This window comes from Hemiscyllium ocellatum, chromosome 48, assembly GCF_020745735.1.
Source record: "Hemiscyllium ocellatum isolate sHemOce1 chromosome 48, sHemOce1.pat.X.cur, whole genome shotgun sequence".
Taxonomy (NCBI): Eukaryota; Metazoa; Chordata; class Chondrichthyes; order Orectolobiformes; family Hemiscylliidae; genus Hemiscyllium; species Hemiscyllium ocellatum.
In genome coordinates this window covers 21,673,295-21,734,242 of record NC_083448.1, presented here as the reverse complement: position 1 = coordinate 21,734,242, position 60,948 = coordinate 21,673,295, and the positions used below count along the sequence as shown (strand labels likewise).

Below are 60,948 nucleotides of genomic sequence, written 5' to 3'. Positions count from 1 at the left end.
CAAATACTCATGAGGGTAAGAATTCATCAAAGGAGTGTAGCAAGAGCCAAGCCTGTGGCATCATGAGAAGGAAAGGAAGAAATGTGGAAGAGGAGTAGTCAAGGGATTTGGTGAGGGAGGATAGACAGAAATCCTTTTGGCAGTAAATGTAATTCCAGAATGATATGCTACTTCCTGGGGCCAGACTCAAGATCGTCCCAGAGCAGTTGCAGGACACTCTATATGGTCATTATTGGTATCTATAACACAAAGTAATGTGGTCCTGCAGTCAGAATGGAGAGCGCTCAGAAGAAATTTAGCAAGCAGAACCTTAAAAGGAGTGATGTCTGGATTACTGTCAATGTCATGCTCCAACAAGTACAAAAATAGGAGGATGAGATTGTGTGGCTGGATGGATGGTACAGGAGGGAGGGTTTCAAATTCCTTGGTCTGGTTCTGGGAGATGCCACCTGAGCAAGTGATCTGAACAGCACCAGATCTGAGATCTGTGTGGGATATTTTGCTAGTTCTGCTGGCAAGTGTTTAAACTGGTTCGAAAGGGCTGTGAAAAGCAAGAGAAATGTTAGCAAGTAATAATAGGGTGTGTACAAATGCCAGGAGAAGCAGACAGTGTGAGACAGAATATTAATTTGATAGACAGAGTCAAAGTAAGGGAGAAAGTCGTGAAGTCTAAATTAAGGTTAAACTGCATGTCTGTACATACATAGGGTATAGTCAATAAGAGCGGGGAGTTAAAGGAGCAGACTGCCTTGTAAAATTATGATGTTGTCACAATAACAAAGCTGGCTGCAGAAAGGGGTGCACTGAGTGTTAAGTATTCCTGGTTACAGGGTGCTGAGCAAAGGAAGGGAAGAGGAAGGGTCACGATCTCGGTAAAGGAAGGATGTAAATGAACAAATCTGTATGCAATTTTACAGAGAGTTCCAAGCATTGTACAGTACTTAGGAAGGGGGAAGTTAATTTCCAAAATATCAAATGGAACAGTGGTCATGTCAAACGCAGTGGGGGACAAGCAAGACTCGTGAAGCTCACTTGGAGAGCTAGTGCAGATATGATGGGCTGAATGGCCTTGTTGCACATGGCAGTAATTCTGAGATTTCAATCCTGCCATGAGAATTCCCACTATTTCCAGCTCAGAATTCATAACTTGATCTTTCAAGATGTATTCTGCTGGATATAGACTAACCCTGTGCTGCTGAATCATGGTCCTGGGAGCCCATTAATGCTCCAACTCATTGATCATCATCTTGCAATCCCCTTCCAGTATTTCACGACATTCTCCAAGACAACATTGCATGGGACAGTGGGACAAAGCTTTACTGTAGAACCTTGCATCAGTTCATCAACACAACTCCCATAATGCAGTACTCCCTCACAACTGCTTCTCTGACAATACCTCAGAACAGCCTCTCTAAGGTTTGGATCATCTGCAAATTCAGAAATATGACATTTGATCCCCTCCTCAAATCACTGTGAACAGCTGGGACCCCAACTACTGATCCTTGTGGTACCCGACTGGTCCCAGCCTGCCAACATGAAAATTACTGATTTACTCCTCCTGTCTGTTTTCTGCCTGTAGGCCAGTTATTCATCTATACCTTTCATTGATGAGCTTTCATTTCTCTAACTAGCCTCCTATGGAGGATTGTAGAAACACTTTCTGTAAATCTATGTATACCACATACAAGAGCTCCCCTGGATCAATATTGTTTGTAACATCTTCAAAAATGCTCTAACAAGTTGACCAAACACCATTCCCCATTCGTACGCCCATGTTCACTATGTCCAATCAGGTTATTACCAATCAGATGTGCACCTTTCCCATTCTTTTATAATTGATTTGAATATTTATCCTTTTCCTGGTGCAAGACTAATAAGTCTGTAGTTACCTGTTTTCTCTTGCATTCACATTCTAACATTTGCTACCTTCAAATCCATAGAAAGCACTCCAGAATCTACATAACTCTGGAAAATGATCACCAATGCATTCACTATCTCTGTCGCTGCCTTCTTCAACACTCTGGGCTGGAGACCATCTGGTCCTGGGGACTCGTCAGTTTTCAGCCCATCAATTTCACCAGTACAATCTTTTTACTAATGTCCATTTCCTTCAATTCCTCACTCCCTGGTCAATTGGATCACTACTTCAGGTAGATTTTCTTTTATCTTTTGCAATGAAAACAGATATAAGTAATCATTTATCTTTGCAGTTACATAATAAATTTTCCAACGGCCTGTAATGGATTCACATTCATTTTCACCAACTTTTCCTTTATTTATATTTACAGAGGCTTCACAGTCCATTTACAAATCTAGTTCAGGACTTCAGCCATCTCCCAACCGATGTTGTTGATACCCATGTGGTCCATAACTTCTGAGTGAAACTCCTCCCCAAGGAGAACATTCTGCAGGTGCTCCATGACATCCTTGGACACAGGGGGTAACACACCATGCTGGAGTACCACCGGTGAAATGCCTGTCTGATCCTAAGTACAGAATCCCCTGCAACTATTGCACTTCCATTCCACTTCCTCCTGATACATCGGGCTGAGCTGCATGTGGTGCCCTGATCTTGTCTCTGGCTGCACCCTCCTGAGATACCATTGCCATCACAAGTTTCCGAAATGAAACACTGAGTGGCAAACATGATCCCATCATTCAGGTAACTCCTGCACTGCCTGCCTGGTTTGCTCAGACTGCCTCTCTGCTTGTACATTTTGAATTTGCGATGTGACCACCCCCCATACATGTTTCCCATGCAGACACACAACAGTAACTCGAGTCACTGCTCAACCTCCAAAACTCGGAGATCGAGCTTGTGCAGTTGCTGACACTTCCTACATATGTTTGTCTGGGATACTCTAGTGACCTGCCATGCTGTAGCACTAACCTTTTGTCACTGTTACAATAAGTGTAGACTTACAATGAAAACTTCACAAGCTGTTTTCTCTCTATCTTTGAGAAATAAGCCGAGAGACGTATATGCAACTTTCACTTTAAAGATTTGAAATACTGATCTAACCTACTCACCAACCAGCCGCTTTCCCTCCACTCATGAGGCTGGACTGCCACTGGTCTCAGTGCAGCTTGGCAATTTGATCCTCAAAAACATTTCCTGTCCTGTTCACTTTGCACTCTGCAAGCTTCAATACTTGCAGTAAACATAAATGAAAGCACCGCTTTCCACCACTTTGATCCAAATTTCTAGGTACTCACTCTGTCTCAGTTTAACTACAATGAAATCTCTCAACGACCATACACTTCAGAGAGGCCCTCAGGAACATAGGAGCAGGAGTCAGGTCATTCAGCCTGCCAATCCTGTTCCACTATCAATGAGGTCATGGCTGCTCCATGGCCTGACTCCATGTACCTGCTTTTGGCTCATATCCCTTAACACCTTTGCTTAAAACCTAACTATCTCAGCTTTAAAGTTAACAACTGATCTGGGATCCACTACCGATTCTGGAAGAGAGCTGCAAACCCTTTCTGTGTAGAAATGTTTCCGAACATCTCTCCTGAACAGTTTGACTCTAACTCTCATACTCTGCCTTTCGTTCAGAATGGCAGCTGGTGACAAGTGGAGTCCTGCAGGGTTCAGTCCTGAGGCCGCAGCTGTTCACTTTACATATCAATGATCTGGATGAAGGGACTGGGGGCAGCCTGGTGAAGTTCGCCGATGATACAACGTTAGGCAGACAGGCAGGTAGTACTGAGGAGGTGGGGAGGCTGCAGCAAGATTTAGGTCAGGCAGCATCCAAGGAGAAGGAGAACTGACAAACGTCAATTCTCCTGCTCCCTGGATGCTGCCTGACCTGCTGCGCTTTTTCAGCAACACATTTTTCAGCTCTGATCTCCAGCATCTGCAGTCCTCACTTTCTCCCTGCAGCAAGATTTAGACAGTTTAGGACAGTGGTCCAGGAAATGGCTGATGAAATTCAATGTGAGCAAGTGCAAGGTCTTGCACTTTGGGAAAAAAGAAAACAGGCATGGACTATTTCCTAAACGGTGAGAAAATTCATAAAGCATAAGTGCAAAGGGATCTGGGAGTGCTAATCCAGGATTCTCTAAAGGTTGATTTGTCGGCTGAGTCCGTGATTAAGAAAGCAAATGTAATGTTGTCATTTATTTCAAGATGGTTGGAATATAAAAGCAGCGATGTGCTTCTGAGACCTTATTAAGCTCTAGTTAGGCCCCATTTAGAATAGCGTGTCCACTTTTGGGCCTCACAACTCAGGAAGGACGTACTTGCCCTGGAGCATGTCCAGCAGAGATTCACACAGATGATCCCTGGAATGGTAGGCCTAACAGATACTGATCAGCTGAGGATTCTGGGATTGTATTCATTAGAGTTTAGAAGGTTGAGGAGAAATCTAATAGAAATTTACAAGATTATGCAGGGCTTAGAAAGGGTGGACGCTGGGAAGTTTTTTCCGTATGGTGGGGATATTAGGATCCGGGCACAGCCTTAGAATTAGAGGGAGTTAATTTAGAACAGAAATGAGGCGACATTTTTTCAGCCAGAGAGTGGTGGGCTTGTGGAATTTATTACCATAGAGTGCAGTGGAGGCCAGGATGGTGTGTGACTTCAAGGCAGATATTGAAAAATTCTTGATCTCGCTAAGGGTTTAAGGGCTATGGGGAGAGTGCAGGTAGGTGGAATTGAAACGCCCATCAGCCATGATTAAATGGCACAGTGGACTCGATGGGCCGAATGGTCTTGCTTCCACTTTTATGTCTTATAGTTCAAGAATCCCCAATGGAGTCAACAGACCCTTTGGTCCAATGTGTCCATGCCAACTAGATATCCTAACTTAATCTCTTCCTATTTGCCAGCATTTGGCCCATACCACTCTCAACCCTTCCTATTCATATATCCAACCAGATACCTTTTAAATGCTGTAATTGTTTCCACCTCCACCACTCCCACTGGTAGCTCATTCCATACACACACCACCCTTTATGTGAAAAAGTTGTCCCTTAAATCCCTTTTGTATCGTTCCCCACTCACCCTAAACCTATGTCCTCTAGTTCTAGACTCCCCCACCACAGGGAAAAGATCTTGTCTATTTACCCTAGCCATGCCCCTCATGTTTCTATAAGCACCCCTCAGCCTCCAATGCTAAAGGGAAAATAGCCTCAGCTTTCACAGCCTCTCCCCATAGCTCAACCCTCCAACCCTGGCAACATCCCTGTCAATCTTTTCTGAACCATTTCAAGTTTCACAAGACCCTTCTTTTCCTGTTGTAGCTTGAAGACTTCAATCAGATCACCTTTTAACTTTCTAAATTCAGAGGAAAAAGGTCTAACTAGTACACGGTTCTCATAACTCAACCCCTAAAGTCCATTCTCTATTCCTGAGATGCTGCCTGGCCTGCTGTGCTTTGACCAGCAACACATTTGCAGCCCTAAAGTCCATTATCATTCTTGTAAATCTACGCTGTATTTCCTCCAAGATCAATAGATCTTGCCCAAGGCAACGGTGTCCAGATCTGCTCACAGCAGATTCTTGATGAAGGGCTTTTGCCTGAAACTTCGATTTTCCTGCTCCTCGGATGCTGCCTGACCAGCTGTGCTTTTCCAGCACCATTCTAATCTTGACTCTGCTCACAGCACTCCAAGTGGAACCTAACTAGGGTTTTGCATAACTGCAGCTGAATGTCTGCTCCTTGCACACAGTCCTCGAGATATAAAAGCCAGCATTCCATTAACTTTCTTGATTATTTTCTGTACCTGTTTGTAGCATTTTGATAATTTGTATACATGGATCCCAGACTGTTTTGGTCTTCCACCATATTTAACTGCATACCATCATAGAAATTATCCTGATCTATCTTTCTACATTCTAAAATGGACTTTTAGACTGAGAACTCTGAAAATTCACTTCTTTTTTCTGAACTTCCTACTGCAATAACATATAGTTAAAGGTAGCAAGCAATTTCAAGTTTTTGATATTTAGATACCAGTATCGGGCAGGTGCCTGTTTAACTTGGCTTTTCTAACTATTTTAAGGGCTACTGATTCAGCCTTATTGCACTTTCAAAAGATTTACTAGTTGAATTCTCACTTTGACACAAATATCCAGGTACTCACTCTGTCTCATTCCAACGAAGTTCCTCTATACAGCCTCATCTGTCCTACATCTCTTTCGATTTATGCAGCTGACAGATGTCAGTGTAGCATTACTGTATGGCTAGCCTAGGTAGAGAGTACAGATTAGAATCATTTGGAATGTGTTTAGCCATGCGTATTAAAGTGGTCCAGTGATTTTGTCATTCTGACTCTGGTTTCTGAGCGGGTGTGGTTAATATTCACCATAATGTTGGGGCTCAGTTAGCTCAGATGACTGGATGGTTCAGTTGTGGTGCAGTGACACCAACAGTACATGTTCAATTCCCCCTGCATATAGGCCCTGACATCTCAACCTTGCCCTTTGGCTGATACGTGGTGACCCTCAGGTTACACTCACCAACCATTGCTTACCTCTCGAGAGCTGCCTCTGATCCTCTGGGACAATAACAATTTTATGCCTGCGTTTGTCATTCAGCACTGTCGGAGTGTTCATCGAATATTATCTGCTGTTACACCAGCTGAAAGCTCTGCCAGCCGGTACCTTTAATTTTGGAGCTGCAATTGAAGAGTTGAGAATGAACAGCTCCCATTTAGCCAACTGACAAGGGGAATTCACCAGAAAACATTCCCAACTGCTATCAGCTCTGGATCCATCCATCCACCCACCATCCATGACTAACCTCCTTCCATTATGGCAGATTTCTTGTTCTTGAATTCTCTCCAAGACAGAAATAAGACAACTGCCTTTGCTGGGTTCTCTCATGTTACTGAAGTTTGTGTGTCAGGATTGACCTGGGCATCCACAGCTCACTAGGTCTCTGCAAGAGTTTGTGTGTGTGTGAATGAGTGTGAGAGTGAGAGTGAGTGAGTGTGTGTGTGTGAGAATGTGTGCGTGTGTGTGTGTGAGAGAGAGTGAGTGAGTGTGTGTTAGAGAGAGAGAGAGAGAGAGAGAGAGAGAGAGAGTGTGTGCGCACGCACGCTTGTTTGGAGGGCTCACCTACAGCCCTACTACCTCTCATCTTCCTCTGGGCACACTGCAAGTTTGTGCTCAATTTGGACAGTCATATCTGAATCTACTTCCAGTGCTTCCCTCCACATAGGCTAATGTGTTTTCCCACATCGATGTAGAAGAGTGGAAGCCTTTTGATTTTTGTCACTTGCATTGCACCTCTTGATGTTGTTTGCCCTGAGAATTTCCTTCAGAGGGGATCGCTTTCAGATTTCTGTACTCCTCCACATTGGAGTGATAACTTGTCGATGGAAGATGAAGTTTCTGGAAGGAGGTCTATGTGCTTTGTATGCAGCACAATGAATAACCATCTTGTTTGCGATTTTGCACCCACCAGTGAGTTCTTATGAACCTTGCCTGTCTGCTGAAGGCCCTCCTGAGTTTTGATGTGGTGACCACAGCAAAGCCAGGTACATGTTATGCAGAACCTGAAGTTGTTTCTGTCAGTCAGACGCTGGTACAGAAAAGAAAACTTAATTCTATCTGTTGTCGTTGTCCAAGTTGTAGCATTGTTCTATTAATCATCAAATTAAGAATTCCAAACGTTGATTGTGCAAGCTGGTTTGTGCACACGATGCTTATTTACTGTTGTCACATTTTTCTTTTCATCAAACTTTACTCAAGTGAATTGCCACAGCTAAATCACTCATTTCATTTTCCAATAACAACTTTCACAATGGAATTATAGACTCTGATGATTGGTTCTCAAACCCTTCCCCACCCCCCACCGCAAATAGTGTCATCAACTAAACACACAAAAATCACAAAGAGAAATCATCAGCAGAGACTCACGTTCACTCTCAACCTCTGCAACGGTGATTCCAGGAATCAGCAATGAACAAAACCCATGCAGTCATTGTCCCCCATCTGTCTCTCTCTCACACACACTCATACATACACACACACACACACACACACACACACACACACACAGGAGACCTACTGCCCTCCAAGTGACTTGAGTGAAGAACTTGTGTCGGGGAGATGGTGGCAATATCACCAGTAATCCAGAGCACAAGGCTCATGGTCTCTGGACATGGGTTCCAATCCCACCATGGCAGATGCTGTTGTAATTCAAATTCAATAAAAATCTGGAATAAATATTTTTTAAAATCCTGATGGTGATCACATAATCACCATCGATGGCTGTAAAAATACATTCAGTTCATAATGCCTTTCTCTGGATTGGCCTACATGTGACTCCAGACCCAAAGCAATGTGGTTGATTCTTCACTGCCCTCTGGGAAACTAGGAATGGGCAATAAATGCTGACCAAGCCAGCAATGCTACATGCTGAAGACAAATATTAAAAAAAAATCCTGTGGGACCTTGACAGAGGACATGTGGAGAGAATGCTTCCTCATGTGGGAGAATCTAAAACTCAAAGTCACTGCTTTAAGACAGACTTGAGCCAAGACCATTTCCTCATCGATGGTGATGAATCTTTGGATCTATCCAAAAGGGAGATGGAAGCAGAACCTTTGAACATTGTTAAGGCACAGGTGGATGGATTCTTGTTATCAGGGGTAAGTGATAATGTGGATGTGAGATTAAAATCAGATCAGTCATTACCTTACTGAATGGTGGAGCAGGCTTGAGGAGCCAAATGGCTTCTTCCTGTTCCTAATTTACAAGCAACTATATATCCTTCTCATCAGGATGGTAAAGACGATTTAGAATATGTCACTGTCCTCCAAGCAGCGTTCAGTAGCAATGCTACAAAGCAACAAGGACCAAAACCATTACCATGGGACGAATGCCTGGGTTCAAACAGCTCTCAGTGAGATGTACTGTGCTAGCACACAGACACAGTCACCATGTGATTGGACAGGACATTCAGAGGAAATGAGCCATGTCACATGCTGTAGTTTGACCGTTTGAAATTAGCATGAATAATAGGAAATAGAAGCCTGGTTTCAGTGTGACCATGAAGCTGTCTGACAAACTCAACTGCCCCTCAGAGGGTCTTTCAGTGGGAAAATCTGTCAGCTTGTTGAATCTGGGTCTATCTGTGCCTCCTCTTCCACACCTTAAACAGTTCATACAGACCAAAACATCACACTTGACGGCCAGGAACAGGAACACACATCTGCAGCTCCAGCTAATAAAACCAAACTTGGATTTTTAATGCAAATTTTGTTACAAGAAAAGTTCAGTATATGTTATCGTTATGCTAATTAGAAACCGCGACAGTTTTCTCAGTGCACTTACAAAAAACACAAGTTAATGAAACTCTTTTTAACCAACAGTATCAATGTAGAATGTCTCTCCTGTGGGGAATTATCCTTCTCTTCCACAAAAAAGGGGAACAGTTACAGCATTTTTTTAAAGACTCTGCAAAAAGAACTTTTCCTAAATAAAAAAGACACCAAAATAATAATCTTTATGTGAATTGGAAGCCAAGTGGTTAAAACAGGGATGGGGTCAGGTTTCTTTGAAAGGCTCTTTCTCCCCAGTATAGTTTCAAATTGAGGCAGCTTCTACCCCAACAGTCCCTGAAATCCTACTGTGGCAAACTTGCATTTGCTTTCTCAAAATGGGCTCGAAGCCAGTGTTCGACATTAGGTCTTAGGTTGGGAAGATGGGGGTAGATAGGATTGCTTGGCTGCAAACTGAATGACCCCAATGTTGTCTGGAATGTGGTCAGTTGTTCACAGACAGTCAGAAACTGAAGCTGAAGCCTCACAAAGCCCACGTTTGAAGACATCTGCTGTGAACAAGGGATCAATATGAGAACCAACTCTCTTGCTCTCATTCAGACTTCGCTCTAGCAACAAATTGCCAATTCAAGCAATCTGTCAATGCATCAGTGTTGACAGTCACTGGTCTGGGATCAGCTGGCTTTAAAAGCAGCCTGGCACACTTCAAGTGACCTCATGCCCCCTCTTGACATGAAAACAGTGAGAACAAGATGACTTTGGCACCCATACCAACGATCAGCAAACTCACTAAGGTTAAAAATTAAAACACAGCCTCGGCCTACCTCTTCATCTGTTGTACTCACTTCTCTCGACCAGAAGAAACCGCATTCTCATCTGGAAAGCCACAGGTACCAGTACTCGGCATTTAACAGCAGGGGAGATGAGGGATAATCCATGAAACTGACTCTCTGGTTAACTCAAGCAAATGGCCTTTGTACTAACACTGATTATCTGGTCTCCGGCAATCCACGCCATCAGGAGTTCACCCCTGACTAGTGATGGTTGGCCTCTTGCATCACCTCTGCTATCTGTTCCACAAAATCAGTTGCCTTCCTTGCAAAGCAAGAGGTGCCCAAATGCAGCCCAACAGAGCTCACTGGAGGAGAGCTGCAAGGTCAGAGCTCACTTGAGAAAGGGCCTGATCACATGCACGCAGGCTGAGATGTTGTGACTGTCAGCTGCCAAACGCCTGTGACATTCAAAAAGTGATCTTCATCCGGTAGGCCTTTCTATTCGGAGCTACAATAAACCCAATACTGCTGTCTTAGGACACCTGTCCTGTTAACAATATACCACTGCATCCCAAGGCAGTGACAGTGATTTGTGCCAACAGTTTAGGGTGGGTACTGCAGTACTGTTGCAGAACAGATTTTCTTTGTTCAGGGTGATTTGGGATTTTTTGCAAAAGATGCAGTACAGACGAGAATTGGCAGTGTGCTGCAGTTAAATACCCAGGCACTCGAATGAAGAGCACTGCAAACAGACATTGCAAGAGAATGAAAGCACAAACTAGCAAAGATTTCCCAGAATTGCACACCGAAATCTGAGGCACAGTTATGCTCATGCAATCAGTGGAAGAGGTACTGCAGATCATTACATTTACTTCTAGCAGTCTTCAGAGAGGGAACCAAACAAGTTGGATTCATTTTCATTAGTTAAAGTGGTCTGAAAGTCATTTCTCAGATGAAGCAGGGTTTAAAACATTCAGCATTTCAACTGTGGAACTAACATTCCAAAAGGTGTGTGTGGCCCAACCCTTGAGGAACAGCAACCATCATCAGCTCTTCAACTTCAAGAACTATTGATTTTCCATCCAAAAGGTCAGGTGATAAAAGATGTATGCCTGAGATCTCAGATCTATTTTCTTTCTTGACATTCTGATGACCTCCTCAAACACTGCAGCATCCTGAACTCAATACCAAAATGGGACAAGTTTGACCCAGAAGATGTATTCTGCAGGACATAACCTGAACAATCAGACTTCCAAATACATAAAACAGTGCTCAATTACAAGAAAACGTATTTGGCCAGCAGGAGTCTCCTGATTACTGACTGTCCTATCAAGCACGAGAGAGCTAGTGAAAGAGAGACAGTGTTCAACGTGGGTGGGAGGAGACACAGGCATCAGTTAAAATAAGACAAAATGGAGAAGACAGCAGACGCAGAAAGTAGGGGAAAGGAACAGAGACAGAGAGACTGGCAGACACAATGGGGAGAGCGACAGAGGCAAGGCAAAGAAGGAGAAACAGGACAGAGCGAGTTGATTTCAATCATGTTTCAATTGGCCTCCCACACAGACACCAGCTCAGAGACATATCCCCAAAGGCAACACCAGAGTTCACAACTGAATATCCTTCTCAAGTTGACCTTCCCAATTCATCAGGATTCAACCTAGTTCACACATACAGATTCATTCATTTTAAAGTAAAGTTTCTAAATGGGATGTAGACATCGTGCCATGCAACAGACTTGTGTTTTTAAAAATAAAAACTTGAAACAAATCAACTTTGTATCCATATTTCCTTTTCCCAAAAGGTCCCGATGAGCCTTCAAGACCACACATTTTTAAAAAAATCAGAGCCACATTTGTAAAAAAGCTGACGGCTTGACTAGTTGGGAACTGAGACTGAGTTCTCCAATGGGCAGGATTGTTCAGGTGGCCAAATGTGAACACACAGGAGAGCTAACATGCACTGAGCCTCACCCGCTGAAATCATACGAGTCATTACAAGTATAGGTGAAGGGAACAGGTAAAAATGGGGGAGTGGGTAAAGGCAGGGCAGCCACTGGACAAGAGGCAATTAATGCCTTCATCAACCCTTCAACATCTGCAGGATTTGCTGGTTGTCATCATCTACTGCAGAGCAACACAAGTGAATAGCGCAGTCCTTCCCCCAACTGCGCCCTGAACCAGATTGTGAACAAATATCAGATTTGGGTACTCAAAGCAGAGATGGGACTGAGATGGCATCCATTTCCCAAATCCACACACATTCCCCCAGAATGCTCCTTCAGAAAACTTAGCAAGGTCCGCACAAAATCAAGAGCTACGTCAGTCGGCTTCTCTCCAGTCACTTCAGTCCAAGAGGGAGGTGAGCTGGCTTCTAGAGTCAAAGAGATCGGATTTCGCAATATTCCAGTAAAACTGGGCACTCACAGCGGAGGTGACGGGACAGGCTGGGAGTTATGGATCTCAGGATACTCCCAAGCACTCACAATAAATAAATAGGTCATTATTGGTTAGTGTGCCATCTTATCTTTTCCTTTCATTCCCTGGGTGGTCTTGGCAGCTGGCATCCCTGACTGAGTGGGCGCGGGGCGCTGGCCCATTGCTTGCTGCCGGCGGTCAGGAGGTATGTTGGTGGCAAATTGGCCTCGCCCCGCCATCTGCTGCTGCTGTGGAGGAGCGTTTTGCAGTCCACGGGTGGCTTGGTAACCCTGAGGAGGCCATTTCATCTGGGCCTGGGCTTGGACTCGTGCCTGAGCCTGAGCCCGTGCCTGAGCCTGGGCTTGGGCCTGAGCTCGAGCTTGGGCCTGAGTTGGAGTCGGTGCAGCAGGCGGAGATTGAGACATGGGCTGGTTTGACATCAGCGGCTTGCGGGGAGGCATCCTTTCATTGATCCGGTCCAAGCCTCTGGCCTGTTCAAAGCTGATCTTCTGCAGCGAAGCTTTCCCTTAGAGATGGACAGAGACACAAGCAACACGTAAGGCTATGCACTGGCAATCACACAGCTTATAGACAAACAGGAACATACAAAACACGAGCTGCTGTAAACTATTCAGCCCCCCAACTCCACCGTTCAATAAAATCACAACTGATCTTCACCCTCAACCTCCAAGAATTGTCAACCATGAGAAGGACAGGGTAGAGTTCCAAATGGTCAGAGAGGTGGCAGATGAAGTTCAATTCAGAGAAGTGTGAGATGATGCACATGAAGAGCACAAAGGCAATCTAAAATAGGGGATACAATTCTGAAGGGGGTGAAGGACCAAAAGGACTGGGTGCATATGTGCAGAGACGATTGAAGGTGGTAGGACTGGTGCAGAAAGAAATTAATAAACAGCAGTGTTCTCAGCTTTACTAATTGGGAGCATTGTACACAAGAACAAGAGGTGGCTTTGAAGTTACTTTGTAGAACTCAGTTAGAGTGTTGTGGACAGTTGTGGGCACCACATTATCGGAAAGATGCGAATGCACTGAATCAGTGCAGAAGTGATTTAGAAAAGCAGCTCCAGAAATGAGAAACTTAAGTTATGAGAATAGATTTTAAAAGCTTGGAATGTTCTGCTTGGAGAGAAGACGACTAAAAGGAGATTTGAGAGAGATTTACAAAACCATAAGCGAGTTGGATAGAACAGAGAGAGAAATCTTCCCACTCTCAAAAGGATTAAGAATGAGAAGGCATAAATTTAAAAGTTACTCAGCAACTTTTACTCAGCAAGTCATTAGGATATGGAATGCACAGCCTAGAAACATGGTGAAACTGGCATTTGAGGCATTCAGGAAGTTACTCAGTGATTATTTAAAACTAAAAGGTATATGCAAGGGCTTGTGGAAAGGGCAAGAAAATGGCACAGTCATAATACTCATTTGGAAAGCTGGTGCAGATACAATGGGTCGAATAGCCTCCCTTTGCACCGTAAACCCTGAAATTCTGTGACATGTTCCCGTACCATCCCTATTTCTACAATTTAAGGTCCCTGGGAATTTTATTCTTAGAGGGTTCATGATCTTGGATCACCCTGATTTAGAAGACAGCGGAGGTGGAGTCACTGAAATGTTTAACGGCAGTGAATAGATTTTTGTTAAGTCAGGGAATCACAGATTATCAAGAAAAGATGGGAAGGTGGAATTCAAAACACAACTAGATCAGTTGTGGAACGGTGGTACAGGCTCCTCAGGCTAAATTGTCTATTTCTGCTCCTAATTCCTATGTCTGCATGTACAGGTAAGTTGGAGCCAGGTTGTTCAAAGGTGATAAATGGAAGCACTGTTCTATACAGCAGGTGGTGGAAATCTGGAGTATTTCTCTGGCAAAGTATGAGAGTCTGAGGGTGGAGGTCAGACAAGCCAATTGCTACACTGACATTGGCCAAGATTATGAAGCATCCTAAAGCGAGGTGAGGAAATGGAACTCCTTGCAGATGTGGGATGATTGGATGAATGGCAGAGCAGGCTTCAAGTGTTGAATGGTCTCAACCTGCTCCTCTGCTTGCTCAGTTAGAAATAAAGAAGTGATAGCCTATTGGTAATAGCGCCAGACTATTAATCTAGAAACTCTGGGAATGTTCTGGGGTCCCCAGTTTGAATTCTGCCATGTCAGACATGGAACCTGAATTCAATCAAAATCTAGAATTAATACCAGAACAGTGACCACTAATTATTGTTGAGTAAACACCCCATCAGGTTCACAAACAGAGAGGAATCTGCCATCCATACCTGATCTGACCTACATGTGACTCTGGATCCAAAGCAATGTGGTTGACTCTGCCCTTTGGTCAATTAGAATTAAATCATAGATTTAATGATCAATTGAAGAAAGCAGAAAAACAGATGGTAACTGGGCAGTGGGCTTATTGACCAAGGCAGCTGCCAGTTCATTTGACAATTTGCTTTGATAATTCCACAGTTCCCAGGTCAGACATGTATCTCGAGCAAGTCTCTTTGTTCCTCCCGTATGTGTCAATTGTGGCTCAGTAGACAGACTCTTACTTGCTAGTCAGATACTGGTGTAAATCTCACATACTGTGGGAGTGCCACACTGGCAGGGGAACCATTTCACAGCTCCCTGTTTCCACAACACTATGCTCAAGAGCTAAGGAGTTTTACCTGGAATTATGATCTCAAACAAGACCATTACCCCTTTGCTGGTTGTGGGAACTTGCTATGCAGCAACTGGTGTTATTCTGCATTACAACACTGAAAGCATTTTACTTGTCTGTCATTGGCTGTGAGGCCCTTCAGGACATGCCAGGGATGGAAAAGTGTTATTGATTCCCTTGTTCCTTCATTCTCCATCATCACTGCTCCCTTCCTTATTGGGATGGAGACATTGATCTAAGTTTCCTTATACACCCGCAGAATTCTTCTCCGGTGCCCCTCCACCTGCTTGCTCCTTCACATGGTGACTATCATAGAGTCATATGGCATAGGAATAGGACTTTAGGCTCACCACATCTATGCCGATCAACGTACTTGTGATAACTTCTACACTTACATCCAAGTCATTAATGCACATAATAAACAGCAAGGGTCCCAGCACCGATCACTGTGGTACATAAACCATCTCTCCACTATCACTCTTTCACCTCTGATTTGGATGCAGTTTGCCAACTTGCCTTAGATCCTATGTGCTATTACATTTTGGACCTGCCTTCCACATGGGACCTTGTCAAAGGCCTGACTGAAGGTCATGTAAAACATACTACCCTCACAAATGTATTTCGTCAACTTTTCAAAAAACGCAGTTAAATTGGTCAGACAGGATCTCCCTCGAACAAATCCATGCTATCACTGACCAAGCCTCTCTGTTCTAAGTATTAATTAATCCTGTTCTTCAGAAATTTTTCCAATAATTTCTCTTCTGGTGACATCAAAAACTGGTCTGTAATTACCTGGCCTATCCCTGCTGCCCCTCTTGAACAAAGGAACCACATGAGCTATCCTCCAGGGATCTGGTCCTTCACCCGTGGCCAGCCAGGTATTAGATATCTCTGCCAGGGACCCAGAATCTCCTCCCTTGCCTCGAGAGCAGTCTGGGGTACATCTCATCCAGTCCTGGATTCTCATCCACCTGCATACCAGTTAAAACCTGCAACATCTCATCCTTATTAATCTTAACATGTTTAAGCGAAGCGATGAATGCAATTGAAAGATTTTCACTTCAGATCTCACCCACATCCTCTGACTTTGTGAAAGTTTGCCCCCTTTGGTCTTGAGTAGTTCCCACTCTTTCTTTGCTAATCTTCTCAACTTTAACATACTTGGGTAGGGAGAAATCAGAACTGATGAACACTCACCAGACTCAAAACATTAACACTGTTTTCTCCCCACAGATGATGCACATCTGCTGCATTCCACCAGTGATTTCTGTTCCAGATCTCCAGCTCTTGGTTTTATTTTACTGATTTTAAATAACTATTTAGAGAGTTAAACCTTTGCTGGAATAAATCCAGGCAGCATCCAAGGAGCAGCAGGAATCCTGAAGAAGGGCTCATGCCTGAAAAGTCGATGCTCCTGCTCCTTGGATGCTGCCTGACCTGCTGCGCTTTTCCAGCAACACATTTTCAGCTCTAATCTCCAGCATCTGCAGTCCTCACTTTCTCCTGGAACTAAATCCAAACAGGGAACCAGGTTTAATAGACAACAAGTATCTGAAAGCTACTTTGGAAAAAGAACAATTGAAGTTGATATTTGTCTGGAGTTAAAACTGTTTACCATACAATACAAGGAGTAGAGCAATGAGTAATAACTTCATACATATTCGTTAATGAGATTTGGAAATGGAAGTACACTGCAAACACAGAGGCAACAACTGATAACCTAGCATACATGAAAAGTGCAGTCATTATTCTTGGTTGTACAGTGATCTAAATTTCCCTTTTCAAACTGGGACAAACAGTAGCACCAGGATTTAAACCTCCAGGAATTCAGACATAACCACTTCCAACTCAAAACAAAAAGCCTCCCTTTGGCTGTGCTGAGTAAAAGCAGCTTCTGGACAGTGTAGCGTAGTGCAGTATCGCTGGTGTGATAGCCTCAGGTCAGGCAGTTGAACAATGTGCGAGGTAACAGCCGAGTCGGATCATCCCATAGTGTAGTTTCAAGTCCACTCCCTACTGTAGCTGAGGTGGCACCATGCAGTCAGCTGCTCAATGACATCCTGTGGACAATGGGACCTCCATCTTTACCCAAATTGGGCTGACAATCCACTCCAATCACACATGACCCAACTGACATTCTCATATCCTCAGGGCAAGTAGTAATGGGCAATAATATCACCTCACTCTATTCCCCAAGGAAGGGGAAGGGAAGAAATAAAGTAAAAATCCAACACTTGTTTACAGCAGTTTCCTCTTGCCTGTTGCAGTTTTGGAAATTGGGAAATCTAAGGCCACTGCAGCCAGCAAAATGAGGCCTCACACTTGAAGGGTAACCTGTGGCTGTATGCATTGCACTGTTCCTCTTGAAATGTTAAATACAGGAAAAAGCAGCAGCAGCCAGAGACACTTACACTCATCGCCAACACTCAGCAGTTGAGTGTGGCTAGATACTCAGCTTGGCTTGCAGAGCAGCAATTGGGATGTGGCCATGAGTAGGAACACACAATTACCAACATACAAACACATACCTGAAGAAGAGGTTACTGCATCAGTCATTGCTGAGAGGATGAACGTCAGCATGGAGGGAAAAAAAAAGAAACAATGATGTGAGGCACCAGAAACTCTTACAGCACAATTTATCACCAGCTCAGCTCAAGTACTCTGCAGAATACAGAGTCGCTCTTCAGTACACTCTCGGCTTGACCATTAATTTACAAAGCATTATACAACGATCAGCAAACTTTGGGCATGTCACACACATTTTGGTGACTCATTAGATTGCTCCAATGGCAGGTTGCTCCGAACTCAGTCGAGATCAAAATGAGGTTTGTTCCACCCTGCAACCCAGTCACAAGCACTTGGCCCTCCCTGCGAATCATTTAGAACATAGAACAGAGAACAGTACAGCACAGAACAGGCCCTTCAGCCCACAATGTTGTGCCAACCATTGATCCTCATGTGAGGTAAACCTAATGTATGAACTCTCAAATTTCTGTGACCATATGCATGTCCAGCAGTCTCTTACATGTCCCCAATGACCTTGCTTCCACAACTGCTGCTGGCAACGCATTCCATGCTCTCACGGTGGCACAGTGGTTAGCACTGCTGCCTCACAGCGCCTGTAGTCCCGGGTTCAATTCCCGACTCAGGCGACTGACTGTGTGGAGTTTGCACGTTCTCCCCGTGTCTGCGTGGGTTTCCTCCGGGTGCTCCGGTTTCCTCCCACAGTCACAAAGATGTGCGGGTCAGGTGAATTGGCCAAGCTAAATTGCCCGTAGTGTTAGGTAAGGGGTAAATGTAGGGGTATGGGTGGGTTGCGCTTCGGCGGGTCGGTGTGGACTTGTTGGGCCGAAGGGCCTGTTTCCACACTGTAAGTCTAATCAAACTCTCTGTGTAAAGAACCCGCCTCTGACATCCCCTCTTTACTTTCCTCCAACCAGCTTAAAACTATGTCCCCTTGTGTTAGCCATTTCTGCCCTGGGAAATAGTCTCTGGCTATCGACTCTATCTATGCCTCTCATTATCTTGTATACCTCAATTAGGTCCCCTCTCTTCCTCCTTTTCTCCAATGAAAAAAGTCCGAGCTCAGTTAACCTCTCTTCATAAGATAAGCCCTCCAGTCCAGGCAGCATCCTGGTAAACCTCCTCTGAACCCTCTCCAAAGCATCCACATCTTTCCTATAATAGGGCGACCAGAACTGGACGTAGTATTCCAAGTGCGGTCTAACCAAAGTTTTATACAGCTGCAACAAGATCTCACGACTCTTAAACTCAATCCCCCCATTAATAAAAGCCAAAACACCATATGCTTTCTTAACAATCCTGTCCACTTGGGTGGCCATTTTCAGGGATCTATGTATCTGCACACCAAGATCCCTCTGTTCCTCCACACTGCCAAGAATCCTATCCTCAATCCTGTACTCAGCTTTCAAACTAAATCTTCCAAAATGCATCACCTCGCATTTATCTAGGTTGAACTCCATCTGCCACCTCTCAGCCCATCTCTGCATCCTGTCAATGTCCTGCTGCAGCCTACAACAGCCCTCTGTACCGTCAATGACACCTCCAACCTTTGTGTCGTCTGCAAACTTGCTGACTCATCCTTCAATCCCCTCATCCAAGTCATTAATAAAAATTACAAACAGTAGAGGCCCAAGGACAGAGCCCTGTGGAACACCACTGACTTCCAGGCAGAATACTTGCCTTCCATTACCATTCATTGTCTTCTATTGACCAGCCAATTCTGTATCCAGACAGCTAAGTTCCCCTGTATCCCATTCCTCCTGACCTTCTGAATGAGCCTACCATGGGGAACCTTATCAAATGCCTTGCTGAAGTCCATATACACCACATCCACAGCTCGACCCTCATCAACGTTTCTAGTCACATCCTCAAAGAACTCGATAAGGTTTGTGAGGCATGACCTGCCCCTCACAAAGCTGTGTTGACTGTATTTAATCAAGCCATGGTCTTCCAGATGGTCATAAATCCTATCCCTCAGAATCCTTTCTAACACTTTGCAGATGGCAGACGTGAGACTGACTGGTCTGTAATTGCCAGGGATTTCCCTATTTCCTTTCTTGAAGAGAGGAATTACATTTGCCTCTCTCCAGTCCTCAGGTACGACTCCAGTGGAGAGCGAGGATGAAAAGACCTTCGCAAGTGGCGAAGCAATTGCATTTCTTGTTTCCCAAAGCAGCTGAGGACAAATCTGATCTGGGCCTGGCAACTTGTCAATCTTAATGTTTGTCAAAATTTTCAGCACATCAGCTTCCTCTATTTCTATCCATTCCAGCATGCACACCTGCTCTTCAAAGGTTTCATTCACTACAAAGTTTGTTTCTTTCGTAAAGACAGAAACAAAAAAACTCATTTAGGGCTTCCCCTACCTCCTCAGACTCCACACACAAGTTCTCTATGCTATCCCTGATCGGCCTACTCTTTTTTTGACCGTCCTCTTATTCCTCACATAAGTGTAAAATGCCTTTGTGTTCTCCCTAATGCGCTCTGCCAAGCCTTTCTCATGCCCCCTCCTGGCTCTCCTCAGACCATTTTTGAGCTCTTTCCTTGCCTGCCTGTAATCCTCTAGAGCTGAGCTTGACCCTAGCCTCCTCCACCTTATGTAAGCTACCTTCTTCCTTTTGATGAGAAGCTCCACCACTCTCGTCATCCAAGGTTCCTTTATCTTACCCCTTCTTGCCTGTCTCAGAGGGACATATTTATTCATCACTTGCATCAACTGTTCCTTAAACAGTCTCCACATATCTATAGTGCCTTTACCATTGAACAATTGCTCCCAGTCCATGCTTCCTAACTCATGTCTAATCGCATCATAGTTTCCTCTTCCCCAATTAAATATCCTCCAATTTTGCCTAATCCTCTCCTTCTCCATAGCTACGTAGAATGGGAGGCAGCTGTGGTCACTATCACCAAAATGCTCTCCCACCACAAGATCTGATACCTGCCCCGGCTCGTTTCCGAGCAGTAAGTCTAGAATGGCCTCTCCCCTCGTCGGCCTGTCAACGTACTGAGTTAGGAAACCCTCCTGAACACACCTTACAAAACAGCTCCATTCAAATCTTCTGCTCAAAGGAGGTTCCAATCAATATTGGGAAAGTTAAAGTCACCCATTACAACAACCCTACTACGACCACACTTTTCCAACATCTGCCAACCTATGCTTTCTTCCATCACCCTGCTGCTATTAAAGCAAACACACTTTAACTGATCCCTTGGTTCCTTCCCACCAGCTCGTCTACCTTTTGCTATTGCCTCATCTGCATCAACTCTCACCTCCGGTATACAGCTCAGGTATAATTTGAAACACAGACCAACTGAGGAGCGAGGCAGCATCAATATCAGGGACCCCATTTCCAGCCAATCTCCCTATGGGTATAAAGGCAGCAGCCGGGGGTTCCTGTCTGGGTTCAGGGCTCCATTTATGTCCTCAGTATCACCGCTGATAACCCGTCCACTTAATGAGTCTGGACAAAACACATAGCCCACAACCTCAATCGAAGCAGGAGTCCTGAGCTGGGGTTGGGAGGAAATTTCACACCAGCATGTGACTTCATCATTCTGAGGGTGTGTCAGCAGGAGCTGAGACAGCAGCTTTCAAACTAGGACATCGCAAAGTTACAACCAGGAGAGGGATCAATGTTGCAGTGATTGTGCATGAAATGAGAAAAGGGAATTTTTCCCTGACGATAGCATTGATCGCAGTGAACCCTCAGGCACCTCTGGTTTCTGTTTCCAACTGAATTGCTTCAACGGTCCAATTTTCCAACTCAAGCACTGGCAAAGAGAATGTGGTGAGGTGCTTTGAACAGGGCTGGGGCTGGAGAGGGAAGGATAACTGTGAGAGGGAACAGGAACGTTTAATGTGTTTCACAGAGTGCTGGAAAGAAGCATATGGTGCATAGGAGAGAAATGGTTTGTCTGTGCCCCTGAGGGACAGTCCTGAAGGCACACACTGCACACTAACTTTCCTAACCTTTCTCCAAGGCTGATTTTCCTCCTGCCAAGGCACCAAGAGGCAGATTGCCACTTGGAGTCAAGCCTTTTAACGTCAGTACATTTTCATGTTCCTCTCTGCAAAAAGAACAAATCAACAGAAAGGTCAACTTGAAAGAGCCGCCAAAAAAACATGAAATGAAGGCACTGCGTGCATAGTCATAGAGCAGCAGCGCAGCACATTTCCAGCCACTGAGAAATCAGGAACATCAGACAACCTACCTCAGAACAGTAAAGACTCGGGCCATCTTGCCAATTGCACGGATCTTGTTCTTGATGACTTCCTTGCGATCATGTTGAGAAGCTGAGACAAAGAGGTGCACAAGGCTATCATTAAGCTCGACAGACCCCTGACCCAGTCAGCCCCAAGCAATTTACACAGAAGTATTGGGTTTTATGGGATGGTGACAAACACAATGGTCAAGGTGCAATCCAGCGCCATCAGAACATACACCATGAATTCCTCTAGAAGAAAGCTCACAATGAGAGGAGAAGCACAGGAGAGGTCTGAGTCCAGATTTGAGCCTTAATCTTAGCACTTACAGCAAAACTGCATCCACCCCAATATATTCACCACTTTCCATAAAATCTCCATAGTGAGGAAATAGGAACTCTTCTCTCTCTCTCTGTCCTTAAACTGTCAAGCTAAGGACACGGTGATCGTGAGAAAGCCATTTGTAATCTCAGTCAAATTCAGTCATCAAAATGAGATCACTGCTCATGACCACCTTGCTTAAAAAGGTTGCTGTGCACGATAAGTTTACAGTGTTTTCTACTTTTCAATATTGACTGTGCTGCAAAAATACTTCATAGAATCTGTACAGTGTTGAAGCAGGCCATTCAGCCCATCAAGTCCATACTGACCCTATGAAGTGCAACCCACCCAGACCCACCATCCGACCCAATCCCTGTACAGCTGTATTTCTCACAGCTAACCCACCTACCCTGCACGTCCCTGGACACTATGGGCAATTTAGCATGGCCAATCGACCTGTACTGCACATTGTTGGACTGTGGGAGGGAACTGCAGCACCCCACAGAAACCAATGTGGACACGGTCAGGATGTGCAAACTCACATAGACAGTTGCCTGAGGATGGAATCGAACCCAGGTTCCTGACGCTGTGAGGCAGCAGTGCTAACCACTGAGACACCGTGCTGCCCCAGGCCATTTCATTCACTTTGAAGTGATTTGCAATGGCTCGAGGTTGTGTAAACCTCTACACAAATGTAAGTTGGTTTCTCCCTCAATACTAACATTAGTCACAACAGGAGAGAGAAAGGAAGTTGGATGAAAGGTGGCCAGTCCCTGATCAACTGCAACCTTCCATCACCCACCATCGATGGTTCAATTCATACTTACCATCGTCATCATCCAGGAGCTCATCATCAGTACAGATGTTCAGGATGTTGACCAGCATGTCTGTAACTGTAAGAGACAGCAGACAATTCAGGCCAGGCAGAATCACAGTGCCACACAGAACTCAGAACTCGAGAATCATTTGGCTGTTAGATGCAATATTATTCTTACAACAAATGGCAAGACTTGTCCTCAACTAAGTGATTGTACAGAATTGAACCATATCCCTCTAATCCCAAGCACATTCACATGACAGACTAACTCTGCAGGGACAAGGTCAGTTACATAAAAAGGTCAAGGGTCTGAACTCAAAGGCGAGAAAGACTTCACACAGTCGAGTCAATTTTCTGTCATCGAGATCACAACGCTGACATTCTGAGAATTATTGGGCAATCTTCAGATCAGGTTTTCGTTTCGATGAAAGTCAATTATAAGTAACAGTTCAGCAGAGTTGAAGATGAATTTTAAAAATAGTGATTTCTGGAATGCCCTCAGGTTCCCAGAAGACATTTTACTGTGCAGCTTGTCTGGTTTCTTCTTATTTAGGAACAAAAGGAATCCTTCCATTTGTGACCAGCTCCTTGGAGGTTATTCCTTCAACTCCTACCCCCCCCACCCCATACGTGTACCGAAACTGCATCTTCAGTTGGCTGTTGCTCAACAACCTTCAGCAGGTCCATGCCGTTTTATGTAACTGACCTTGTCCCTGCAGAGTTAGTCTGTCTTGTGAATGTGCTTGGGATTAGAGGGATAGAGTTCAATTCTGTACAATCATTTAGTTGAAAACAACCTTGGCAGGTCCACGCTCCCCCCACCAACCCACCCTCCACTCCCTGCACTTTCCCCTGCCACTGCAAGAAGTGCAAAACCTGCGCCCACACCTCACCCCTCACTCCTGTCCAAGGCCTCAAAGGACTCTTTCACATCTGACAGATTTACCTGTACTTCCACATATGTCATCGACTGTGTCCACTGCTTTTGAGGAGACAGGACATCAACTTGCAGAACAGTTCAGAGAACATCTCTGGGACACACGCATCCAACAAACCCCAGCACCCCATGGCTGAACACTTCAACTCTCCTTCCCACTCTGCCAAAGGCGTGCAAATCCTGGGCTTCCTCCACTGCCAAACTCTCGCCACCTGACGCCTGGAGGAAGAATGCCTCATTTTTCACCTTGGGACCATCCAACCACATGGGATCAATGTGGATTTCACCGGTTTCCTCATTTCCCGTCCCGATCTTATCCCAGATCCAACCTTCCACTTGGCACCGCCTTCTTGAACTGTCCTACCTGTCCATCTTCCTTCCCACTATTATGACACGGGGTAAACCCCTCTGCTAACACATGCGAGAGAAGCTCACCTCGCGCCGTAATCTGTTAAATTTAGATGGACAAAGAACTATCCCTGAAGTCACTATTTAAAGTAATTACTCTAAGTTCAACAGAGAACATTAAAACCAATTACTACTTGTAACTCATTTCTCTTAAATCTATCTTTTACCTCCCACTCTACAATACTAGTCCGATAAAAAAATCCTGATTAAGATTTACCAAACAAAATCACATTACAAAATCAGTCAGTTTTGCCAAATCTCCTTTGTAGATTTTCCTCTGTAGATTACCCCCAGGTTGGCCTCAATGTTCAGCTACACAAACTCCCCACAGACAGGTCCCTTTCAGAGAGCTCTTCAGCTAGCAGTCTACATTTGTTGGTCTTTGGCAGTTCTCCCCCAAACTGTTCAAAATGTCTGGTTTCATACCCCAAAACATCAGATTGTTTCATTGGTTTTAATATCAACACACTAAATTCAAATTTGATTGGATTTGGGTATGTTGGGGCAAATTTTAAACTGACTGGCCGAATTTGAATTTGTTTTTGTTTCACGGCAACTCATCTGCAGCTATTTGTTTTGATCACGTATTACATTGTTACCTTGCTCAGGACTTCGTGTGCTTTGTTTGTCCTTGCTAGCTTTTCAACTCTCTTAAAAGTACAGTACATCTCTATACCTTCATAACAACCCCGATCCGTTCCACCTTCACCCCCACCTTCATCCACTTATCACATTCCCAACTACCTTCACCCCAGCCCCACCCTCTCGCTCCTATTTATTTCTCAGCCCCCTTGGGCCACCGCCTCATTCCTGATGAAGAGTTTCTGTTCGCAACATCGACTCTCTTACTCCTCAGATGCTGCCTGACTGGCTGTGTTTTTTCAGCACCATACTCTTTGAATCTTCAGCATCAGAAGCCCCTAACTAATCTTCACAAATAAAGCCATAAGTCCTTTCATTCATCTATCTTAAAGTTTTGCCTGTTCGCTTTTCAAAGTCACTTGATTTAATAACAAGTAGTAAAAAATCTAGATCAAACTTTTGAGTTCAAAACCTTCTCAATCCACACTGTCCAAAGATTTCCAAATTCCAGTTCCTGATCGTTGTTAAATATAAATACGTGTACCCGACACTACACTGACTGAATCAAGTCTTTTCCCCCTGTAGTTTGCAATAACTCCAAACTCAGCTCCTGTCATAGAGTCATAAAGATGTACAGCACGGAAACAGACCCTTCAGTCCAACTTGTTCGTGCTGACCAGATATCCTAAATTAATCTAGTCTCATTTGCCAGCACTTGGCCTATATTCCTCTAAACCCTTCCTGTTCGTTTACCCATCTAGATGCCTTTTACATGTTGTATTTGTACCAGCCTCCACCACTTCCTCCGGCAGCTCATTCCATTGGCCTTAGGTTCCTTTTAAATCTTTCCCTCTCACCCTAAACCTGTACCCTCTAGTTCTGGACTCCCCCACTCCAGAGAAAAGACTTTGTGTATTTACCCTATCCATGCCCCTCACGATTTAACAAACCTCTAGAAGGTCATTCCTTGGCCTCCGTGCCCCAGCCTATTCAGTCTCTCCCGAAAGCTCAAACCCTCCAAACCTGGCAACATCATCTTTTCTGAATCCATTCAAGTTTGACCACACCCTTCCTACGTTAGGGAGATCAGAAATGCACACAATATTCCAAAAGTGACCTCACCTTTTCAGCAGCGTGAGCCAGGGGTCAGCCAGGAAGGGACGTTTCAATATAAAATACTTACCTCATGAATCAACAGAGCGAAGGTTGAATGTGAGTGGAAACAGACATGGGTACTACTGAGTAAGTGAGCTAATATATTCAGGCAGTGGCTAAACCTGAAACACTGCACGTGCAGCATCTCCCACCCGGTCTTCCTCCTCTAACCAAAAAAAAACTCTTTTTGGAGGATGGGTAAGAAATGGATTTTTCAAATCTCTTTTGGCAATTTAGAGCAGAGGCGACAGAAGCTATGGCAGTTGCATGTTCCTCTTGCAGGATGTGGGAAGTAAGGGTCACCTCAGTGTCCCTGCTGACTTCCCCTGCGGGAAGTGTACCCAAGTCCAGCTCCTCCCAGACTGCGTTAGGGAAGTGGGGCTGGAATTGGTTGAACTTTGGACTATTCTGGAGTCTGAGGGGGTGATAGAGAGGAGTTACAGGGAGGTAGTCACACCTAAGTTACAGGATAAATGTAGCTGAGTGACTGCAAGGAGAGGGAAAGGAGATAGGTAGTCCTCAGTCAGTGCAGGGGTTCCCTGTGGCCATCCCCCTCAATAATAAGTATACCACTTGGGATAGAGTTGGAGAGGATGACCTATCAGGGGAAAGCCACAGTGGTCAGGTCTCTGGCACTGAGCCTGCTCTGTGGCTCAGAAGGGAAGTGGAGAGAATAATGATAGGAGATTCAATGGTGAGGGAAACAGACAGGAGATTCCGTGGTCGTGAACGAGAATCCTGGATAATATGTTGCCTCCTGGGTGCCAGGTCAGGAATGTCGCGGATTGAGTCTACAAGATTCTTAAGGGGGAGGGTGAGCAGCCAGTGGTACACATCGGTACCAATGACATTGCTCAGAAAGGGATGAAGGCCTGAAAAGTGAATACAGGGAGTTCGGTTGGAAGCTAGAAGGCAGGATGAGCAGAGTCGTAATCTCAGGATTACTACTGGTGCCAGGGCTAGTGAGGCTAGGAACAGAGAGCGAGTGCAGATGAACATGAGGCTGCAGAGTTGGTGTAGGAGGGAGGCTTCTGATACATGCATCATTGGGATACCTTCTGGGGAAGGTGGGATCTTTACAAGGAGGACGGGTTGCACCTGAACTGGAGGGGCACCAATATCAAAGGCAGAAGGTTTGTGAGACCTCTGCGGAGGGTTTAAACTAGTTAGGCAGAGGGGTTGGGAACCAGAGCTAGGGATCAGAGGATGGGGTAGCTGTTGAACAGGCATCCAGAGAATCTGTGAAGAAGGCTACACAGGTGATAGGGCAAAGTTGCAGTCAGTGTGATGGGTTGAAGTGTGTCAATTTTAACACAAAAAATGTCAGAAATAAGGAGGAGGGACTTAGAGCATGGATCAGTACTTGGAACTATGATGTGTTGGCCATTATAGAGACTTGGATATTACAGGGGGCGGGAATGGTTGTTGGATGTTCCAGGGTTTAGATTCAAAAGGAATAGGGAGGGAGGTAAAAGAGGTGGGGGATAGTATCACAACTGCAGGAAGGGAGGTCGTCGAGGAGGGTTTGTCTAGAGAGTCACTATGGGTGGGAGTCAGACACAGGAAAGGAGCAGTCACTTTACTGGGAGTTTTCTATTGAACCCTCAATAGCAACAGAGACATGGAGGAGCAGTCTGGGAGGCAGATTTTGGAATGGTGCAGAAATAACAGGGTTGTCACACTTTCCTAATATTGATTGGAACCTCCTTAGTTCAAATACTTTGGATGGAGCAGTTCTTGTCAGGTATGTCTAGGAAGGGCTCCTGACTCAATATGTAGGTAGGCCGACGAGAGGGGAGGCCATGATTGAATTTGGTACTTGGCAACAAACCAGGTCAGGTGTCAGATCTCTCGGTGAGAGACCATTTCAGTGATAGTGATCACAACTCCCTGACCCTTACTATCGTCATGGAGAGGCATAGGAGAAGACAGTATGGGAGAGTATTGAATTGTGGTGGGGGGATTACAATCCTATTAGGCAGGAACAGTGGAGCATAAAACAGATATTCTCAGGGAAAGGTAGGACAGAAATGTGGAGGTTGATTTGGGAGCAAGGAAGGGATGGTAGGGTGAAGGAACCTTGTGTGACAAAGGGATGTGGAACATCTAGTCAGGAGCAAGAAGGAAGCTTATTTAAGGTTCAGAAAGCAAGGATCAGACAGGGCTCTAGAGAGTTACAAGATAGCCTGGAAAGAACTGAAGAATGGACTTAGGAGAGCTAAAAGGGAGCATGAAAAAGTTTTGGTGGATAGGATTAAGGAAAAATCCAAGGCATTCTACACTGATGTGAGGAACAAAAGGATGGCCAGAGTGAGGGTAGGGCCAATCAGGGATAGTGGAGGGAACATGTGCCTGGAGTCAGAGAAGGTAGGAGAAGTCTTTAATGAATATGTGCCTCAGTATTCATGAATAAGAGGGATCTTGTCATTTGTGAGGACAGCGTGGAACAGGCTGATATACTCAAACAGGTTGATGTTAAGAAGGAGCATGTGCTGGAAATTTTGAAAAACATGAAGATAGATAAGCCCCCTGGGTCAGATGGGATCTACTCAAGGTTTCTCACTGTCCACTGGAGTAGTACCAGATGACTGAAGAGTGTCAAAGAAAGGGAATAGGGATAAACCTGGGAATTACAGATGAATTAGTCTTACATCGGTGGTGGGTAAATTATTGGAGAGGATTCTGAGAGACTGGATTTATAATTATTTGGAAAAGCATAGCTTGATTAGAGATAGTGAGCATGGCTTTGTGATGTGACAAAACGCACTGATCAAGGTAGATCAGTGGATGTGGTGCATGTGTATTTTAGCAAGGTGTTTGAGAAGGTTCTGCATGGTAGGCTCATTCAGAAAGTAAGGAGACATGGGATACACGGAAATTTTGGCTGTCTAATACAGAATTGGCTGGCCCACAGGAGACCGAGGGTGGTAATAAATACAAAGTATTCAGCCTAGACTTCGGTGGCCAGTGATGTTCCACAGGGATCTATTCTGGAACCTCTGCTCTTTGTGACATCTTTAAATGACTTGGATGAGGAAGTAGACAGGTGGGTTAGTAAGTTTTCCAATGACACAAAGGTTGGTGGACTTGTGGATAGTGTGGAGGGCTATTGTAGCTTGCAACAGAACATTGCCAGGATGCAGAACTGGACTGAGATGTGGCAAATGTAGTTCAACCTGGAAAAGTATGAAATGATTCAACGTGGAAGGTCGAATTTCAATGCAGATTACAGGGTTAAAGGCAGGATTCTTGACAGTGTGGAGGAACAGAGAGATTTGGGGTCCACGTGCATAGATTCCTCAAAATTGCCACCCAAGGTGAAAGGGTCTTGTTGTGTTGGCTTTCATTAGCAGTGGGGTTGAGTTTGAGAGCTGTGAGGTTATGCTGCAGCTCCGAAAGCCATGATTAGACCACATTTGGAATATTGCATTCAGTTCTGGTCGCCTCACTGTCGGAAAGATGTGGAAAGTTTGGAGACAGTGCACAGGACATTTACCAGGGTGCAGCCTGGATGAAGAATCTTACGAAGAAAGGTTGAGGGAGCTGAGGCTTTTCTCATTGGAGCGAAGAGGATGAGAGGTGACTTGATAGAGGTGTACAAGATGTTGACAGGCAGAGATAGAGTGGGCAGCCAGAGACTTTTTCCCAGGACGGAAAAGGTCTATCATGATGGACTTAATTTTAAGGTGATTGGAGGAAGGTTTAGGAGAGATGCCAGAGGTAGGTTGTTTACACAGAGTGGTGGTAGTAGAGTCGGATGTGTTAGAGACATCTAAGCGACTCGTGGTTCAGCACATGGATGATAGTAAAATGTTGGGTATGGAGGTTAGTTTGATCTTGGGGCAGGATAAAAGGTCGGCACAACATTAATGGCCAAAGGGCGTGTAATATGCAGCACTGTTTTATGTTCAATGTCTTGTACAGCCACAACATGACCTCCCAACTACTATACTCAATGCTCTGACCAATAAAGGAAAGCAGACCAAATGCCTTCTTCACTATCCTATCTACCTGTGACTTCACTTTCAAGGAGCTATGAACCTGAACTCCAAGGTCTTGTTGTTTATCAACACTCCCCAGGACCTCAGCACTAAGTTTTTAAGTCCTGCTCTGATTTGCCTTTCCAAAATGCCACCCCTCACATTTATCTAAATTTAACTCCTCTCCTACCGTCTCTCAGCAACACATTCTCTCTCTGCTGGACTGTCCACCTCACCCACATCTCAGGTTCCAAAGGCTATACTCATAAGTATAAGCTTCCTGTAATAATAAAGCCCAGCTTCATCAATCCTAAAGCAAGCAACCCTTACCTTTCTCACCAACAAAGGGCAGAGACCAGGAGAATACATCCATGAAGTTTGGAAGCCAGTAGGGGTGAGGGGAGCAGTTAAATTGCCTAATATTCATCACATTATTTTCATATTTCAATATAGCAGCTGTAGGAAGGAAAATTGAAAACACATCGCAATGAATCAGCACAGATCAAACACTGCAATGGACTTAAGTATGAACAGAAAACACAGCAGACTACTCAAAAAAGTATATACTATGGCAGTGGTAAATAAATGAATTAACTTTCTCACCTTTGTTATTATAGACATCTAGATAATTTGGTGCAGAGAAAATGGTTATTAAAGATGGAAAGCCAGTTGCCTGGTTTTTCCGATACATTCGGTACCTGTCAATTTAAAGAATCCAACAATAAACAATACACTAACCAAATAATCAGCCACCGTATCACAGAAGTTGATGGACAATGAAAGACTGCTTCCATATTGGTGTGAGAAAAAACTGCATTCACACCAGCAGGAGAACAGAGAGAGAAAGGAGACCTCGATGCACTGGAGCGAGTGATGGGACAGAGACTCACTGGAGAAAGTGGGTGATGGAACTGAGACTCACGGAAGAAAATGGTGATGGAACCAAGACCCACTGGAGTGAGTAGGTGATGGGACTGAAATGCATTGGAGCTAGTGGGTAATGGACCGAGATGCACTGGAGAAAGTGGGTAATGGGACTGAAACTCACTGGAGCGAGTGGATGATGAAATTGAGACAAACTGGAGCTAGTGGGTAATGAGACAGAGACTCACTGCAAAAAGTGGGTGATGGGACCAACTTCTGTTTGAGCCTTTCCAGATACTGAATCTAATACTGAGAATCCCACGTATGGCAATGGGGGACTCGCCTTGCCTCTCTATATCCACAATAGTGCCAGTGCTATGAGAGACAGGAGAAACAGGCAACCGAGAGGTGGGAGCAATGGCTTTCAACAAGATGTCTGTCCTTACCCAGAATCCTGAGCCTCATGTGCACGGATTACTGACAACAAGTTGTTGTGCTGCAAAAAGCGACAAACTGCAGCATAACTGAAAAGGAGAAGAAAGTTGTGTCAGTATGAAAATATTGCTCAGCCACTGGGAATCCTCAATTCCTTCACAAGACATGTAAACCCATATTTCCCTTGGAATCCGTGGAAAAAAAAATGAAGCAAACTTTTTTTATCATGGTGCAGGATTGGGTGTGATAAGGGATTATGTGCAGATAAGAGAAGGAAAACAGGCTGCATATAAACAGTGTAATAGGACTGCTCACAAGCCCATGGTCAGAATCCAAACTGTAACATCACCACTATCTAGTTTCACACATATCCACATCCTCATCCTATCTAATTCGGTGATGGTGCAGTTTAAATTGCTCACAAAGAAAGCCTAGTGTTACTGCCACAGTTGGGGGGGGGGGGGGGGGACAGGGTGTGCTGATACCTATTTAGTCTCACTCAGCATGGGTCATTTAAATCATATTGGTTTTCAACTGTATCCTGTCTAGCATTAGAAAGAGATCAGCCAGCTTTCTTTAGTCAACAAAGAATAACTCATTCACGAAAAAGAGAAGCTCCGCATACAAACATGTATGGACTATTGACAATGATCTCACATCACAAATTTAACATGTAACAAATATGGGTAACAGACAAGCTACAGTCAAACATCCCACAGCACACGATAGATCAAATCGAGTCTCCCCAACCCCCACCCATAGCTTAATGACACAATGAGCCACTAGACTGCATTAAACTTCACAAAGGATGACAATGATCTGACCTAGTAACTCATTCAAAAGCTGCTCCATCCATATTGCCTCACTGTCTGCTCACACCCTGATGCGTCACCTTCCTTTCCAGGAACTGGATTCTTGCAAACACCATTCCAGCATTCATTCACAGAAACAAATCCAGCTTCTCACAAACAGCAAGCGTCACCTAATAAATCCGGATTCCTGTTTGTTTCTTGAGCTCGAATCGGTTTTCTTTCTGTCTTCTTCTCCAACTGACTACAATCTGGCAATTGTTTTTCATCAAGTGATCAGCGGAAAATCATGCAACAAATCTGCTCATGATCCTCAGCAGTGTTAAATGCAACTAATATTTTGGAACAGTCATTTGGAAATGTAGCCATTAGCAGCTGGATTTGAATACAGCAACCCCATGGAACTCTCTGGGCCCTGACTGACTTTGACTGGACTAAATTGTCAGACCAGCAGCTGGGAGCCACACAGAGGTAGACCAATGAGTTTTCCTTCTTCTGACCCCAATGTGGATTTAACGTTAGGAAACCATCTGGATGAGGGCTTTCAAAGTTGAATAGTTTACACACCAAGTGCTGCCAGTGAAATAAAGATAATGTGGTTAAATATACATCTTGGTCATCTCGAAAATAACTGACTCTCATCACATTATAGATAATCATCTTTGCATACTACCTAACTCGGTGCCTTCTTCATCTATTTCAAGTGTAACCAAATTTCAAGCATGAGAAACTGACATCCCCTAAGTTTGTGTCCGGTTAGGGTAAAGTGGAAAGGGAATGCTGTTATCTTGGCAAATTCAAGCTAATACAGTTGCTAAGAAAGTGTACGGGACATGTGCTTTTATCAGACGTGGTTTGCATTACAAGAGCAGCGAGGTCATGTTGGGGTTGCATAAAGTTTTGGTTAGGCCACAGCTGGAGTAGTGTGTGCTGTTGTGGTCTGTCCATAACTTGAAGGATGTGATTGCACTGGAGAGAATGCAGAGGAGTTTCACCTGGATGTTGCCTGGGAAAGAACATTTCAGTTTTGAAGAGAGGCTGGATCAGCTTGGATTGGTTTCTTTCAAGTAGAGAAGACCAAGACGGACCCTGATAGAAGGGTATAAGATTATTCAGTACATGGGCAGGTGGAAGAGGAAGCATCTGTTCCCCTTGCTGGAAGAGTCAATAACAAGGGAATATAATTTTACGGCCAAGGGGAGGAGGTTTAGAGGAGATTTGAGGAAGAATGTTTTCACCGAGAAGACGGTGAGAGTTGGAATACACAGCCTGGAAGGATAATTGAACCAGGAAACCTCAGAAGCTTTAATAAGGAATTGGATGAGTACTTGAAATGTCATAACATTCAAGGCCATGTACTGAAAAGTAGCACGAGGGCAGATTTAGGGCAGGTTTTGTCAGTGCAGACTAGATTGGCTGAAGGACATCTTCCATACTGCTGCAATGATTCTGCTGCAGGAATATGATCAGCTGAGGTCTGAATTAGATTAGATTCTCTACAGAGTGGAAACAGGCCCTTCCGCCCAACTAGTCAACACCGACCCTCTGAAGAGTAGCCCACCCAGACCCATTCTCCCTAACTAATGCACCTAATTCTATGGATAATTTAGCATGACCAATTCACCTAGCCTGCAAATCTTTGAACTGTGGGAGGAAACCGGAGAACCCGGAGGAAACCCACGCAGACACGGGGAGAATGAAAAAGCAGAACCGGAAAGGGAATACATTCTGGATTATTAATTGAGTCATGAGCAAATTAACAGAGGGCAAATAAGATTAGCAATTTTGATGCCTCACTCCAAGATGGGGTTGGGGAAAACAGGTTGCCATTCATGGGGCACTGGCTTCTGGACAAACCGAGTGGGACAGGAAGAAACAGAAATGTCTACACTGAGAGTCCATCGGACAGTACAGTCCACAGAGGGAATTGTGGTGGAAGAGAGCACTCCTTATTAAAAGGACTTCTGCCGAGAGTGAGAAGAGTAAGGTCAATGACAGTTCACCAGATGATTCAATCCTGACATATGAGAGAGGGATTAAGATGCAATGGGAGTTAGGTAAAGGCCTCCTGGCAGCAGTCAGGATGTGAGCAAGAAAACAAATCAGGAGATAGTAAGGGTGTGTAGGAAAGGCATCATTACAATAATCATAGAGGCCTTCAATACAGGTGGACAGGGAAAATCAGATCGGTTGCAGATCTCAAGAAAAGGAATTTGTGAAATGTCTGTGAGATGGACAATAGACAATAGGTGTAGGAGTAGGCCATTCGAGCCTGGACTACCATTCAATATGATCATGGCTGATCATCCTTAATCAATATCCTGTTCCTGCCTTATCTCCATAACCCTTGATTCCACTATCCTTGAGAGCTCTATCCAACTCTTTCTTAAATGAATCCAGAGACTGGGCCTCCACTGCCCTCTGGGGCAGAGCATTCCACACAGCCACCACTCTCTGGGTGAAGAAGTTTCTCCTCATCTCTGTCCTAAATGGCCTACCCCATATTTTTAAGCTGTGTCCTCTGGTTCGACACTCACCCATCAGCGGAAACATGTTTTCTGCCTCCAGAGTGTCCAATCCTTTAATAATCTTATACGTCTCAATCAGATCCCCTCTCAGTCTTCTAAACTCAAGGGTATACAAGGCCAGTTGCTCCAATCTTTCAACATAAGATAGTCCCACCATTCCAGGAACTGACCTTGTGAACCTACGCTGCACTTCCTCAATAGCCAGAATGTCTTTCCTCAAACTTGGAGACCAGAACTGCACACAGTACTCCAGGTGCGGTCTCACCAGGGCCTGTACAGCTGCAGAAGAACCTCTTTGCTTCTATACTCAATCCCTCTTGTTACGAAGGCCAGCATACTATTAGCCTTCTTCACTACCTGCCGTACCTGTATGCTTGCCTTCATTGACTGGTGTACAAGAACACTCAGATCTCTTTGTACTGCTCCTTTCCCTAAATTGATTCCACTTTTGCAGCGGACTGTGGTGCAGCCCACTAGGCAACAGGCAATTTTGGATTTGGTGATGTGCAACGAGGCAGACTTGATTCGGGAGCTTAAGGTGAAGGAACCCCTCGAGGCCAGTGACCAAAATATGCTTAACTGCAGGATGATTTCTGAGAGCGAGAAGCTGGAATCAGATAATAATACTACAACTGAGTAAAGATAATTAGAAAGACATGTGAGGGGAGTTGGCCAGAATTGACTGGAAGATAGTGAAGCAGCAATGAAGGAGTTTCTGCAGTAATTCAGGAGGCACAGCAGAAATTCATCCCAAGGAAGAAGAAACATAATAAGGGGAGGATGAGGCAACTATGGCTAATAAGGGAAGTCAGGGACTGCATAAAAGCAAAAGAAAAACAAACCAATTTGGTGAAGATTATTGGGAAACCATAGTACTGAAATGCCTTTAGAAACCAATACAGGATAACTGAAAAAATATAAGAGGGGAGAAGATGAAATATGAGACCGAGTTGGTAACAATATAAAAGAAGATTGGAAAAGTATTTTTAGATTTATCAAAGGTAAGAGAGAGGTACAAGTGGACAGTGGAGTGCTGGAAAATGATACTGAACGTGATCAATTTGGATTCCCAGAAGACCTTTGACAAAGTATGGCACAGTCAGCTCTTAAACAGGTGGCCATGGTGTGAAGGGCAAGGTATTGGCATGGACAGAGGTTGGCCGACTGACAGAAGACAGGATAAAGGAGTCTTTTTCAGGGTGGTAGCGGGTAATTAATGAACTTGCGCAGGGGTCACCAATGGGCCCATTATTATTCACATTATAAATTAAATAGATCTGGATGAAGGTACTAGAGCATTGTCACTAAGCCTTCAGATGATACAAAGATAGGTGGAGGGGCAGGTGGTGTTTCGGAAGTGGGGAGACTGCAGAAGGAGTTCGATAGGCCAGGAGGAGTGGGCAAAGAAATGACAGACAGAATACAGAGAAACCTCGATTATCCAGCATTGCCCGAACATAGGATTATCTGGCAAGATTGCAAGGCCCCGATGCTCAGCTAAACTATGTTATCCAGCATTGGATTATCCGGAATTCAATTAACTGATCAAAATACTCCGCACCCGTGTCCTTCAGATAATCAAGGTTCCTCTGTATAGTGTGGGAAAGTGAGAGGTTGTGCACATTGGAATAAAGAATGGAGGCGCAAATTATTTTCTAAAGATGGAAAGGCTTTAGAAATCTGAAGCACAAGAATCCTAGTTCATGATTCTGTTAAGGTTGCCATGCAGGTTCAGTTGGCAGTTGCAAAGGCAAATGCAATGTTAGCATTCATTTTGATAGTGTAGGATACAAGCATAGAGATTGATTGCTGGGGTTGTATAAGGCTCTGGTCAGACTGTGTTTGGATTAACATGAATAGTTTTGGGCCCCAAATCCAAGGAAGAATGTGCTGGCTTTGGGCAGGTTCCAGAGGAGGTTTACAAGAATGATTCCCAAGGATGAAGGGCTTGTCATATGAGGAGTGGTTCAGGACTCTAGGTCTCCACTTGAATGAGTTGATCTGATCAAAACTTACAAAATACTGAGAGATTGAATAGAGTGGGCATGGTGAGATTAGGACCTGAGGGCATAGTGTCAGAGTGAAGGGATAACCCTTTAGGACTGAGATGAGGAGGAATTTCTTCAGCCAGAAGGTGGTTACACTGTGGAACTCATTGCCCCAGAAGGCTATGGACACCAAGTCATTGAGTGCATTTAAGACAGAGATAGACAGGCTCTCGATCAGTGACAGATCGAAGGTTATTTTCTTTTTAGATTAGATTACTTACAGTGTGCAAACAGGCCTTTCGGCCCAACAAGTCCACACCGACCCTCTGAAGAGCAACACACCCAGACCCATTCCCCGACATTTACTCCTTCACCTAACACTATGGGCAGTTTAGCATGACCAATTCACCTAACCTGCACATTTTTGGACTGTGGGAGGAAACCAGAGCACCCGGAGGAAACCCACGCAGACATGGGGAGAATGTGCAAACTCCACACCGACAGTTGCCTGAGGCAGGAATTGAACCCGGGTCTCTGGCACTGTGAGGTAATGGTGCTAACCATTGTGCCACCGTGCCACCCAGAAGAAGACAGGAGAATGAGGTTGAGAAACATACCACCCATGATCAAATGACAGAATAGACTCAACAGGCAGAATGGGATAATTCTACCTCTCTATCTTACGATATTATTATGGCACACACCAATCTTCACAACACCAGCATTTGCACATGTGCCCTAACACAAACCTAAAAAAGTAGGAGCAGCCTCGTACAGTGTTATGACTGAAGTGATCTGGTGTCTTCTCACTGCCGTAATCCTCTGTTGGGTCTGACCACAGCAAGTCACACATAGGCCCAAAGGCTGGTGGCTCTTTGAATCTGTCTAACTGAAAGATATAAGACAAGACGTTAAAATGAAGCAAAGAAAGAATATTACTGAAGACATGTCACAACCTCAGGGCACCAGAAAATTGAGGACAATCAACAAAAAGATCATCTGAGGTCCAGTCATTGCTTTAAAACCAGAAGCTCAAGACCCAATTTATGCACAGGAAGATCTCACAAACTGGGACAGAAAGCAGGGAAGTGACAAAGACTAGAATATGGAGGACTGATACCTGCAAAAGATGAATCAGATACAACAGTAGTTGCTGAGGAGTGACGGTGCAGGGAAAGGAGAACTGTTCACCAACATGAACAGGTCTGTCAATTCACTTTGGCATATGTGACTCCTTATCCCAGCTCAAGGACGGATCATACTTACTCTTCTGATGTCATCTAGTGTATGCACATCGGGCGAGAGGCCCCCATGCAGACACAGGAACTGACGATTGACTATTGCAGCCAGGGGTAGACAATCAAACGCACCCATGCACGCATTGTAGAGATGGTCCGAGTACTTGATCCTACCTGGGGAGAAGGACAAAAACAATTAAACAAAACAACCATTCAATAAGCTCACTCACTCATGGGTTTACCCCATCCCCATACCAAACTGCTGTGCTATCCCTTAAATTACTCTCAGCTTCCAGCAGGCTTGTCTTTAAACAAGATTAAACAAATCCACTGGTATCAGCTGAAGAAGTTCTCCAAGAAAAGACTGCTTTCCACCCAATGAAGCGTAGTCACCTGCTATCATGGTGGATATCTGGCAGCAACATGCCACAAGCAGCAGTGAGTTACACACAATGTGGAACTGGCTTGTGAGCTGAATTATATGGGCTGGGTCAGCACAATGGCCAAAAATGCTCTGATCCTGTTTCATGGGCTATGATCCCAGCTGATCGTGCTACTGAACACATCAAATCCCAGAAGAATATCAAGCTTGATCAATGGTTTCTCTTTTGAGAAGTTAGTTGATGTGGTAGTCAGTTACTGAAGCAATCACATAGTCCGCAGAATTTCTTTAACAACAGCAGTTTTTCATCCAGAAGACAAAAACAAAAAGAAAAAAAAACAAACAAACCTCAAGATACAGACGACAGTTCAGGAAAATCTTGAGACATAGAACAAAACAGTTTCCAATCTTTTTGCCCATACCATCATTTTAGAGATTCAAATCCAGAGAAATTACCCCTCTCGATCAAATCTTTATGTTTGTCATAAATGCGAGCTTCGACTTTCTCAGCTTTTACTAAGCAGAAGATTTTCAACCAAACTCTTCTCATTTTGAAGTTACACAAGCTAAATTTGTCTACTTATTCCCATAACTTTTCTGATAAAGTCCTCTGCAGAAAAGAAACTGCACTTGCTTCAGATCCAAGTCAGGTCACCCCAAACTGCTCTAAAATCTTTTGGAACCCGGGTTTCCTAATCAAAAATTAAACCTAGATTATTCTGAGCTGAAGACAAGCTGATGACCAATAATATTGCCTCCTTCTGCCATAAACTGTCATAGTAATATCAACTCATGTCATAAATATTCCAATGGTTTACAATTCCCTCCTCTCTGATACATACTGGTTTATATCACTTGCGGTATTTGCTCAAAACTGCAGGCCAACTGCACTAAATCAGCAAAATTAACTATCAGCCAAATCATTAAATCCTCCCCTGGCTTCCTCCCACAGTTCTCACTCAATATCCAATACCACTGCATTAAACACTCTGCTGTCTACATTCAAACTGACATCATGTCTCTAACCCACTCACCCCTGCGCTTGCTGACCAACACAAGCTCTTGATCTGGTAACGGCCTCATTTACAAAACTGTACTCAATTTCAATTTCCTTCATATTTCTATAAACCCCTCGACTGCAACAGGATTTATGCTGATCTCCAATTCCAGCCTCTTGCTCAATCACTGACATCAAATGCTCCAGAACTGCCTTCAGTTCTGGGCCTCAAATACTGAGCCCCTTTCCATCAAACTCTGCACGCTCCTCAAAGATCTCCTTAACAACCAGCTCCCTGAATCAGCTGTTAAGGAGATCCAGCAAGATTTCACTCCAGATCTTGACTTATCCAATGTGACCACCAGCTGGATTATTACACACAGCATCCTGTAAGCAGTTTACAGGAAGACACAGTCACTTCAGTCCTGAAGTGCAACACAACAGTTCTCTGGGCTCAGAGCCTGATAGCTCATGCACAAACTTTTGGCAAGGACAGAATACCAGTCTTTGGAGGTCAAAGAGTTGCCCACGTCAGCTGCTACAGGATACAGTCAGTGAGCTATCTCAGTTAAAGCCTATGCCCAGTTGGAACTGAGAATGAACTGTACATAATTCAAGTTAATCACAGAACTGCATTTGTCCAGCTCCTCCATAACTTGGGAACTGGTGAATGATGTGACCTAATCTTGGAGTGTGCCCAATCCCAGACCTTGAATCTTCTGATTGAGGAGCCTGGGGCTAAGATAGGGTCACTGAATAGTATGCCAAAGGGTTACACTGGATTCTTATCATTAAGAAACCAGATCAATGTAATTTCAGTCATCCTGTCACATCGGAATGCAGAGTGTTTCCAAGGCAATGGTGGTTAAAGGACAAAGTTTGAAATAAGTGCAAGATAATTTTTAGACAACTCTATCACACTGATATAAAACCTCACTGAGCTTTCTGTCCTTCTTTGGCAGATCTCTGGAGGAGAGAATATTGTCAGAAACCTGTGAAGGAATCTGGTCTGACAGGGTTTGGTCTGAGCTTAAGTAAGAGTAGGAGAGTTTTTGCCAACACCTTTACTCGAACATTTATCCTCTCCCAATATCATGAAGAAAAGATGATCATCTGCTTTTTTCCATGCCTGTCTGTGGGATTTTACAATGCATGAAAGGGCTGCTATATTCCCTACATTCCAACAACAATGGCTGCGATGCAACAACTCTTTCACTGGACGTGAATAGCTTCAAGAGTTTCTGAGCTCACAAAAAAGATTCCGGCTTCCAGGCATGTGAAAGTGCTCTCCTCACCAAGGCAGTGTTCAGCTCCATAATAAACAGTCAATTGTCAGAAACTCAAATAGGAGGGAGTTCCCACTACATTCCAAACAAGATACCGTGATGATGATAAACAGAAGCAATCAGCAGTCACACAATAACACAACCGAAATTCAGAGAGTTAGTTATCAGGATTAATCCTTCAGGATTATCTCTGTAATGAGCCATTAAAAAGCAGACAATACTGACACAAAAGGGGATGATACTTTAATTCCCTACAATGGCATTTCCTGATAAACTGTGAATTCTAAAAGGCCTCTGACAACCACTGACAGGAATGAAGGAAACTTGTTGAAAGCAGTGACAATTCAAAGACAATAAGCACACAGTAAATTGGGAAGTAAGCAGACCAGTCTGAGAGAAAGATTGGGGAAATGGAGGGAGCGAAGAGGGAAAACAAGGGGAGCAGTCCTTTAGGAACAGCTGAGCATGCTCAGCACAACATGATCCAAGTCCTCAAAACTTCCAGGTCAGCAAGCTGGAGTTCTGGATCAAGGAACTGAGAGGTGAAGGGAGTCAAGGTCAGGGGATGAGAGCAGGGATTCTGGGTCAGGAGGATGTGTGCCAATTAGCCTGATCGCAGAGAATACTTGCAGGTTATACTCACATTCCTGCTTGAAGGTAAAATATTCAGTGAGGTGTCTGCATTCATGATTCCCTCGTAACAGAAACAGTGTGCTTGTATGGTGAATCTTCAGAACCCAGAGCATCAGAACACACTGCAGGGAAGAAATGTTTAACAAGTGAAGCAGGGACAGGCAAACTAAGCACATAACTAAATGAGCATCACAGTCAAACTGAAAGATACGAGTGAAGAGCGCTGTCACTCAGTCACCCCTCTCCCACACCCTCCCAGTGCCCTGTGTTACTGATTGTATCCCTCCTGATGTTAATTCACTTCCCACTCACTGTGACTCAGTCATCCCTCTGCCATTAGTGCCCTGTTAGTGACTATGATTTGATTTGATTTATCTCTTGTCCCGTATACCTATTACAGTGAAAAGTTTTGTTTACGAGCAGTACAAGCAGTTCATAGTGAGCAAGTACAAACAGATCATAGGTGAAGAAGAACTTAGACAGAGGCATATAGGTTACATTGCACAGGCCATGCGATTGACAAGATCAACATGAACAAGACAAAATCTCTACTGATGTTAATCCAGCTCCCTCACACGGGCACCCTGTACGCCCTCTTCCCTAACCTCACCGCTCTATATACTCACTATCTTGGACCATTAATAGACACACTACTGGCGACACATTTTGACCTTCAGACTTGTTGAGACCACTGGAGGCAGTAGCTAAAAATATGGAGATCAGGAACAGGAGGCAATCATGTAGCCCTTTGAGATGGCTCTGCCATTCAATATAATCAGTGTTGACTGCCCTCCTGTTGAAAGGTCCTGCCCAAACCTTCAACTCTCCTGCTCCTCTGATGCTGCCTGACCTGCTGTGCTTTTCCTGGCTCCACATTTATCAACCTTGCTAACCTTTTGAATTACTGATAGCTAAGAGAAAGTGAGGACTGCAGATGATGGAGATCAGAGCTGCAAAATGTGTTGCTGGAAAAGCACAGCAAGTCAGGCAGCATCCAAGGAGCAGGAGAATCGACGTTTCAGGCATAAGCCCTTCTTCAGGAATGAGGAGGGTGTGCCAAGCAGGCTAAGATAAAAGGTAGGGAAGAGGGACTTAGGGGAGGGGCGTTGGGAATGCAATAGGTGGAAGGAGGTTAAGGTGAGGGTGATAGGCCGGAGAGGGGGTGGGGTGGAGAGGTCGGGAAGAAGATTGCAGGTCAAGAAGGCGGTGCTGAGTCCGAGGGTTGGGACTGAGATAAGGTGGGGGGAGGGGAAATGAGGAAGTTGGAGAAATCCGCATTCATCCCCTGTGGTTGGAGGGTTCCTAGGCAGAAGATGAGGCGCTCTTTCTCCAGGCGTCGTGTTGCCATAGTCTGGCAATGGAGGCGGCCAAGGACCTGCATGTCCTTGGCGGAGTGGGAGGGAGCGTTAAAGTATTCAGCCACGGGGCGGTTGAGTTGGTAGGTGCGGGTGTCCCAGAGGTGTTCTCTGAAACGTCGATTCTCCTGCTCCTTGGATGCTGCCTGACCTGGTGCGCTTTTCCAGCAACACATTTTTCAGAATTACTGATAGCACCAACGTACCCACCTTTTGTGGCTCATGCACAAGAGCACAGAGATTCATTGGCCACTCAGAATTCCACCATCATTCTCACTTTTTATTCCTGCCATGTCACACTTTCCCCACTTAGTGATAGTGATTTTTGCTCACTAACTTCAGCTATTTAAAATCAACCAGCATCACACTAATCTTAACTCTGATCTCCAGCATCTGCAGTCCTCACTTTCACGTAGCATCTTTGTCATGTCCACTTTACAACACTTTGCTATCCTGTGTTATCCACTTACTGAGTGTGAATACAAGCAACTCTGTACACACTAAGTGCAGCCCACTCGATCAGCACCTTAACTTCCACATTGGAAATTCACTTCCTCCACCACTAATGCTAAGTCGCAGCAGAGTGCTCCATCCACAAAAAAACTGAAAAAAACTGCGGATGTTGTAAAATCAGAAACAAAACCAGAAGTTTTGCGTTCTGAGGGAGGGTTAACTCAGGTTTCTCTTCATAGATGCTGCCAGACCTGTGAGCTTTTCCAGCAATGTCTGTTTTTGTTTTTATTGTTGCACCATCTCCAAGCCACACTGCAGAAACTCACCAAGTCTTCTTCAACAGCATCTTCCAACCAGAACCACTTCCAGCTCAATGGATCAGGGTAGCACATAGATGGTAACATCACCACCTGACCATCCTGACTTGGAAATATATTGCCATTCTTTCAATGTCACTGGGTCAATGTCCTGGAATTCCCTCCCCATTAATGTACCAGCAACACTTCAAGAAGGTAGGTCACTACCACCTTCCCACCAGACAGGAATAAGTGCTGACATTGTCAGCGTAAAAAGCCAACAGCAAAGACACATAAAAAAGGTGTCGCTAAGGTCTCCCCATTTCAGCAGGAGCGCACTCATTGCACACATCACAGCCAGGAAAAACAGAGCAAATGTTTCAGTAATCTGGTTTACATACACACATTTCAGACGCAGATTACAACAGAATCTCCAAAATCAGAATGCTCCTCACAGCTTCAGACAGAACACATGATACAGCACTGGATTGGGCAAAGTGAAACACTCACAGTGACTTGCTGAGAGGTTAATGATATGGTCCTTCCTGTCATTCTGTGTTAATACAACCTCCTCTGGGGAGAGGCACACAGCACAACTTAATGTGACTAACAAAAGTAATGCTGCATGTATGATGTGATGAACTGTGGCATGTTGCATCAGAAATGCGACAACTTTGCTGACGTAAGGATAGATTGGAGATTAAGTTGTAAAGGGAACAGAAGGAGATGGTAAATGGATACAGACAGGTTAAGAAAATAAACAAAACTTTGGCAGAGGGAGCACACCATGGGAAAACGTCAACTTGCTCAGTTAGGCAGGAAGAGCAGAAAAGCAATGGGAGATACATCAGGATGATCTGGATGCACTGGTATGAAATCACAAAACTGACTATGCGGATTTAACAAATGATTAGGAAGACTAAAGAATGTTGGCATTCAATGCAAGGGGATTGGAATTTACATGTAGGGACATTACTAAGGCTGGCATAGGTGTGACAATGCACGGTTTGAGTCTCCTTGTTTAGTAAAGGACAAAACTGCATTGGAAACAGTACAGAGAATATTCACTCAGCTCATTTCTGGGATGTCGGGGTTAGTTATGGGGAGAGGTCAGACAGTTTGATTCTGCAATAAATGAGAGACAATCTTCTTGAAACATCTGAGGGGAAATGATAGGGGGAAAGCTGAGAAATTTTCCTCAGGGCAGAAATGAGAACTAGGGTACATGGTTTAAAAATAAGGTCTCCCATTTGAGACGGATATAAGTAAAATATTTTCTCTGAAGGCCGTGTCTGAGGACTTTGCCTCACCAAGAAATTGCCAAGGAAAATTCAGGTCATGATCAGAGAAGCCAAGATCCTGCTGAATAGTGGAGCAGATTGGAAGGGTTAAATGGTGCACTTTTGTTCCTAATTTGAGTACGGTAACACTGGAACCTCAGTATTTATTGCATGTGCTGAGCTGCCTTGAGGTGCCGATGATGGGCTTTCCTGGACTGCTGCAATTTGGTGGATGAGTGGGGCTTTTTTGTTCTCACCAGACGGCAATTCGAGTTGGTGTGTCCATGGAGACACATGAAGGCCAGGCTGAGAAAGGGAAACCAGGTTTCCTTCTTTTAAAGGATTAACAAACCAATTGGCTTTTCAGGACATGAAGGTTTTTGTTTTTAACCATAAAGCTCACCAGTTTTGGTTAGATATTGCTGTGTGTGAATCTCAACATCATACTGAATCCCAGCCATGTGGGATGTTGGGAATATCAAACATACACAACAGGTCAGTCAGAATCTGCAGCAGTTTCATGCACCAGATCTAGTGAGTGAACTTTCAAATATTTCTACATCAAACTGCTTGTCCTTAACATGCTCAAGAGGATAGTTAGTGATAACTAGACCACAGCACAATCACCTCCAATTCAGATACTCTGTTTAAGGGCAAGATCAATCATGTACAGCACGGTCAATGAGTTCTTCCCTGGTCATTCAGACATAGAGATAATTACACCGCAACTCACCTCAACACTGAAGTAGCCACGATCTACGTAGTCTCCGAGGAAGAGATACTGGGTGCTGCTGGGTGGACCACCCACTTCAAACAGCTTCATCAGGTCAAAGAACTGACCATGAATGTCACCACAAACTGACAGAAATAGAAAGGAACAGAGCAATTTCAGTGAACCACTTCCATGTCCAAACAAACGCAATAGTCCCATACGACCCCCTTGTTGGGAAGATGGCTGGGATGGAGGGGGGAGCCAGGACAGGGATTGGGGGAAAGAGGTGAGGGAAGGGGCAGAAACAGCTCAGACCTGTGATGGGGGCATCCACTTCGATAAGTGTCCGCTCCTTGCGAAAGATAGCAGCTCCATCCTCAATAATCTTGATGGCAGCATCTTCCTCCAGTCTCCCCTCTTTAATGAAATGAGCCTTGAGGACATCAAGTTTCGGTTTCCCTTCCGAGTAGACGTCTTGCATGGTGAGGCGGCGGGCTGGAGGAATCGGAACAGCTGCGAGGTAGAGAAAAACACCGAGTTCCTTGTGAATTCAACCCAGAATACAGCTTCACACACTCACAGAACTACTCTCAAACATGGCCTGTGCCACAAATGACTGTCAGCAGCCACTGAATTCTGTACACTGGGAACAGCACACTGTCAAGCATTCACATTGAGGGGCAGCTGCACTGTTGAAAAGGTCATTAACAAGAGAGTACTGCATTGTCAGAGGGTCAGTACCCAGGGAATGTCGCACTGTTGCAAAGAACAGTCTTTTTAATGAATTTCAGAACATACTCAAGGCAAATGAGAAAGAAAATGATGTAAGAAAAATAGGGGGTTCCTCAAATTTAATGTAGTCAACATTTCAAATGAATGACCCAGTCAATTGTTCATGACGTGGAGTGACTTTGCTATATTTTAATCATTTACCATACTTCAGGGGCAGTAAAATACTGTGAGTGCTGAAGAAACAGCATTATTGTTTCAAGCCCAATTTTACTCTTCCCCTGAAGAGAAGTCTGTAAAGACCTTTTTTTTAATCTCTAAGGTGAGGGATTGCAGAACTCAGTGGCAGACAGCAACACGGTTGTCTATGTATATGTTATTGTGGGGAATGAGAAAAAACATGAAAGTCGGGTCGAAGCTACAAGTTAGACCAAACGTGATCTCAGCAAATGGGAGAGCAAGCTCCAGGAGTCGTATGGTCTCCTCATGTGTTTGCTCGAATGTAAAATGTTTTTCATTATGTTATAGGTGCAACAGAAGTAGTTACTGTAAAGATGAGGCAGAGGGAGAATTTCTTTGGGTGCGGTAAATCCTGATTCTCTCTGAACAGGCTTAGACAGCACATTTGAGTGCAGTCAGATGTACAATTCTGATCTCTTTTTCAATTCCTCTACCCAGGATTATCTTCAGCACAGGGGATGTGAGAGACAGCACTTCAGGTGAAGTAGCGACTCAATTAAAACAGGTCCAGTACTCTTTTGGAAGTACAGTTTGGCGTGTTTGACTTATTGCCAGTGCATGCTCATCCAGTGTCACCACACTCCCTTCATGCTTCACTGCTCTCCTCTCACTCAAACCCCCTTCTCCACATTTTCAGGAACTTTTTGGACCACCCTCTTGAACCAGATGTCCTGCCAACATCTCATCTCTCCAGCCCCACTTTGTTTCTGTCCAGTCACGAGAATTCGATGCACATGGGCTTGGGGAGTGGTATTATCACGGACAGAGGTTGGTTTAAAAGACAGAAACTAGACAGCAGGAAGAAATTCCTCACTTTGCATTGGGAAACAGTGAGCATGCACAGAGTCTGAACAGGAGTCGAAACTGAACGGCAACCATACAAAGCTTGGTGGGAAAGTGAGGACACAAGGAGGGTGTAATGGCACAGAGGCAGCTGGACTTACAGGCAAGAGGACAGCAATGCAACATAATAATGACATTTCATTTTGGCTAAAAGAATTTTAAAAAGACTTTTAAAAATGACAGTCAGATGCATTTTTACAAAACATGGGTTTAACATAAACATACAGTGAGAAAGGTAAAAGGCAGACTGACATTGACTGGGGTTTAGAGATGGGAGAAACGGCAGCACTGTGATAATGTCACTAAATCCAGAGGGCTGTATTCCTGCTTCAGTGACATGAAGGTAAACATCAACTGTGCCAGCTGGGAGCATCTCAATTTGTTCATAAATCTGAGATAAAAAGCTTATCTCCTCAATATGGACTGGCCAGATGATCATTTAAAAAAAACATCAGGCCCAAATGTGACTCCAACTCCACAGAAAAGCAATTGCTCAAAGAAGCCAAATAAGCAGCATTCAGCTTCACAGCAGTTCATCACTAATTTCTCAAGGGCACTTCGGAATGGGTCATAAAACCTGCTCTTGTCAGGAATAGGCACATGTGAGGAATTAAGTTTATGAGGAACCTTGCTACAATTGTATTACTAATACCATGACAACAGTACTGTCTGCAGTGCTGGTCTCCTCAGCAAAGAGAGATCTGACTTGGCCTTAAACGGGGTGCAAAAGGGTTTTTTTTTCCTTTTTTTTTCCCCCAACAAGAGACTGTCCTACAGAGAGAGGTTGAGGATAAATGAGCCTTCATTCTCTGGAGTTCAGAAGAACGGACTTGACCCCTCAAGTCAGTTCAGGCATTCTGCTTTCTTTGGAGAGAATATGATGTGCAAGTAACAGCATGCTGAAAGTGATAGAAGAGTGGTATTACTGCTGGACAGTTAATCCAGAAACCCTGGTCATGTTCTGGGGAGCCAGGCTTGAATCCCATTGTGGCAGATGGTGGAATGTCAATTCAATAAAAACCTGGAATTAAGTTGAATTATGCTAATCTAACGCTGACCGAAAACCCATCTGATTCACGAACATCCTTCTGAGAAGAAAATTGTAATCCCTACCTGGTCTGGCCGACATATAACTACAGACCCAGAGAAATGTGGTTAACTCGCGACTGCCTGCTGGATAATTAAGGATGGGTGATTAATGCTTGCTTAACTAATGATGCCCTCACTCATTTTATTCATCAATAAATAAAGAGATGAAAAAGTCACCAGCCGGCCACAAAAAAAGCTCAGTTCTCCATGGCTCGACTGCCATTTTTGGAGAGAACATGACATTTGCTACAAAGCAAAGGTCAACGTCTTCCAACCTTATGATCATTTCTCTGGGGTGGAGGAGCTGGTGTTTGACTGGGGTGTACAAAATTAAAGATCACACAACACCAGGTCATAGTCCAAAAGGTTTATTTGGAAGTACAACTATTGCAGCACTGCTCCTTCATCAGATAGCTGGTTAGGCAACCGCCAGACGAAGAAGCAGCGCTCCAAAAGCTTGTACTTCCAAATAAACCTGTTGGCCTATAACCTGATGTTGTGTGATCTTAACTTCTCTGGGGTTGAGAGATATGGACAACCTACTGGCATGACATAATTCCTGCTTGAGACCTATCTTAGAAAAAAATCAAGTGGTGCAACAAAGTCTGAAATCTCAACTTTTTTGGAAAGGTGCTGTGTACCCGTATTGACAGCACACTCATCAGAGCTTAGCTTTGCTGGGATGGCCACGTAGTTTCAAAGCAGCATTCCCAAATACCGAAGGTGGTATTTGACAGCTTGCTGGCGGAGCAGGTTTGAGGGGCCAAAGGGCTTACTCCTGTTCCCATTTCTTACAGCCATATGGAACACATACCTCAGCATATCTCGCATTCAGACATGAAGCCTTTCTGAAGGCTAATCTGAGAATGACAATTATATGCCACCTCATTGGAAAGCAATAACAGTGGATGGATTCAAATGGATAAATCTTAAGCATCCAGCAATCTCAATATCTCACAATACAGTCAGATCTCTCTTGTGCAAAGCTGATGCTGCTCTCCACCCATTCAACGGTCAGTTCATGTGGAAACTTTGCTACCAGATAAGCAAATCAAGTTTTGGTTTGTCATCAGTTCGGAGATGAATGGCCAGCCTCCTCGATGAATGTCAATGTGACAGCATAGTCTGTCTTCAGAAGAATCAGAAATGGCCAAGACTGAGGGAGAATTTGACAGGGTCAACACTGGGAGGGAGCTCCCTGGGGCAGTGGAGTCTGGAGAGAGATGGATGGTGTGTGTGTGTGTGTGTGTGTGTGGGGGGGGGGGTTGTGTGAGTGTGGGGGGGTAGGGGACAGGAGTGAGGGAGGTGGCTGACTGGGTGAAGGGAGATGAGGTGTTATTGGGGAGTGTGTGTGTGTGTGTGTGTGTGTGTGTGTGTGTGTGTGAGAGAGAGAGGGTGTGTGTGTATGTGGGGGGGGTTGTGTGTGTGGGGGGTGAGGGTGTGTGTGTGGGGGGGATGAGGGTGGGGGTGTGTGTGAGGGATGAGGGTGGGGGGGGTGTGTGTGAGGGTGTATGTGGGGGGGGTTGTGTGTGTGTGGGGGGGATGAGGGTGGTGGGGGGGTGTGTGTGAGGGTGTATGTGGGGGGGGTTGTGTATGTGGGGGGGGTTGTGTGTATGTGGGGGGGGTTGTGTATGTGGGGGGTGAGGGTGTGTGTGTGTGAGGGTGTATGTGGGGGTGGGGTGTGTGTGTGAGGGATGAGGGTGGGGGGGGTGTGAGCTGGGGTGACAGGGGAATGTCCTGGTCACCCAGGGGCCGCTGAACCCTTTGGAAAGTTCGGGCCGGGATCCAGCCCCAGCCTCAGGGAGGGAGGGAGGGGCCGAACGGCCGACGGAGGGCGGCTCCTGTTTGCAGTTCCTGCCCACTCCACCTCCTGAACAACAGGCCCACCCTCAGAGACCAGCCTGAGCCCCGCCCTACCTTTCACCACCCTCTCCACGGTGGACAACCCCGTGGGGCCTTGAGCCGGGGCCTGCGCCGCCATTTCCCCGCGCCCTCTCCGGCCTCAACCTCAGCCTCCGCTTCGCGCCTGCGCACCGCCCGTCGGGAACTGTAGTCCCAAATGGGACGACAACTCCCAGCCTGCCCCACGGCCTCCTTACGCCCGCCGGGATCTGTAGTCCCAGACTGTACTACAACTCCCAGCCTGCCCCACGGCCTCCTTACGCCCGCCGGGATCTGTAGTCCCAGACTGTACTACAACTCCCGACCGGCCCCACGGCCTCCTTACGCCCGCCGGGACTTGTAGTCTCAGACTGTACTACAACTCCCGGCCTGCCCCACGGTCTCGCACGGCCCGCCGGGAACTGTAGTCCTAAACTGGACTACAACTCTCACTCTGCCCGAGAGCCCGGCATCATTGGCCGGTGGCTGGGGCCCTGTCCGCCCTCGGCCTGAACTTGTTTTCTCTCTCTCTCAACAACTTCTCCTTCAACTCATCCCCTTTTCTCCAAATGAAAGGTGTAGCAATGGGTACCTGCTTGGGTTCTAGCTATGCCTGCCTTTTAATGGGGCGTGTGGAATATTTCTTGTCCCAGGAACATTGATGACTATTTTGGTGCCGCTTCATGCTCTGTCCTGACCTGGAAAAAAATTCATAAACTTCACTTTGTGGGAGATTAGAAATGTTGTTTTTGCAGATGGGGGGAAGGAGAACATTATACAAACGGTTGCGGAATTCTTGTAGCATGTCTTCAGGCTTAGACTTTAATGATTACAGAGGGTCTTTTAAAGAAAATAGTTTTCAGCTTGGAAATAACTTTAGAGGGTTTGTAGCTGACCACAAATAGAAGCAGCAGGGGCATTTCACAATAAAGCTTATAGTATGATAAGACAAACTGGAATAAAGAACAAGCTGTAACAAACAAGGAACAAAGAATGCAGACAAGGACAGCAGGATGGCCAGATTAGGAAAATAACTAACAAGTGAGGTAATTGGCTTATGATAGGATGGGAAAAGGAAGGCGTGATTCCGCAACTTGTAAACTGAATAAGAATGCTTTAATGTGTTATTTTTGTGCGCATTTCTACTTAATTACAGAAGCGTCCAGTTCTTGCAAGACTGTAATAAATTGTTCTTGTTTCCAAGGCTTTGTCTCAGGCTGGTTGATTTGTGAGTGAGTTCTGTTTCTCACAACTTCCAGTTTCCATCCCTCCATCACCTTCACTTGGTCCATCTCTGACACTTGCCTTCCTTTCCTTGACCTTTCCGTCTTCATTTCCGGCAATAGTCTATCCACTAATATCCATTACAAGCCTACTGATGCCCATAGCTATCTGGACTACAGCTCTTCTCACCGTACATCCTGTAAGGACTCTATCCCTTTCTCTCAGCTCCTTCGCCTCTGCTGCATTTGTTCCAATGAGGTCACTTTCCAAAGTGGTGCTCTTAATATGTGCTCCTTCTTCTCCAACCATGGCTTCCCACCTACAGTTGCTGACAGGGCTCGCGACAGCATGCGATTGATCCCCCGCGCCACGCCCCTCACCCCCTCCCTCCCCTCCCAGAACAAGGATAGGGTCCCTCTTGTTCTCACCTTTCACCCCACCAGCCTTCACATGCAAAGAATAATCCTCCACCATTTTCACCAACTCCAACATAATGCCACCACTAAACATATCTTCCCTTCCCTCCTCCTGTCTGTATTCTGCAGAGATCGTTCCCTCCAGGACAACCTAGTACACTCCTCCATCACACCTAACACCCCTCCCATCACACACGGCACCTTCCCATGCAATCGCAGAAGGTGCAACATTGCCTCTTTACCTCTTCCATGCTCACCATCCAAGGCCCCAAACACTCATTTCAGATTAAGCAGCGTTTCACTTGTACCTCTTTCAATTTGGTCTATTGCATTCGTTACTCCCAACGTGGTCTCCTTTATCGGAGAGACAAAACGCTGACTGGGTGATCACTTCGCTGAGCACCTTTTGGTTGTATGCAATGAGGTCCTGGACCTTCCTGTGGCTTGCCACTTCAACACACAATCCTGCTCCCATGCCCACGTGTCTGTCCTTGGCCTGCTTCAATGTACCAGTGAAGGTCAATGTAAACTGGAGGAGCAGCATCTCATCTTCTGATCAGGCACGTTACAGCCTGCCCGTCTCAACATTGAATTCAACAACCTCTGATAATTTTATTTTATTTTATTTTTTATATTTTTTTTCACTGTTCTGTACCTCTTATTTCTTGATTGTCTCTCTCTCTTTCTCTCGCCCCCCACTCTCTCATCACCTTTTTCTCTCCTCTTCCCCCTTTGCTACCCTTCTCCCCTGTTTTCCATTTTGCCTCGGCTTCACCCATTGCCCCCATCCCCCCCATATTTTGTCACACAGCACCAGCTTCAGCCTTGGCCATTCACAGCTCCTAATCTCCCTGTAATCTCTCTCTGCACTGTCATTATCATCTCTTTATTGTTACCTTTGCTTCTGGAGCCATGACTCACCTTCTCTCAGCCTCATATAAATACCTCCCTATTTCTCCCCCTTTTTTTTAGCTTTGACAAAGGGTCAGTTAGACTCGAAACGTCAGCTCTTTTCTCTCCTTACAGATGCTGCCAGATCTGCTGAGATTTTCCAGCATTTTCTCTTTTGGTAAAAAAAATTACAACTCCCGGCCTGCCCTACGACTTTGCACCACCTGCTGGGAACTGTAGTCCCAGATAGGGCCACAATTCCCAGCCTGCCCAATAGGAACTGTATTCTAGATCAGAGTGGTGCTAGAAAAGCACAGCTGTTCAGGCAGCATCCCAGGAGCAGGAAAATTGACGTTTCGGGCAAAGCTCTTCATCAGGAATAGAGGCAGAGTGCCTACAGGGTGGAGAGATAAATGAGAGGAGGGTGGGGAGAAAGTAGCATAGAGTACAATAGGTGAATGGGGGGGGGGAATGGAGGTGATAGGTCAGAGAGGAGAGTGGTGTGAATAGGAAGATAGGCAGGTTGGACAAGTCATGGGGACAGTGCTGAGCTGCAAGTTTGGAACTGGGGTGAGGCGGGGGGGGGGGGCAGGGGAAATGAGGAAGCTGGTGAAGTCCACAATAATGCCCTGGGGTTGAAGTGTTCCGAGGTGGAAGATGGTGTTCTTCCTCCAGGTGTCGAGTGGTGAGGGAGCGGCGAAGGAGGCCCAGGACCTCCATGTCCTCGACTGAATGGGAGGGGGAGTTGAAATGTTGGACCATGGGGGGGTGGGGTTGATTGGTGCAGGTATCCCGTAGATGTTCTCTGAAGCACTCTGCTAGGAGGCATCCAGTCTCCCAAATGTAGAGGAGACTGCATTGGGAGCAACAGATACAATAAATGATATTGGTGGATGTGCAGGTCAAACTTTGATGGATCTGGAAGGCTCCTTTGGGGCTTTGGATGGACGTGAGGGAGGAGGTGTGGGCGCAGGTTTTGCAATTCCTGCGGTGGAAGGGGAAGGTGGCAGGATGGGAGGGTGGGTTGTTGGGCGCGTGGACCTGAGGTAGTCATGGAGAGAACGGTCTCTGCAGAAGGCAGAAAGGGGTGGGGAGGGAAATACCAACCTTCATGTAAACCAAATCATCCGACGATTTCCGCCACCTCCAAAAGGACCTCACTACCTGGGATATATTTCCATCCCTGCTGCAAATGTGTTGCTGGTCAAAGCACAGCAGGTTAGGCAGCATCTCAGGAATAGAGAATTCGACGTTTCGAGCATAAGCCCTTCGAAGGGCTTATGCTCGAAACGTCGAATTCTCTATTCCTGAGATGCTGCCTAACCTGCTGTGCTTTGACCAGCAACACATTTGCAGCTGTGATCTCCAGCATCTGCAGACCTCATTTTTTACTCATATATTTCCATCCCCACCCCTTTCCACCTTCCACAAAGACTATTCCCTTTGTGACTACTTGGTCAGGTCCACGCCCTCCAATAACCCGCCGTCCTGTCCTGGCACCTTCCCCTCCCATCGCAATAATTGCAAAACCTGAGCCCACACCTTCTCCCTCACGTCCATCCAAGGCCCCAAAGGAGCCTTCCACATCCATCAAAGTTTTACCTGCACATCCACCAATATCATTTATTGTATCCGTTGCTCCCGATGCAGTCTCCTCTACAATGGGGAGACTGGATGCCTCCTAGCAGAGCGCTTCAGAGAACATCTCCTGGACACCTGCAACAATTAACCCCACCACCTTGTGGCCAGACATTTCAACTCCCCCTCCCAATTTGCCAAGGACATGCAAGTCCTGAATCTTCTCCATTGCCACTCCCTCACCACCTGCTGTGTGGAGGAAAAACACCTTACCTTCCACCTTGGAACCCTTCAGCCCCAGGGCATCAATATGAAACTTACCAGTTTCCTAATTTCCCCTACCTTACCCCAGTTTCAACCTTCCAGGTCAGCACCGTCCTCATAATCTGTCCCACCTGTCAATCTTTCTGCCCACCTATCCGCTCCACCCTCCTCTCCGACCGATCACCTTTATCTCCACCTCCATTCACCTATTGCACTCTCAGCTACCTTCCCCTGGGCTCACCCCCATCTCCTTCCATTTATCTCTACACCCCTGAAGCTCCCAGCCTCATTCCTGATGAAGGACTCTGGCCCAAAATGTCAATTTTCTCATCTTCGGATGCTGCCTGACCTACTGCGCTTTTCCAGCAACACACTCTCAACTCTGATCCCCATTATCTGCATATCTCACTGTCTCCTAATAACTTCAGTGAAGCTTCATCCAGAGACTCATCTGAAACTGTTACCTAGTATGGTGATGAAACGTCTGAAAATGAGCCTTCCAGCTCAGCGAGCAAACCTACATCCAGAACCCCAACCTCAGCTACAAATCTTCTCAAAACTCACGAATATAGCTCCTCGCAGGGCAGGCAGGGGTTTGTAACGTAGATTGGGATGACAGTTCCCATTCTGTGCTTTACAGGCTGCAGCCCTGCACTAGCCTAGGGGAACTGTAGTCCCAATCAGGATTACAACTCCCGGCCTGGCCTAGAAAGGTGAGCATGACTTCTTTATCTTTCCATGTGAAGGAGCCAGTGTTGGTCTGGGGCGGATAAAGTTAAAAATCAAACAATGCCATGTTATAGTCCAACAGTCATGTTTTCACCACCTGATGAAGGAGCAGCGCTCAGAAAGCTAATGCTTTCACATAAACCTGTTGGACTATAACCTGGTGTTGTGTGATTTGTAACTTTTTGGTGGCATGAGTTGAAGTAGACAACTTCCAGGACCACTTCTTTCTGATTGTGCTGGACTTCTAGTGTAGCCGGACATCCAGGCCACTTTCCTCATTGCTTACTGTAACTGCATTTTCATCAGGTATCTGATTCCTGCAACCTTGCACATTCATAGAATCCTGACAGTGTGGAAACAGGCTCTTTGGGCCAATAAGTCTACGTCAAACCTCTGAAGCGAATCCCACTCAAACCCATTACTCGAAATTTACCCCTGACTAATGAACCAAATTGAGACATCCCTGAACATTGTGGGCAATGTAGCTTGGTCAATTCACCTAACCTGCGCATCTTTGGATTGTGGGAGGAAACTGGAGAACCCAGAAAAACCCATGCAGACACAGGGAAATTCCACACAGTCACCTCAGGGTTGAATCGAACCTGGGTCCCTAGCACTGTGAGGCAGCAGTGCTGATCACTGAGCCACCTTGCCGCCCTGTCTCAATAATTATTTCCAGTGGAAAGCCTAGATTGAATCTGCCTCCCTCACACTCTCAAAGTGAGCAGGCATTCACTGCATTTGTAAAATTTTCCTGAAGTCTCTGTTGCTTCACTCATCTTCAAACTGTCCTCTCTGGTCCATAATCCTTTCACTAATGTAAACACTCTGCTCTGGACAGATACCTGCTTCTCTAGAACTCTTTGATCAAATCTCCTCCTGCCTTTAACTCTGCAACAACCACTTTCTGGACTTTTTGATTCTGTGCATCATTCGTGGTTCCTGCACCATTTTGAACAGTTGCACATTCTTCCAACAGTGCAACTCCCAGAACTACATGCATCACCAAAGTTGACTTTTACACAGCTTTACGATAATGCTCCTATTGTACTCAATGCTCCCACTGGTAAATCCTCATCTGCGATATGCATTACTCACTCTATGAGCTGTGATGCCTGTAATGATTTATGCACATTTTCACCCAGATCCCTCTGCTCCTGCAGCCTTTTGCTTTAGTACTCTCTCCTTGTTCTGCCAACTTAAACAAATCACCTCAGACTTCTCATTTAACTTCATCTACCATCAGTCTGCCCACTTGTCAGTGTTGTCTCAAATTTCTACACCGTCCTCCTCCCAGATTACAGTGCTCCCAGATTTTGTAGCATCTGCCAATTCAGAAATTGTGTTCTTGTCTACCAGAATTGAGAATATGGATTTATCACAGGCTTCTCCATCATGGCTCGGTCAAAATGAGACACGGGGTGGGAATAAGAACTCTGAACAGGAGGCCATTCTGCCATTTAATATGATCATGGCTAATGTCATTTGTCCTCAACTCCACATTCCCACCCAGTCTCCATTACCCTTCAACATGTTATTAATTAAAAATCTGTCTCTCTCCTCCTCACATTTATTCAACATCCCAGCATCTATCACATTCTGGAGTCATAAATTCCACAGATTGATGTCTCTGTGCAGCCTTAATGAAGAAGTTTGATGGGCTGAATGGCCTCATTCAGTGCAAGGTAAAAACAATGACTGCAGATGCTGGAAACCAGATTCTGGATTAGTGGTGCTGGAAGAGCACAACAGTTCAGGCAGTGCAAGTTAGCTCTGCAACAGCAGTTTGGTCAGCAGCTTTATCTCCCCAGCTCTCAAGTGCTGAGACCATCTGACTCTTTGAAAGGAACCATGCCTGGCTGGATAGGAGTGTTCAGGCTATCTGGGATCCTGCTGCTACTGTGCACTAACAGAATGTGCTGTCAACCATCGTATAAATCATACTGTTATACTGCCACCAACTGTCACTTGTCGAAAGTACAGATAAGACAGTGGCACAAGGTGAATCGTCACTTCACTGGATCAGTGTCAGAGTCACAAAGCACAAAAGCAGACCCTTTAGCCCAACTCGTCCACACTGACCAAGTTTCCCAAACTAAACTCGTCCCATTTGCCTGGGTTTTGCCTATATCCCTCTAAACCTTTCGGATTCTTTCAAATGTTGTGACTGAGTAGAGGGAGCTTTATTTTGTAAATTACCTTTTGAGGGAGCATTGAATGAGAACAGTAACAAGGGAGATTTATTTTCAGTTTAACGTGACCAGCACACCCCTCGGCAAATATTTCACGGTGCGCTGATTCTTCCCCATAACCTGCTGCATTTCCTCTTTGGATTTAAAAAATTAGCTAACGGTAACCATCAGATAAATGCGCCAGAGACCTGGGTTCAATTCCCGACTCAGGTGACTAGGTGTGGAGTTTGCACATTCTCCCCGTGTCTGCGTGGGTTTCCGCCGGGTGATCCGGTTTCCTCCCACAGTCCAAAGATGTGCGGGTCAGGTGAATTGGCCAGGATAAATTGCCCGTAGTGTTAGGTAAGGGGTAAGTGTAGGGGTCTGGGTGTGTTGCGCTTCAGCGGGTCGGTGTGGACTTGTTGGGCCGAAGGGCCTGTTTCCACACTGTAAGTAATCTAATAAACAACAGTCATGCAGGAGCTCAAACTTTTTCTCACTGCCAGACTGCTCTGCTCAACAAGAAATGAAAACACTGGCAGATCAACAAAAAAGGTGGCACAGTGGTGAGCACTGCTGCCTCACAGCTCCACGGACCCACGTTCACTTCCAGCCTCAGACAGCTGGCTCTGGAGAGTTTGCATATTCCCCCCTTGTCTGTGTGGGTTTCCTCCCACAGTCCAAAGTTGTGCGGATGAGGTGGATTGGCCATGCTAAATTACCCATAGTGGAAGGAAGCTGGAGACTAGGTTAATTAGCCATTGGAAATGCAAAGTTACAGGGATAAGATAGAGGAGTTGGGTTTGGAGGGGATGCTGCTTGGAGGGTCGGTGTGAACTTGATCGGCTGAACGTCCTGCTTCTGCAGTGTGGGGAATCTGTGAAAAAACTCTCAGGATTAGCACATTATAGTTAACACCTCATTTTACCAACGGAGATAAAAACTCTAGGCTCACACTGTCAGAAGGTCAGTTCCGAGGCAGCGCCATGCTGTCAGGAACATTTAGGATGACTTCTTAAACCAACTGTCTGTCCTATTGGGTAGGTATGAAGAAATCCAGGAGTATGAGGTTAAAGAAATGTTTTTCTGAATGTTGAGCAGGATTTACAAATAGAGTAGGTGATAAGGATGGGATCAGGGATGTGAGGTTTGGGGTTGGGGTTGGAGTTGTGGGCAGGTGTTGACTGAACTACGAGCTTTGGATGTGGCAATTATTGGCCTTTGAGAAGGCCTGGCTCAAGACTGGGTTGGATTCAGAGCCTGAGGAATCGCTCTGAGGTTCCCCTCCATCTCACCCTCATGACATGGTTCATGAGATGGGGCACAGAGCATCTCCTGGATTGAGTGAACTGAGTGGAGAAGCTCCCAAATCATTGATAGACCTGTTAGATTGATCAAAAAGACACAAAATCAACTCTATGCGTGACCAAGGAACCCTGGCTGCCAGGAAGTCACTTAACATAGAATCCCTAAAATGTGAAAACAGGCCATCGAGTCCAACAAGTCCACACTGACTCTCTGAAATGTATCCCAAGCAGGCCCACCCGCTACAACCCTGCATCCCCCATGGCCAATCCACCTAACCTGCACATCTTTGGACGGTAGGAGCAAACCAGAATACCTAGAGAAAACCCACACAGACACAGGGAGGATTGTAAATTCCATACAGAGAGTTGCCTGAGGTTGTAAATGAATCCGGGTCCCTGGCACTGAAGGAGCAGTACTAAGCACTGAGTCTCCATACAAGCCCACAAGGGTCAGTGTTTCATCTCATTCTGATTTTTGGCTCAAATGAAATATCTAGTCAAACGTTGACAAGGAAACCAGAATGCAGCTTTGTTAAAATCTCAGGAGGATGGCACTGGATCCTTTGGACGCTTCCACAACGAGGGAACTGGATCACTATTTAATGAGACAGAAATTACAGGACAACAGCAACATAATAGTGGAAGAGGATAAATTAGACCAGTCTTTCAAACAGCAAGAAGTCAAGATGGGCCAAATGGCCACTGCTCAATTCTGATTTCAAGTCAACCAATCGACTCAGTTTATTTCAAACCTCCAAGTCCTGAGTGTACAGTACAGTGAATAATTTACAAGCTGTTCCATGGGGTCAGTAAAGTGAGCCTATCATTTTGGTATTGAGTTGCTGGGAACGCGCTGTACATCATGTAACATCATCTCTGTAGCCAGATCCCAGAACATGATCCCCCATCTGTGACAGGGCCTTTGATCTGGCAAAGACCTTTTCAATCCAGGGGTCCTTCCAGAATGGCCAGAGGATCCTGCTGCTAACTGTCAATCTGCACATCTCCATGAGAATGCGACCTCCTGAACGGTCATAACCCAGTACAGCAGCTTTCCTGACTGACCACCCCTCAGGCTGTTGAGGGATAGATGTCCTGGGTGTTCATGACACCACACCTGGTGCAAGGTGCAATTACTTCCTTGTCTCACGGTTACCTTTCTCAGGAAGGGGTGCTATCAAAATACTGAAGACAGAATACATTCTACGATGATGAGCTGGATTTGAATCCCACACTCTCCATTATAGCGACTTGAGCAAAGAGATAATGTTCTATTTGAAAACAATTTTCTACATGCTCCAAGAGTGATCCTGCTGATCTGACAGGAAAAGAGCACACAAGCAGCAATCTGCGTTGGTTCTGTCTGAACAGGAGGGTTAGACCTGGATATTTGGTTCCATTCTCATTGCGAGGTTGTACAGTTTTCTGTCATTAAGCTCAGACATTTTCAGATTACATAAAATGGCTCCTAAACAAAGTGAGGAGAACACAGGGCCAGACATATTTTCATTTTGAGCAGGTTGATCTTATTGAATGGTTCATTGCTACGTAACATCAAGTCCTTTGGTCACCTATTACCTTTCACCCCAGCCTCCGGATGGTTCCACTGCCTGTTTCGAGCACACTGCGATTGTACCTCCTGACTGGATACAACACATTCACAGGGGGGGTGGGGGGGAACACAGATATCCTGATGATTCCACTTCAGTATCATTGTTTGAAATTCAGACATTTAGGGAAGAAAAAGGTGCTGCTGTTGAGCTAGTAGTAACCAGAACCACATTACAGTTGACGGGCTATCTCAGGACAGGTTTGAATCAGGAAGAGCCGTTGCTCCATTCCATCACCCAGTGAGGAGAATGAGTCTGCCTAAAAGCTACAGAGATTTTCCTCACTCATTTCACTGCCTTTATTACAGAAGTTTGACATTAGGCTTTGAGATGAGTGAGGTCAGGGTCTAGAGGAGGGAGTCAGGTCTGGGATCAGACTGTGCTTGGAATTAACCTGAAAGTTTTCACTCCATTAGAAATTATTCCAGCTTTTGGAGAACTCTGTCTGCAATTATGACACTAAAATTACCAGTGGTAACAAGGGCGCACCTCCCTGAGGCACAAAGTGTGAGCGAGTTTCCTGGGCAGCTTTAGAAAGATGGACACGGGGTTTTCAAAGGAAGTGTGTTCAAAGAAGAACAGGATTCTGTTCAACAACAGCCTCCTCTTCCCCTCCACTGTCACCCACTTCAGGGGCAAGGGCTCACCTCAGTGCACCATCTGCTCATTCCTGGGCAATGACTCCTCTTGG

The 60,948-nt window shown here is 45.2% G+C and overlaps 2 protein-coding genes across 8 annotated transcripts in view; both read right to left on the bottom strand.

Moving 5' to 3' along the window:
• Nucleotides 1-9,183: 9,183 nt before the first annotated feature.
• Nucleotides 9,184-50,221, bottom strand: LOC132836832 (serine/threonine-protein phosphatase 2B catalytic subunit gamma isoform-like). Its single transcript, XM_060856353.1, has 14 exons — nucleotides 50,104-50,221; nucleotides 45,601-45,798; nucleotides 45,307-45,431; nucleotides 41,200-41,311; nucleotides 37,920-38,065; nucleotides 37,403-37,542; nucleotides 31,340-31,417; nucleotides 30,633-30,727; nucleotides 30,360-30,485; nucleotides 22,978-23,043; nucleotides 21,838-21,919; nucleotides 21,596-21,693; nucleotides 17,631-17,660; nucleotides 9,184-12,953 (listed from the first exon to the last, which is right to left on the bottom strand). The coding sequence occupies exons 1-14, from the start codon at nucleotides 50,165-50,167 to the stop codon at nucleotides 12,520-12,522; spliced, it is 1,794 nt and encodes a 597-aa protein (XP_060712336.1). The 5' UTR covers nucleotides 50,168-50,221; the 3' UTR covers nucleotides 9,184-12,519.
• A 9,136-nt stretch (nucleotides 50,222-59,357) lies between these two features.
• slc39a14 (solute carrier family 39 member 14) overlaps nucleotides 59,358-60,948 on the bottom strand; it is a 30,311-nt gene continuing 28,720 nt past the window's right edge. For all 7 annotated transcript variants that reach the window (XM_060856712.1, XM_060856708.1, XM_060856707.1 and 4 more), the window contains one exon: nucleotides 59,358-60,948. This exon is cut by the window's right edge and continues 1,826 nt beyond it. The gene's annotated coding sequence lies outside the window, so the exon portion shown is untranslated.

Excerpts from the sequence above, each read along its gene's own strand:
- LOC132836832 (XM_060856353.1), bottom strand. The coding sequence starts at position 50,167 with ATGGCGGCGCAGGCCCCGGCTCAAGGCCCCACGGGGTTGTCCACCGTG. Across the intron at positions 38,066-41,199 it reads TTTTACCTTCAAGCAGGAAT|GTAGGATCAAGTACTCGGAC; the intron begins GTGAGTATAACC and ends CCTTCTCCCCAG. Across the intron at positions 17,661-21,595 it reads AAAATCAGCCTTGGAGAAAG|CAATGACTGATGCAGTAACC; the intron begins GTTAGGAAAGTT and ends TCATCCTCTCAG.